Raw genomic sequence first — 72,089 nt, 5'->3', positions numbered from 1 at the left:
AACAGTAAATAGAATGATCCCAGCTTCAGAAGTCAGACAAATGACAATTGAATCTCTGGCTTTTGAAAATGCTAATGCACAATGCAAAGGGGTAATTAGGCCATTAAAAGCAAGATCAGTATCCTTGAAGGAATGAATTTAAGATAAATCTCATGACCATGATGATTTATGGATAAGAGAGGTGATTTTCAGAGGTGTGAAGAAAAATCCAAATGTCGTGTGTTTTAATTGTGGCAAACACGGTCACCTAAAAAGGGATTGTAAAATGGGCATTCCTTGAAACAATGTTTTTTTTTTTCCTAAGCACAGTTCAAACAGAATATTTCTCCCTTCTGGATTATGCAGAAGGTGTGGAAAAGACAGGCACTTGACCGATAAATGTAGGTCAACAAGGGATAGTTAAGGTAATGTTTTGCTGCTGGGAAACTCCTTGAGGGGCCTCTCACGGGTCCCCATGACAAATTTGGTTCAGTCATTTTCTGTAGTCTTGGAGCAAACTCTTTCCCAGAGCAATTAAAGAACCTAATGCTTATAATAAGAAACCATATTCCTCTGGATGACAGAAAAACTATGGAGGAGAGAACCAAAAATTCAGGAAAAAACATAAAGCAAATATTTTGACAAACTTCTATAAATGAACAAAGACCAAAACTAAAATTATGAGTGAATGATGTCATCATTGAAGGCCTTGTAGACACAAGTGCAAATGTTAAAATAATTTTACAAGAATCTTGGCATCCAAATTAGCCTTCTCAGGAGGTAAATGTTCAGCCCTTAAAAACTGAAACTTTATCTAAGGTAAAATAAAGCATGAGAGTGATCAGATGTATAGAACCAGAAAGACAAAGAAGAAAATTAAAGTCATATGTGGCAAACATAGCAAAAAATTTGTGATGATGTGATTTGCTATAGAAATAGAATACTCAGATTAGCATTCCTCCAATCTCAGAAACAAATCATACATTAACATATGTGCCAGAGACCAGCCTCAGGAGAGAAGTGGGTCTCAAATCTGGGAAGTCTGGAAGGTGAAATGAGTACACTAACACAGGATTCTGGTGCAAGCTGACAGGCTAACAACTGCAAAGAAACTTCATCGTCATCATCTTTTTCCCTTCTTTTCTTCTTCCTCTCTTCTTCTTCTTCTTCTCCTCCTCCTCCTCCTCCTCCTCCTCCTCCTCTTCTTCTTCTTCTTCTTCTTCTTCTTCTTCTTCTTCTTCTTCTTCTCATCTTTTTCTTTTTCTTCTCCCCCTCCTCCTCCTTCCCCTTCTTCTCCTTTTTCTTCTTCCCTGAATTTCAAACCTCAGCCTTTTATTGTAAATTTTACACAAGGAAAATGATTCATTTTTCTTGCCACATGTTAATCATTCCCTGGGCAAAGTAGTTCACATGAAGTATAAAGATTATTTGAAATCAGAACATCATCATTCATTATGGCATTTTTCCAGATCCCAAGCCCAATGCCAGTCACTATATTCTTAATTCTTAGCTGAGTTAATCATAAAACAATTTCTGAGGCTCTCAACTCAGAGGCTAACTATTTGCAGTTTACAAAAGCATAGTTCAGTGGGTTTTACTCCATTGTCATACCCTTCCCATTGTTGTTCCTCACTATTCCAATTTTGATTTATAAAGCCATAGGCAGTCAGCCCTAAAGCCCTACATTCTTCAGAAACTTTATTAGTCATAACCAATTTTTTTTGTTTCAGTATAATTCTTTTGCCAAGAACAAGCAAAGAAGAATTTCTGCATTTCTCCCAAATTTCCTCAATTCTTTCACCAGTCAGGTTTTTTCCCATAACCTGCTTCACATTTTCAATACCTGCCTACTCTATCAGATTACAAAGACTCATATTATCATATAGCACATCCATATTTCCTGAAGCCACTGGTATTGAAGGAGATAAAAAAACATGAAAAACAAGGACACTGGTAGAATTGCTATAACCAGAACCATCTGTAACATTGCCAAATGCATATGCAAATGCCATAGAAGTGGTCCTTGGGGCATATAGGTGTTTTCTCCTTGACCCTCAAGTTACACACTCCTTAGCTGCCACTGAGTTGCCTGAAGGGAATTTCTTCCTGCATCTCAGGTACCACATTTGGAGAGGGCTATGCTTTGTGGTTTCTAGCACATATGTTTCTGGGGGAAATATTTGAAGGTATTATAAAGAACAATCACTGACCACTCAGGTTGTACAAAAACAGGGCATAATAGCTGTTGATATTTCAAAGGCACCAACAGCCCTACCCTTAAAATGGTTGACAGACAAACATCTGTGGATGTTGGATTCTTCTCTGCATTCTGTGAATATCATTGGTATACATAATAAAGAAACTGGGTTGGCCTGATAGGGTAGAGTAGAGCTAGGCAGAAAAACTAAGATGAATGCTGGGAGGAAGATCAGAGCGAAGCCATGGAGCTGCCACTGGAGACAGACATGCTGAAACTTTGCCAGTAGGCCACAAGCCTCATGGTAAAATATAAAATTATTGAAATGGATTAAATTAAGATGTTAAATCTAGCCAATAAGAAGTTAGAGCTAATAGGCCAAGCAGTAATTTAATTAATACAGTTTCTGTGTGATTATTTCAGGGCTGAGCAGTTGGGAACAAACAAGTGGCCCACTACAACAATCTATGAGTTCATAAATGCCGGATTCTTCCTCACATTGTACAGGAAACATGAATATTTGGAGCCCCTGCATTCTATACTGATGCAAATAAATCAGAAAAAGAAGGTTACATATCAGAAAATTGAACTAATACTATCTAAGCACTTATTATTCTATCCAAAAATCAGAATTATACACTATTCTCATGATACTAATGAATTTAAAGGAAACTTTCAACATAGTTACTGGTTTGCAATCTGCAGAGTTGTTTTGTCTATTGAAATTACATAATTTTTATTAGATGATACAGAATTGACTTTATTATTTACTCAATTATGAGATATAATAAATATAATGGAAAATCATGCAATATACAAAATTTATATCCAATCAGATAAATGTCTGCCAGGTCCTCTAGCACAAGGTAAAGCAGAAATTGATCAGTTGTTGATTGGAAATGTACTGGGGGCTTCAGAATTTCATAAAATTCATCATAAAAAAGCAAAGGATTAAGAATACTTTTCCAGATGCTACAGCTGCACACAGCAAACCAAGAGGTAAGTGATTAACCAGCCAGTGGAAAACTCTCTAGGCCCTCAGTACTGGGGCAAACCCTGGGACTCTCCCCTACCTACCACAGCTTCACTAACCAGCTAGCAGTCAAGCTTTTCTGCAGGTACACTGCTACAAAACCTCTTCATTGATCAGACCCTGTAAGTTACAATGCCCACTCCACCTTTAAACCCACCCATCCTACCTCTACTCTGCCCTATCAGGCCAAGCCAGTTTCTTTATTCATTAACCAATAAAAGCAACAAATAGACAGAAGGACCTGCCATATCACGGGAGACACTCTGGGCCTATATCCTGAACATGGGTGCCCCAATGTTACAGGAGAACTTTGGGTGACTGGCCAGGCAGCAAGATGTCTCTGTCAATTCTAGAGTTTTGGAAATTGCTTTACAATGCACTTCCTGTTTACTTAGGTAATATTATAATCTTCTTGAGTAGTCTTTGATGGAGTTGAATAATAGGTAGTTATTATAATAGTGTTCCTTAGTTATGATAAAAGATAAAGTAAATATAAATATTATAACTATAATTCTTGCTTGATAACTTTTTTATATGTAATTTTACTATGTTAAAAGTTAAAACCTTCCCTTTTTTTAGAAAGAAAAAGAAAGGTAATGTGGGATTTCCATCTGTATGCTGTGAATATGTTTTATTGCCATTGGTTAATAATGAAGCTGCTTTTGAAAATGGCTTAACAGAATATAGCCAGGATGGAAAAGATATAGACAGAACAGGTGGAGTCACAGAGACATCATGTAGCTGCCACAGGAGACAGACATCAGATGTCGAATAGAACCTTACCAGTAGGCCACAACCACATTGTGGTACACAGATTAACAGAAATGGGTTAATTTAAGATGTAAGAGCTAGCTAGAAATATGCTTAAGTTAGTGGTCAAACATTATCACAATTAATATAGTTTCTGTGTGATTATTTTGGATCTGGGCAGCCAGGAACAAATGAGCAGCCTCAGCCTACAATCCCAACAATGATTATACCAGGACTTTGATAACATCACTAAACTTGCAAACACCAACTAAATATTGGCTTTGAACTACAAACTTCTCAGGACAATTTTGAGGTGGCTAGCTGAGATGATTCAGCCTTACAGACAATTCTAGTCAAAATTAGAGAAAATCCCTGCGCTTTCCCATCATGTAGAGACTGGACTAGGCAACAAATGATACATTTAGCTCTCCAAGGACTTGATAATTAGCACAATTTTTTTCAAGATCCCCTAAAGATGCCATCACTCCCAGACAGCAGGAAGTAAATTTAAAAATATGACTCCACATTCCCAAAAGGTGGGTTGGGTACTTTTTGATCATTCAATGGATTATGGATATTTATCATTGAGAGTTCATTACAAGTTGCTACTGGTTATTGTCAGGAAGAAAGTTGAACAAAGAGGATTACATTCAGAGTTTGTGTTTTGGGAAAAAAAGGGGTAAAGATATGATAGAATATAAGTGTATATTATTAAATCTACTCTGAAAAGAAATAAGGGGTAATATGGAAATAGAATTAAAAGGTAGATTATTGAATTTACTTTTAAATCAAAAAAGCAACTACTAGCTTTAAATATTTTACATTGGCTTGGACTTTTTTGTATATTGATACAAAGTTGAGATTATCTTTCTTAGAACATACTGTACATACATTTGTAATCTATACAAGGTATAGTACCTATGCAGCTCATTTAACAATGTAATGTAAATTTCTATCCCTTGAAAGTCATTATTACCAACTACTTGGGATAATAAAAAATGTAGGTTAGCAATTAGTCATCTATTACAATTGAGCTTGAAGTCATATTAGGTATATTTTCAAGTTCAAACATATATTTTAGACAGACAGGTTGTCTTCAAACACTTCAGAGATCTACAGACTAAGGCATTTAATATGTTTTAATAACATAGGTTCGGCTCTTCCTGCAGGGGTTATTCTCCCCAGATACCGCCTCTCTCTCCCTGTCCCTTCCCAGCTTGCACCCAGAATCCTCCCCCCCTCCCCCTGCCTCATCCTCCTGTCTTTGGGGCCACAAAATCCCACAGCTCAGCCTGTTTGGGCTCTGGGGACCTGGAATTGAGTGCACCCAGGCCGGTGGGAGGTCCCCTCCTTCATTTGACTGCCCGGGGCAAGGTAGGCTTTTGTCTGAGAGCTGCTTGGCCTGCAAGGGGACCTGACAGTCTGCCAGAGGATCCATCATTCTTTGGGGTGAGTGAGGAGTGAGAGCCCGAACCGCGGCAGCTGCCGGAGAGGGTCCACCTACACTCCACAAATCCCCCTGCCACCAGCACACTTCCTGCTCTTCCTGCAGGGGTTATTCTCCCCGGATACCGCCTCTCTCTCCCTATCCCTTCCCAGCTTGCACCCAGAATCCTCCCCCCCCCCGCCTCATCCTCCCGTCTTTGGGGCCACAAAATCCCACAGCTCAGCCTGTTTGGGCTCTGGGGACCTGGAATTGAGTGCACCCAGGCCGGTGGGAGGTCCCCTCCTTCATTTGACTGCCAGGGGCAAGGTAGGCCTTTGTCTGAGAGCTGCTTGACCTGCAATGGGACCTGACAGTCTGCCAGAGGATCCATCATTCTTTGGGGGGTTATTCTCCCCGGATACCGCCTCTCTCTCCCTGTCCCTTCCCAGCTTGCACCCAGAATCCTCCCCCCTTCCCCCTGCCTCATCCTCCCGTCTTTGGGGCCACAAAATCCCACAGCTCAGCCTGTTTGGGCTCTGGGGACCTGGAATTGAGTGCACCCAGGCCGGTGGGAGGTCCCCTCCTTCATTTGACTGCCCGGGGCAAGGTAGGCCTTTGTCTGAGAGCTGCTTGACCTGCAAGGGGACCTGACAGTCTGCCAGAGGATCCATCATTCTTTGGGGTGAGTGAGGAGTGAGTTCCCGAACCGCGGCAGCTGCCCGGAGAGGGACCACGGACACTCCACAACTCCCCCTGCCACCAGCACACTTCCTGCTCTTCCTGCAGGGGTTATTCTCCCCGGATACCGCCTCTCTCTTCCTGTCCCTTCCCAGCTTGCACCCAGAATCCTCCCCCCCCCCGCCTCATCCTCCCATCTTTGGGGCCACAAAATCCCACAGCTCAGCCTGTTTGGGCTCTGGGGACCTGGAATTGAGTGCACCCAGGCTGGTGGGAGGTCCCCTCCTTCATTTGACTGCCCGGGGCAAGGTAGGCCTTTGTCTGAGAGCTGCTTGGCCTGCAAGGGGACCTGACAGTCTGCCAGAGGATCCATCATTCTTTGGGTTGTCCTGATCCAGTTCTAAGGCCATCCACCCAAAGGGGTCAGACTCTGGCCACCAGGCAGGTCTGAGGATTCCTGCGGAGGGGTGCGGGCTCCTTCAGATTGTGCTGCCAGGTTTGCTGTGTGGTATTCCATCCCGCCCTGCCACCACCTTGGCCCCTTTGTCTGGGCTGCGACCCTGGGCTGCCTGGAATCCCTGATGCTGTGCCCTGACATTCCATCTGAACTGGTGAGTGAATGCAGACCCTGGGGCAACCTGCCCTGGAAGAGAGCACAGATCCCCTACTCCCACTTCCCTCTGCAGGCTTGTGTCTGTTTCTCCCATCCCTGTGTCTCCCAAGCTTTCCCTAGTGTTCTCAGGTGTCCTGCTCCTGTTCTAAGGCCATTCACCCAAAGGGGTCAGACTCGGACCTCCAGGCAGGTCTGAGGATTCCTGCAAGGGAGTGCGGGCTTCTTCAGATTGTGTCGCAAGGAATAGGTCCTCCTCTGGCACTGGGGAGATCCAACCAGTTTCAGTCACAGCAAAGATTGGTCTAGGACACCAAACGCCTCCGGGCTCCCTTTGAAGGAAGAGATGGGCAGGCGCCAAAGCAGGAGCTCCTCCAACAACATGAAAGGCAACATGACATCACCACAAGCCAGACATCCCTAAACAACAAGAATTGAACACCCTACCCCAGAAGATATAGAAGAAACCGACCTTAAACAGTACTTTATGAAAATAATAGAGGACCTTAAACAGGAGGTAAAAAACTGCCATAAAGAAATGGAGATGACAAACAAAAAGGTAGACGAAATAAATAAATCTCTCAAAGATACCCAAGAAAAACAAGAAAAAGCAATCAAGCAGGTAAGGGAAACAGTACAAGACCTGATAAATGAAATGGAGGTATTGAAGAAAACACAATCTGAGGGACGACCGGAAATGGAAACTCTGAGTAAACGAACAGAAACTTCAGAGACAAGTATTTCCAACCGAATACAAGGGATGGAAGAAAGAATCTCGGACTCTGAAGATACTATAGAGGAAATAAACTCACAGATTAAAGAACTAAACAAATCTAACAAATTCTTAACACAAAACATTCAGGAAATCTGGGACACCATGAAAAGACCAAACCTAAGAATAATTGGGGTAGAAGAAGGAGAAGATTTACAACTCAAAGGCCCAGAAAACATATTCAACAAAATTATAGAAGAAAACTTCCCCAACCTAAAGAAGGATGTTCCTATGAAGGTACAAGAAGCCTACAGAACACCAAATAGACTGGATCAAGAGAAAGCATCCCCACGCCATATAATAATCAAAACACAAAACATACAGAATAAAGAACAGATATTAAGAGCTGCAAAGGAAAAAGGTCAAGTAACATATAAAGGGAAACCTAACAGAATTACACCTGATTTCTCAATGGAAACCATGAAAGCCAGAAGAGCTTGGATAGATGTGCTACAGACACTAAGGGAACATGGATGCAAGCCTAGACTATTATACCTAGCAAAGCTTGCATTCACCATTGATGGAGAAAACAAGATATTCCAGGACAAAAACAGATTTAAACAATACGCAGCCACAAATCCAGCCTTGCAGAAAGTAATAGAAGGAAAATCACAAACCAAGGAGTCCAACAACGCCCACAATAACTCAGGCATCTAGCGACCCTTCACCAGCACAACTAGAAGAAGGGAAACACACAAACTCTACTACTAAAAATGACTGAAGTTAACAACCACTGGTCATTAATATCACTTAATATCAATGGACTCAATTCACCTATAAAAAGGCACAGGCTAAGAGACTGGATACGAAAACAGAATCCAACATTTTGCTGTTTACAAGAAACACACCTCAACCACAAAGACAGACATCTACTCAGAGTAAAGGGTTGGGAAAAGGTTTATCAAGCAAATGGCCCTAAGAAACAAGCGGGTGTGGCCATTCTAATTTCCAACAAAATTGACTTCAAACTAAAATCAATCAGAAGAGATGGAAAGGGACACTTTATACTCATAACAGGAAAAATCCATCAGAATGAAGTCTCAATCCTGAATATCTATGCCCCTAATATAAAAGCTCCCACTTATGTAAAAGAAACACTTCTAGAACTCAAGGCAGCCATCAAACCACACACACTAATAGTTGGAGACTTCAACACTCCTCTCTCACCAATGGACAGGTCAATCAGACAGAAACCTAACAGAGAATTGAAAGACTTAATGGAGGTAATGAACCAAATGGACTTAACAGACATCTATAGAACATTCCACCCAAATAGGAAAGAATATACCTTCTTCTCTGTGGCTCATGGAACCTTTTCAAAAATTGACCATATACTTGGTAACAAAGCAAACTTCCACAGTTACAAAAAAATATTAGTAACCACCTGTGTCTTATCGGATCACCATGGATTAAAATTAGAATTCAACAACAATGCTACCCCCAGAAAGCCCACAAACTCATGGAAACTGAACAGTCAACTACTGACCCACACCTGGGTCAAGGAAGAAATAAAGAAAGAAATTAAAGTCTTTCGTGAATTTAATGAAAACCAAGACACAACATACTCAAACCTATGGGACACAATGAAAGCAGTGCTAAGAGGAAAGTTCATAGCACTAAGTGCCCACTTAAAGAAAACGGAGAAAGCACTCATTGGTGACTTAACAGCACACCTGAAAGCTCTGGAAAAAAAAGAAGCAGACTCACCTAGGAGAAGTAGAAAAATGGAAATAATCAAATTGAGGGCAGAAATCAACAAAATAGAAACACAGAAAACAATCCAAAGAATCAATGAAACAAGAAGCTGGTTCTTGGAGAAAATCAACAAGATTGACAAACCCTTAGCCAAACTAATCAAACGGCAGAGGGAGAACACACAAATTAATAAGATCAGAAAGGAAAAGGGGGACATAACCACAGACACAGAGGAAATTCAGAGAATCATTAGATCTTACTACAAAAGCCTGTATGCCACAAAATTGAAAAATGTAAAGAAATGGACAGTTTTTTAGATAAATACCATATACCAAAGTTAAACCAGGACCAGGTAAATGCTCTAAATCGTCCTGTCAGTCGCGAAGAATTAGAAACTGTTATCAGAAACCTCCCTACCAAAAAGAGCCCAGGACCAGATGGTTTCAATGCGGAATTCTACCAGAACTTCCAAGAAGACCTAATACCTATACTCCTTAAGGTATTTCATAATATAGAAACACAAGAGTCACTGCCAAATTCCTTCTATGAAGCTACAGTTACCCTGATACCTAAACCACACAAAGACTCAACCAAGAAAGAGAATTACAGGCCAATCTCACTCATGAACATTAACGCAAAAATTCTCAATAAAATACTGGCAAACCGAATCCAAGAACACATTAGAAAAATTATCCATTACGATCAAGTAGGCTTCATCCCAGAGATGCAGGGCTGGTTCAACATACGAAAATCTATCAATGTAATCCATCATATAAACAAACAGAAGGAAAAAAAACCATATGGTCATCTCATTAGATGCTGAAAAAGCATTTGACAAAATTCAGCACCCTTTTATGATAAAGGTCTTGGAGAGATTAGGGATACAAGGGTCATTCCTAAATATAATAAAAGCTATTTACAGCAAGCCGACAGCTAACATCAAATTAAACAGAGAGAAACTCAAGGCTATCCCACTAAATTCAGGAACACGACAAGGCTGTCCACTCTCTCCTTATCTCTTCAATATAGTGCTTGAAGTTCTAGCAATAGCAATAAGACAACATAAGGGAATCAAGGGGATTCAATTTGGAAAGGAAGAAGTTAAACTTTCATTATTTGCAGATGATATGATAGTATACATAAGCGACCCCAAAAACTCCACCAAAGAACTCCTACAGCTGATAAACTCCTTCAGTAACATGGCAGGTTACAAGATCAACTCCAAAAAATCAGTCGCCCTCCTATACACAAAGGATAAGGAAGCAGAGAGGGAAATCAGAGAAGTATCACCTTTCACAATAGCCACAAATAGCATAAGATATCTGGGAGTATCTCTAACCAAGGAAGTGAAGGATTTATTTGACAAGAACTTTAAGTCCTTGAAGAAAGAAATTGAAGTGGATACCAGAAAATGGAAGGATCTCCCCTGCTCATGGATTGGGAGGATCAACATAGTAGGGATGGCAATTCTACCAAAAGCAATCTATAGATTCAATGCAATCCCAATCAAGGTCCCATTAAAATTCTTCACAGAGATTGAGAGGACAATAATCAACTTTATATGGAAAAACAAGAAACCCAGGATAGCCAAAAAAATCTTGTACAATAAAGGTACTTCTGGAGGCATTACCATCCCTGACTTCAAACTCTATTACAGAGCTACAGTATTGAAAACAGCTTGGTACTGGCATAAAAACAGAGAAGTTGACCAATGGAATCGTATAGAAGACCCGGATCTTAAACCGCAAACCTACGAACACCTGATTTTTGATAAAGGAGCCAAAAGTACACAATGGAAGAAAGAGGGCATCTTCAACAAATGGTGCTGGCATAACTGGATGTCAACCTGTAGAAGAATGAAAGTAGATCCATATCTATCACCATGCACAAAACTCAAGTCCAAATGGATTAAAGACCTCAATATTAATCTGAACACATTGAGCTTGATAGAGGAGAAAGTGGGAAGTACTCTACAACAAACGGGCACAGGGAACCGTTTCCTACACATAACCCCAGCTGCACAGACTTTAAGGGCAACATTGAATAAATGGGACCTCCTGAAGTTGAGCAGCTTCTGTAAAGCAAAGGACATTGTCACTAAGACACAAAGGCAGCCTACTGACTGGGAAAAGATCTTCACCAACCCTGCAACTGACAAAGGTCTGATCTCTAAAATATATAAGGAACTCAAGAGACTAGACGGTAAAATGCCAAATAACCCAATTAAAAAATGGGGCGCTGAACTGAACAGAGAATTCTCAACAGAAGAAGTTCGAATGGCCAAAAGACACTCAAGGTCATGCTCAACCTCCCTAGCTATCAGGGAAATGCAAATCAAAACAACTTTGAGATATCATCTTACACCTGTCAGATTGGCTAAAATCCAAAACACCAATAATAACCTTTGCTGGAGAGGTTGTGGGGTAAGGGGTACACTCATCCATTGCTGGTGGGAATGCAAACTTGTGCAACCACTTTGGAAAGCAGTGTGGCAGTTTCTCAGGAAATTCGGGATCAACCTACCACAGGACCCAGCAATTCCACTATTGGGAATCTACCCAAGAGATGCCCAATCATACTACAAAAGCATATGCTCATCTATGTTCATAGCAGCATTATTTGTAATAGCCAGATCCTGGAAACAACCTAGATGCCCTTCAGTGGAAGAATGGATGAAGAAACTGTGGAATATATACATGCTAGAATACTACTCAGCGGTAAAAAACAATGACAACTTGAATTTTGCAGGCAAATGGATGGAAATAGAAAACACTATTCTGAGTGAGGTAACCCAGACCCAAAAAGATGAACATGGGATGTACTCACTCATAATCGGTTTCTAGCCATAATTAAAGGACATCGAGCCTATAATTCAAGATCCTTGAGAAGATAATAAGAAGGTGAACCCAAAGGAAAACATATAGTAATCCTCCTGGATATTGGAAGTAGACACGATCGCCAGGCAAAATTGGGAACTTGAGGGTTGGGCGAGACTGGGCCAAGGGAAGATGGGGAGAGAAAAGCGTGAAGGGGAGAATGGGGGGAGCTCGGAGGAATGGGATGCTTGGGATACAGGAAGGGTGGATATGGGAGCAGGGAAGCATATATCTTAATTTAGGGAGCCATCTGAGGGTTGTCAAGAGACTTGACTCTAGAGGGGTTCCCGGGTTTCCAGGGAGACGCCTCCAGTTAGTTCCTTGGGCAGCTGAGGAGAGGGAGCCTGAAAAGGCCAGTTTCTATAGCCATACTGATGAATTTCTTGCATATCACCATAGAACCTCCACCTGGCGATAGATGAAGAAAATGACAGAGCCCCACATTGGAGCACCGGACTGAGCTCCCAAGGTCCTGATGAGGAGCAGAAGGAGAGAGAACATGAGAAAGAAAGTCAGGACCGTGAGGGAACCTCCATCTGGCAATAGATGGGGAAAATGACTGAGCCCCACATTGGAGCACTGGACTGAGCTCCCAAGGTCCTGATGAGGAGCAGAAGGAGCGAGAACATGAGGGAGAAAGTCAGGAACGTGAGGGGTGCGTTCACTCATGGAGACGGTGGGACAGAACTAATGGGAGATCACCAACTCCAGTTGGAATGGGACTGATGGATCATGCAACCAAACCCGTCTCTCTGAATGTGGCCAACAGCGGGGGCTGACTGAGAAGCAAAGGACAATGGTGCTGGGCTCTGATTCTTCTGCATGGACGGGCTCTGTGGGAGCCTTCTCAGCTTGGTTGATCACCTTCCTGGACCTGGGTGGAGTTGGGAGTACCTTGGTCTTAGCATAGAGTAGGGAACCCTGATGGCTCCTTGGCCTTGAGAGGGAGGGAGCGGAGGTAGGGGTGGAGGGGAGGGGAGGGAAGGGGGAGAAGGAGGGGAGCGAAGGGAGAGGAGGAGGGGAGGAAGGGGGGAGGAGGAGGGAAGGAGATGGAAATTTTTAAATATAAATAAATAAACCATGAGAAAAAAAAAAAGAAGCTCAGAATGACATCTCCCCAGAGGAAAAGTATCAGAACTGGGATTTGGTACATGGATATGGGGGATGCTGGAGACATTTTCTCCAAGATATTAGAAATGAAGTGGGCATTTATCTGAGTGATTAGAACTGGTAATAAACTATGAGTTTATAAGTAATTTAAATGTTTTCCAGTTGAAAATATGGTTGGGTTAGAAAGAAACTGTAAGAAATTATAATATATGGAAGGTTGAAATGCTCCATGAAACCTCAAGTAATTCATTAGGAGAATAATGTTTTTTAAATAAATTCTTGTGAGATTTATGGCTGAATAGTTTTTATTTGAATATGAGAATATTATTACCTCCACACTTACTTTAGGAGATGAATTCAGACAGACAAATAACCACCTTTCCAGAGACTGTCACCAGAGGAGTCTCCTCCTTGCTTCTTGCCAGCATTTGGTCTGCCTATTTGGATAGCTGTGGTCTAAAGTGGCCTTGGGGACCCAGTCAACTCCAGGAAAGATGGAGTGAAACAGTGCTTTCCTTTAATCCTGAGTTCACTGTACATAAGATGTCTGTCTCCAGAAACCACAGAAATGAGGACTGGGGAAGCTTTCACAATGCTCAGAAGAAAACAAACAAAAACGGACTGTGCCACCAAGTCTTCTACTTCAGTGTTTTAAATGGAGTATTAATCTGGAAAGTGACAACAAAAGAAAAATTAAAAGCAACAGGAAAGCATAGAAAAATGTCTTGCAATAAAACATTGATTAATAAACAAATATCCAGCTGGATTACAATACTACTTTTACTGGTGGTTATAAAAAAAAGCATTTCTTGGAAAAGGACTTTAATTGAGAATTGAAACTGAAAGTCTCTGTTCAGTAGTGGAGCAGGTCTGACCTAAAACATAAGAGGAAATTTTTTTTGTGGTAAACCTAAAATCAAATCACAAAGTTTATTGTTCCTATAATAGTCGACACACTATCACACAGAGAATATCTTGCCAGGCAAGTTGTAACATGCAGGACCTACAGATGGGTAGAATCATTGCCAACGTTCCTCATCCTGTAGCTTGCATAAAAGCTTCTAGTACTGTGAAAGCTAGCCAGCGTGGATACAACATGGCTTCTTAATGTCCTATATCCCAAGTGTAGCTTGGGATATAGCTCTACAATCTAATTCTCATATGTAAATGAGGACATTGGCATCAGCCTGTAATGTTTGACTGGAGCCCCCCCCCCCTTGCTTCACAGCTCAGAGGGAACTATCTCACAGCCATGGGGTCATTGTTAGTCAACTTAAGTCTTCTGGGAGGAGCATTATCCATGCATGCAGGGCTCCTTCATTCAATTGTTTTACTTAAGCTTCCAAGGTGAAGCTCCATTCATTAGGCTTGGTGGCAAGTCACAGTCCATGTGTGGAGGTCAGAGCATCATTTTTTGGATCATTTTCTTACCTTCCACCATGTGGCTTCCCAACATCAAACTCAACATCATATGATTGGTATCAAGCACCTTCACATGCTAAACTATTTAACCAGCCTCTCAAATGGTTTTATATGACTTAAAATGTAATATTTTTCCAAAAGGATTTTTCCTCCATGCTTAGTTTTGGCTAACCCTTTCTCCACCACTGCACTTCTCCTGTACAGGATTAAATCTTTCCACTTGCAAGAGGAAATTATTTTTTATAAGAGAAAATTATTAACTGAAGTTTCCTGGTGTGGAGGATGCTAAATCAGAGTTAAACTTTCTACAACTCTGATTGATTAGAACTCCAATTATTTTGGAGAGCTGAAATGTTTATATCAAGGTATCTTGAGCTACCTTAGCCCCCAAATAGACATTTTTGCACATTTCTGTATTTGAACTATCAACCATGCAACTATGAGATAAGCATTTCAGAAAATATAAACAAAACCCTAGCTTCTACCAACTCAAAGGTTACAAATGTCATCAGATAGGATTTGAGGCCCAAAGCAGAGATTTCATCGTTTTGATGTAAGCTTGCCTCATTCATGCTTTGGCAAATGTGTTTGAAAATGTTAGAAGTTAGAAAAGTAAACCCAGCCACTCAAGAGGCACTTGGAAGATTGCAGGATGGTGATGACATTTAGGAAGGTGCTTGTGAGATAAAGCTTGGAAGCAGATCAAGTGAAACATAAGTCTACCACACATCAAGAAATGAGGGAGGTTCTAGAAAGAGGGCTGTGTAGTGGGCCTGCGTTACAATGGGTTTGCAGGGTACAAAGCTAAGGGAATTCTCAAGAATACATCATAAGTGAAGGAGAGCAACTGGGGGAAAGAACTGGTCAAAACACCTTGAGTTGACTCACTATTTTAGCTAAGTGATTTTTTTAGGAGAGTGTTGTTGTGTTTTTCCTTCCTGAGGACTGTGGTTTGAATGGAAATATGAAGAGAATACTCAGTACCTGAGATAGAAATGAGATGTTAAGTTTTCTTAGAAACAAAATTGAGCATTTGATCTTGCTATTTGCATAGCTGTTGTACAAAGTAGTTTTTGGAACTCAACCCATCCCAAAATATATGGATTAAAGCAGTTTTTTGCTTTGATCCTGTCTCCACTGTACATAATATGCCAGTCTCTACAAACAGTGCTATTGAGGACTGGGAAAACTTTCACAATGCCCTAAATATAAGAGGAAAAAAGGACTGCTACCAAATCTTCTGACTTCAAAGTTTCAGTGGAGTATACATTTGAGAAGTGAGAGCAATAGATAGATAGATAGATAGATAGATAGATAGATAGATAGATAGATAGATAGATAGATAGATAGATAGATGATAGATAAATGTAACCAAAAAAGCACAGGAAAAAAGAGCTTGCAAAAAATTAAGTTATTAACCAACAGACATCTAGCTGACTGACAACACTACTTTCATTTGTGGTTATAAATGATAATTTCTGGGAAATGAACTTTGACTGAGAAATGAAACTGAAAGTCTTTGTTTGGTAGTGGAACAGAACTGACCTAATCAATAACTGGAAATGATTAACTGAAGTTTCCAGGGGGAAAAGGCTGAACTTATTGTAAGCTTTCTGTGAATACTCAGTACCTGAGATAGAAATGAGATGTTGCATTTTCTTGGAAACAAAATCAGGTCTTCTCTCATATTATAAATACCTGGAGCCAGGCCAAAATGAAGAGTGATGTAAGATAGACTGAGAGTAACCTCTTTCTTGTGTTCTCTCAGATAGGTAGAGAAGCTAATAATCAACCTGAGAATGTTTACCAGTGTGAGAAGATAGCAGAGTCACTAAAAAGGTGGAAGTCAGTTTTTCCAGATGATCTCAAGCCTGGTGGATTGGGAATGGAGGTGGTGACAGCTTAAGAGCAGATATCACAGTATAGGGTGATGATGTGGAGAGCTTTTTATAAGAGGAGGGAGTAGAGAAAAGTTTGAGTAAGGTGAGAAAACATTGACATCCCATGTGGAACTTATCATATGGAAGAGGAACTGGTCTAGAGCAGAAAAGGAATAAGATAGTAAGATAGTTACTGAAAATAGACCAGGCATCTTTGAAGATGGTTTTTTCTAGTTAGAAAACTCATGATGAAGTTAAATAAGTTAAAGTGAGACAAGGAATAGCAGAATGAGTTCATTAACAGAGGAGGAAACAGGCTGAGGGTGTATTTTGTTCAGAGTTAGAAGAATATGAAGTAGACGTCATTGCTTCCAGTTTAGTGACACCATTAGCTCTAGTGTTGCCTTTGGCTCTCTGCTCTGAAATGTCATGGAAGCCTCTGCAGTAGATGACAAAGTAAGATGTAAATGCTTGTGGGTTAGCTTGCTTTTAATTAGAGGAGTTTGCTGTGAGGTGAGAAATCTTCACTTTCAACAAATTAAAACTTGACAGAGGAGAATGTTCATGGCAAGTGTTGGCATTAACCTTTAGGTTTTAGGCTTTTGGAAGGTCAAAATATTCTGCCTATTGTAAAGTGGCATGCAGACTTCTATGATGGTGTTATCTGTGACAATGGCATAGCCTTCATCTGGATGCAGTTCTTTCTTTAGGGCATAGGATCTCTAAAGCACAAGAGGACAGAAAGCCTCTTTGAGATTAGGTCATAAAAGTTGGGTAAGTTGGAAGAGGCCTTAAGGGAACCATGAATATCTTGGGAAAGAATTTTAGCTAAGCCCTCCACATTTTGGGATCCAAATACAAATAAAACTCATTAGACACAGAAAGGAGAGTTCATGTTTGCTCTGGGAGCATGGAAAATATGTCCTTCTTTAAAGCTTTGCAGCTTTGATGCACATTGGGTGAAGAGAGTTAGAGTCCATCTAATGTGAGGCTATCCCTTCCTTACAGATAATGCCTGATATGACAGTCAATCTTGTTTTACTACTTGACTGGAGCTGGAATCAGCTAAAAGAGAAACTACTGAGCACTCTTGTAAAGGACTTTCTTAATCAGATTATTTGAATTTTGAAGGTCTACCTGAAATATGGTCACCACAAACACATAAAATGGAGGTAGAAAAGGAAATTTTGCTTTTGCCTCTTTATGTTTATGCTTGTTGACAAGTTCATCTATTCTGTCCCTGCCACTACTACATTTTCTCACTAGTATAAGAACCAGCTTCCTCAAGATTTCAGCATAAACTGAAGACTCTAGGAATCATCTAAGCCTTCAGTACCTAATTGGGATGGCTGGGATATCCAGCTTTGTGGAGTAGGGAACTACCAGATTCTTGGTGTCTCTGGTATGAGACAGATATTTTTGAACTATCCAGATAATGTCCTGCAAGCTATTACAAAAAAATACCATTCTATAAATATTCAGGCTATTAGTTAAGTTCTATTCCTGACTAATATGCATCATATCCCTGATCAGCGAGAGATTAAAGAGGACGGAGTATGTGCTGAGATGGTTCATGGTATACACATGACATAAACTACCAAAAAGATTATAAGATCACTAAGAAATGATAGTCCCCTCTCTTAACACTGAATGCAAGGACTGGAGAGATGGCTGTTGAAGACCAGCTTTGACAAAAATACCACTTACCAGAGTAGGGGCATGGGAATTAGAAAATAAGTAAAGAATACAAAGATGGGATTGAAAATAATAAAACAGAAACATAGGATAGTATCTGGAGGGAGTTCCAGTGAATACTGAAATCCACCTGCATTTGATTTTCCATACACTTTTATACCCCAATACAACAGGGGGAAGAAGACAAAACACAGGGCAAATAAAACAGTTATGTGCTTCAATACTTTGAGATATCAAGTCATTGGCATTCTGTTGTTTAGGCAGTAAACCCACCCTAGACCAAGTGTCCTGAAGGCAGTTGCTCCTAAGGGCAAACTTTATATTTCAAAAGAAGGTGCAAATGTATACTTGAATTTCCTGACCATTGGTCAGGGTAGGGTGGATCTACTGTATGGGCCATGTTAATATCTTAAGAACCAAGTAACAACACCCTAGGTCACGATGTATATCCCTAGTTGTTCTCAACAATTTTGAGCAATCTCAAACTTGCTGACCTTCAGACGAAGTGGAAAAGGGGTCACATTTTGAGCCTCCATAGATGGCTCAGGAGTTAAAAGCTGCTTGTATTAACTAATCTTGGTTGTCAACTTCCTTTAGGGAACCCTGACTAATACAATGTTCTTCCAGAAGACCAGAGTACAGTTCACATCACCTATGTCACACAGGTTACACATTGCCTATATCTCTAGTTCCTGGGGATCTGATGCCCCCTACTGGCCTTTACATGCATCTGTAAGCATGTAGCGCATATAAACTTTGATATACACACATAAATGCACATAAATTAAGAAATGAGTTTTGTTTTCCAGGACCCAGCAATTCCACTATTGGGAATCTACCCAAGAGATGCCCAATCATACAACAAAAGCATATGCTCATCTATGTTCATAGCAGCATTATTTGTAATAGCCAGATCCTGGAAACAACCTAGATGCCCTTCAGTGGAAGAATGGATGAAGAAACTGTGGAATATATACATGCTAGAATATTACTCAGCGGTAAAAAACAATGACATCTTGAGTTTCGCAGGCAAATGGATGGAAATAGAAAACACTATTCTGAGTGAGGTAACCCAGACCCAAAAAGATGAACATGGGATGTACTCACTCATAATCGGTTTCTAGCCATAATTAAAGGACATTGAGCCTATAAATTTGGGATCCTTGAGAAGATAATAAGAAGGTGAACTCCCAAAAAAAGATATAGTAATCCTCCTGGATATTGGAAGTAGACACGATCGCCAGGCAAAATTGGGAACTTGAGGGTTGGGCGAGACTGGGCCAAGGGAAGATGGGGAGAGAAAAATGTGAAGGAGAGAATGGGGGGAGCTCGGAGGAATGGGATGCTTGGGATATAGGAAGGGTGGATATGGGAGCAGGGAAGCATATATCTTAATTTAAGGAGCTACCTGAGGGTTGTCAAGAGACTTGACCCTAGAGGGGTTCCCAGGTTTCCAGGGAGACGCCCCCAGTTAGTTCCTTGGGCAGCTGAGGAGAGGGAGCCTGAAAAGGCCAGTTCCTATAGCCATACTGATTAATTTCTTGCATATCACCATAGAACCTCCACCTGGCGATAGATGAAGAAAATGACAGAGCCCCACATTGGAGCACCGGACTGAGCTCCCAAGGTCTTGATGAGGAGCAGAAGGAGGGAGAACATGAGAAAGATAGTCAGGACCGTGAGGGAACCTCCAGCTGGCGACAGATGGGGAAGGTGACTGAGCCCCACATTGGAGCACTGGACTGAGCTCCCAAGGTCCTGATGAGGAGCAGAAGGAGCGAGAACATGAGGGAGAAAGTCAGGAACGTGAGGGGTGCGTTCACTCATGGAGACGGTGGGACAGAACTAAAGGGCGATCACCAACTCCAGTTGGAATGGGACTGATGGATCATGCGACCAAACCCGTCTCTCTGAATGTGGCCAACAGCGGGGGCTGACTGAGAAGCAAAGGACATTGGCGCTGGGCTCTGATTCTTCTGCATGGACGGGCTCTGTGGGAGCCTTCTCAGCTTGGTCGATCACCTTCCTGGACCTGGGGGGAGTTGGGAGGACCTTGGACTTAGCATAGAGTGGGGAACCCTGATGGCTCCTTGGCCTTGAGAGGGAGGGAGGGGAGGTAAGGGTGGAGGGAAGGGGAGGGAAGGGGGAGAAGGAGGGGCGGGAAGGGGGAGGAGGAGCGGAGGGAGGGGGAGGAGGAGGGAAGGAGATGGAAATTTTTAAATATAAAAAAAATAAACCATGAAAAAAAAATAGTTTCCATCTAAATGGACCTGCCAATCATCTAAACAAGAAAATATTCTACCAAGAGCTGTATACCCCAGAAACCTTACAAACTACAAAACACATGGAGACACCCTAAAGTGAAAGGAACAACAAAGAAAGCTTAATGGTGTGTGTGTTTGTTTGTATGTCTTTGTGTATGTGTACACCAGAATTTCCTTCCATGATGCCATTTTAAAAACACTCATTGAGAAGCCTGCCCACTTTTAAGTTCTAACTTGGGAAGTATATTTTTTCTCTATCAGTATGTTTTAATGCCACCCAAAACCAAAAACTTCTTGCCCTGACACTGGGCATTCTCACTCTTTTCATGGACCCCCGCATATACAGCTGTTCACAAACATATATTTCTGAGCCTGTCCGATGTGTGTGCATGTGTGTATGTGCACATACGCACATACTTAAGTGGAAGGAGGCACATGAATGTGTGTACATATGTGTATGAAGGACTAATAATGTAATTTGTAGTCTTTAAACACTTTCCACTCCCTATACTAAACAGGGATTCTCACTGAAGCTGGATCTAAACAATATTGGCTAAGTTAGCTAGGTGGCTTGTTCCTAGCTATCTCTCTCTCCTGTGGACTGGTATCAGAGATACCCAATGTGCCTACTTGACATTATGTGGATTCTGAGGCTGTGAACACTCATACTCATCTTTGCAGACCCAGTGCTTTAACCACTGAACCATCTCTCCTGCACCTGCCTGACTTTCTGCCTCTGATTCAGAAAGTATGACTTTCTTCTCCTATCTAGCTCACTCTTCCTTAAAGCTACTAAGATCTCTAGCCTGCTTGTTCTTCTTGGCTTTCACTCAAACTCCGAAACAATAGATTCTTTTTTTTAATGTGTGATTTATAAACTGGACTCTGCAATCCCTAGAGACACAACTAATGATGTAAACTCCTCCCAGCAAGAAGGAGGAGTTGGAGGGTTGCCCTGCTCAAATATACTCAGTTCCTGCCCTCCGATGAATCACCCCTTCTGCACTGTTGCTGACAGTTTGCAGCCTTGCCTCCTCCAGAAGGATCACACTCTCCCTGCACTTCTATCTGAAGCAGCCACCTGGCCTCAAGCAGACAAGTAAGTAGAGGAATAGGTGGGAAGCAGGGTGGACAGATAAGTTCAAAACAGAATAGATAACACAAAATAGAAATTGATGGAAACTTTAAGAGAGCTGTTGGAGACATGGTGATTATGACAACCGTAATATGGCACTGAATCTAAAGTTTATTGTGAACTGCTCCACTAAAAATGGGGACAAAGTCAACCCTGTGGAAAACAAACTTTATTGTCTCCAATTTCCATCTACAAGAGTTAGTGATGTGAAAGACTTTATGTCACCCAAGAAAAGTAGGAAAACTTTTCACTGAGCAGTTTTCCTCTTCAACCATAGAAGTTATTGTTTCCTTGCAAGGTTTAGTTAGAGCTAAGACCTTTACTTCCTGGATCCAGTAGCTGCATTTTCTTTTCAGACAAACACATTGATTTTTTTACAAGTGACAAGGCAATCTGAAGTGAAAGGAGGTGACATCTGTGCCACTCTTTAAACATTAGCATGCTGTGCAAACAAGATGGGTCACCGAAAGGTGAGGAAAATAACTTGTGATGGAAGGAAAAACACTACTTTCTGATCTTTCTTGCTGAGGGATAGACCTGGCAGTTGACAGGTTCCAGAGAGGAGGCAAGGGGTAGGTGAGGGAAGAAGTGAGCCAGGCATGGTTGTCAGGAGAATCTTGTAACCTGAGTGACTGGCAGTCAGAGTGCTTCTTTATTTACACAGAAGGATGTAAGTAAGGAGGGATAGATTTATGTTGTTCCAAAACATAGATCATATCATTTCTGTCCCCTGACACATGTTTAGCTTCCTCTTGCATTTCTTTTAGTCATCTTTGATAACCATGGCAGGACAGAGTTATCTTTTACATTAATTCTTTTCTCACCAACCCTCTAACCCAATTTCTAGACAACTCTTGTAGCTTCAAGGACTCTAGACAGAAAGAAATACTCCAAGCCAGCCTGGGCAGATTTCCATGTCCCAAGTAATATATTATTAACTTTTTAAACTATCTTTTCTCATTTTAGATGCCAATCCCAGTTCCCACTCTCTCCCTTCCTCCCGCACCCTCCGCCTTCCCCCCTATCCCACTCCCAATCCACTCCTAAGAGAGGTCAAGGCTTCCCATGCAGAGTCAATAAAGTCTAGCAGATTGCTTTGAGGCAGGACCAAGACCTCCCTACTACATTTAGACTGAGCAAGGGTTCCCATGAAAGAATAGTTTCCAAAAAGCCAGTATAAGCAGTAGGACTAAGTCCTGGTTTCACTGCCAGTGGCCCACATTATTATTAACTCTTAGTGTTCAGAGTGCCACTTGGTAAAAGGCCCCCAAAACCATCCTCAGGCCAGAGCTTCTGCAGTTTTAGTTCAATTTCTGTCATAATACTGTATTTATACTTTATATCTTTATAGAAACTATTCATATGTCTAATCCTAGCATTCTTTTGTTCCTTAGTCATATGACATTATAGTGGCTCTGCACAACTTAACTTTTCTAAAAAGAGACGTCCTGATATTTCATTCTTTTGTCATTTTTCCACACCACTTTTTCCCATGAATATAAGCCTCTGTGTAGGGCAGAGGTAATTCCAGCCAATCTAACTTTGTTGCTGTGTATGTAACATAATCACCTGAGTGTATATTAGAAAGAGACTTGTGATCTGATCTGCTGCCAACTCTTCTAGTCCACTATTTCTTATTGCTTTTTAAGCTTACTTTGTTCTGATTTTCTTGTTCCTGAGTAAATACAAAGGCAGATGTTTCAAGAATACCTCAGAGCCTCATAAATGAGAGATCTTTGGCATCTTTATGTGCCTCATGCCCTTCAGGGCACAAGGAAGACTGTCAAGAAGATAATGATAACTTCCTTAAACATGAGAGGGATAGTATGCTCAGGACTATCCTGAGGAACTTTAGAAGCAGTCATAAATGATTCATAAGAAATTTTCCATCAATACAATATCTCCAAGTTGTGCAAATATTGATAACCCTCCAAGCATGCAACATGGGGAGATCAAAACTGAAAGTGAAACGTAGTCACAATGGTGATCACATGACTCAGCTTTGCTGGATATTTGTCAAGCAGCTGTGCTGGCTTTATGACTTCTGTCCTTCACATCAGATATGGCTGCACTACTTTCTGGGCACTATCTTTCCTCCTTTGAGAGAGAGAGGGAGAGAAGGGGAGAGGAAGAGGGAAAGAAAGAGAGAAGGGAAGAGGGAGAGGGAGAAGGAGAGAGGGGGATGTATTTACTCTATGTGACCACAGTGGGTAAACACAAACAGGGGACCAGTGGTCCCTAAATCTATCACCAAAATATTGGCATGGGAGATTTAGATTCAAAGAAAGAGAAAAACGTATGCATGATTGAGCCATCCTGGTCTGGTGTGATTCTGCACATCATGGATTCACCAATGTCTCAGAAACTAGAAGGTGGTCACCCTGCAAGGTGGTCCTAGAATTGTTAAATTGGTCATCTTTTCACCATCACAAAGAAAGGAGCCCAGCCCTTATGAAAAGTTCTCCTCCTGTAAGAGGTAATTAGTTTATCCCTCTAGATTTTCCTCTTCTGGGATTCAACATCCCTCAAGAGGAAATGTTAAAGACAATAACTTACCTCTGTACCTTCAGGCCAATTACAGACATAAATGAAGGCTGAGATGTCAGGCTTTCTTCCTGTTTCAGTTACCTTGTGGGGAAAAAGTGAAGTCAGTGTTTTCTTAGCAAGAGCTAAGAGCTGTTTCCACATCCACCAGCGCCACCAACTGGGGCACATGCGTTCAGACACATGATTTCATTATGGACATTTCAGATACAAGCATATAATAGTTAGCAAATATGAATAAATTTTCAATGAATCTGTAGGCAGATGTTTCTGCGAACATAAGTTTTCAACTTCTTTCTGAAAATACCAAGGGATATGATTGCTTCATTCTATAATGAAAGTTTAGTTTTGCAAAAGTCCAGTCTTCATAAATGGTGTTAGCCTATTTCAATTCACATGACTTGCTCCAGTTTCTCACAAGCATTGAGTGCTGTCAGGAACACACATATTGTTTAATTTAATAACAGTAATATTTCATGATTGATTTCGCTGACTTTTCCAGAATGACACAGCATATTTTTTTTAATTTTTTTAATTAAAAATTTCCATCTCCTCCCCTCCTCCAACTTCCCTCCCCTCCCCTCCACCCACACCCCCACTCCCTCCTTCTCCAGGCCAAAGAGTAGTCAGGGTTCCCTACACTATGGGAAGTCCAAGGTCCTCCCAACTCCCCCCAGGTCCAGGAAGGTGAGCATCCAAACTGACATGGCTCCCACAGAGCCCGTCCATGCAGTAGAATCAAAGCCCAGCACCATTGTCCCTGTCTTCTCAGTCAGCCTCCACCATCAGCCACATTCAGAGAGTACGGTTTGATCACATGTTCCATCAGTCCCATTCCAACTGGTCCTGGTGATCTCCCATTAGATCTGTCCCACTGTCTCAGTGGGTGAACACACCCCTCGCGGTCCTGACTCCCTTGCTCATGTTTTCCCTCCTTCTGCTCCTCATTAGGACCTTGGGAGCGCAGTCCGGTGCTCCAATGTGGGTCTCTGTCTCTATCTCCACCCATCACCAGATGAAGGTTCTATGCAATCTGTAAATTTTCCTGGTAAAGAACCTGATAGAGTCTTTGACCCAGTCTTTAACTGTGTTGATTTTCATGTTATTGGTTTTAAAGATATTTGATTAGGTATTGCATATTCTCTGTGAGTCTATGGATCAGCTTCCTGTTCTATTCATTTTCTCTTTCACAGAGCAGAGATTTTCGAGTTTCATGAGATTGAAAGGTGCTAGTCAGCTTTCTCTCACTATGACTAAATATCTGAGTAAACCAACTTAAAGGAAAGAAAGTTGATGGTGGGAATTCAGTCCATGGTCAGCTAAGTTCTGTTGCTAAAACTGTGATAAGGTACATCATCACACTGCAAATCGATGACAGAGCAAAGATAGTTACCCCATTATTAAGCAAAATACACAGACAACAAAGAGACAGAAAAACAGAACTCACCATCAGAGGGTTGACCTGTGTCTTCCAACTAGGCCCCACTTCCTAAGGCTTACCTTATCTCCCAGTAGGAGCACCAAATGCTATTAATCCCCTTAGCATATTACTTTGGGGTAGGAGTTTAGACCAAATTATAATACTAGCCAATCAATTCTTCAATAAATTTGGTTTGTTTTCTAAATTGTTATTATTCCAGAAAAGTCTAGAAATTATGCTATTTTGTTTTTTAAGAGACTGGAGTTTTATGCTTTATATCTAAGTCAATATTCCATTTAATCTTCTGTCTTATTTTGTATTTATAAATAATTATCAGATATTTTTAGAATTTCATAGAATGTATTTTGGTCATATTTATCTACTTCCATCAACTCTTCCAAGACCCACCTCCATTCCCTATTGACTCAACTTTGTGTTTTTTTTTTCTTTTCTCAAACTCAGCAAGTCTAATCTGTATTGGCCATATACTCTTGGGTGTGTGCCCATCCACTGCAACCTGGTCAACCTATCAAGGGCCACACCTTTAAAGAAAATTAACTCTTACTCTTCTGAATCTATAAAATACCAATACCTCCATAGCAAATACTGGAACTTTGTGGAGAGAGAACTTTATGGAGACATAATGGGATTTTGTCATGCTTGGGTTGTGCAAATCATATGCATGCTGTCACAACTGTTTAATTTCACATATGCACCTTCCCTGTTATATTCAGAAAACACTATTTCCTTGTAGTCATCTACAACCTCTGGTTCTTACAATCTTTCTGTCTCACCTCCTGCAAGAATCCCTAAGCCTTAGAAAGTGTGGGTATGATACAGATGTCCCAGTTAAGACTGAGAATTCCACAGTCTCTTGTTCTCTGAGCCTGACAACTTCTGAGTCTCTTTGTTAATGCTTCCAGATATAAAAAGAATACTCTATGATGAACCCTGAGAGAAGACCTAATCTATAGGCCTAATAGTAAGTCATCAAGAGTCAGTCTGATACTATGTCCACTTAGCAGAACAATAGGAGTAAGCTCTCTGGGTTCTATGACCTGTCTAACCATAGATTCTAATAATCATACCAGGTTTGAGTATCATCTTGACAAGACATTAAATCTGAACAGAAAGTGATTAATTACAGTTAAATTAATATCACTATTGCATTATAAATTGTGCCTTGCCAAGCAGGCCATTAACACAGATTATAAGGTTCTCAAGTGGGTAAGACTAATGATTATTTTCTGAGAAAAAAAGGAATTATTGATTGAGTTGTAAAGAGCAGGTGAAATCCGAAGGGCATGTGCATTGTGGACAAGGTATTACTATGTCAAGGACTCCAATACCTCAGACCCACAAAAGTATCAGTTTTCTGATGATGAGGCTCAGAGAGCATAGGCAAAGCCTTCTTCTGGTCTGAGTGCAAATGTTGATAGTGTATACAGAAACTATCAACCTGAGTGTCCTCCTTGATTACTGCAGCCTGAGACTTCTCCCCTGAAACTCTATTATGCGATTAGTGATCCCATGTCTAGAAACTCTATGTTTTATAGGATATAGTTTATTTTCCCCAACACTCCTTCATGCTTTTTCCTTATGTTCTTCCCTTTGAACATGTCTACTCTATAGCTATTCTTGTTTCATTTCTTTTGCTGTGATGAAATACACTTACAAAAACAGAGAATAAGAGTTTATTTTAGCTGACAACTCTGTCAGTGCAGGAAATTCAAAGAGGCAAGAATGTATGACAACTAGTCATACCACACTGAGAGCCGAGGGAAACAAATGTGTCTATACTGCCAAAATGCTTGTTTGATAGCTTTCTTCAATCTTATATGGTTCAGGACAAGCACAACTTGCGGTACCACCCACAGGGGCGATGTGTTTCTATTCAAGTTAACAAACAAGGCAGCCACATATAGACATGCCTACAGGCCAGCATGATTTAGAAAGTTTCTCATGAATACCTTTCTCTTACAATTCTAGGCTGTGTGACTTTAACAATTAACTAGCCAGCACGCTAGTCAATCCATATGTCAACTGGCAGCACTAAATCAGTATAGAAAAATTATTTCAACTCCCTCTTGCCTATTTGCCTTTTTGCCTTCTGTATATGATGATGCAGAAAGAATCTCCTCTCTAAGTACTTGTGTGCTGATCTTGGACTTACCAATATTCAGATATTTGAGTATTAATAATTTTAGTAATTAGTAGTTAGTTGTAGGTTTTCCGTCCCAGGTAGTTTGTTATAACAACATGAAATAAACCAAGACAGAAAATGATACAGAGAACTGAACTGTTATGACAGTTGAATGTTTCATAATATTGAATAATGTTAAACATCGTTGCAAGCAGATACTAGAAAAATGTTGAAAGAACATTGAAGAACACACTTGAAGTAACCTATATTACCCCAAAGAAAGCATTAATAAAAATTCTGGTGAGGGCTCTGATTAAGAGAACTATACAAGCCGGGCGGTGGTGGCGCACGCCTTTAATCCCAGCACTCGGGAGGCAGAGGCAGGCGGATCTCTGTGAGTTCGAGACCAGCCTGGTCTACAAGAGCTAGCTCCAGGACAGGCTCTAAAGCTGCAGAGAAACCCTGTCTCAAAAAACCAAAAAAAAAAAGAGAACTATACAGAATATCTGGAAAACTTAATTTGTCATGATTATATACATAGTATATAGTATAGATAGCTGTGTGATATACCAGATGGAAATGAGGAAAGGGGATTGGAAGAAATGGGAAAGGTCAATCTTAGTAATAAGAGCAAAGAACTTTACTCAATTGTGTTAGTCAAGACAAAAAAATACAATGTTATACATGAAGGATTAGACAAGATTGGATAAGAGTTCCATCTGGAGATATGCAGGGGGGAGCTTTGATCAAATCAAAGAGGAAAATAACACACAGAGGAAAAATAAACATGAAATTATATAATTTAAAATAGACCTACATATATCATTTTATAGACATTAACAATAAATAATCTTACAAAATTGAAAATACCTGAGCCAGTTTTCACAGGTGAATTATGTCAAATATATAAAAAGCTATACCAGTTTTTAAAACAGTCTCTTCCAGAAAATAGTGACAGAGAATTTCTTAATTAATTCTCTGATGCCAGTATTAGCCTACTACCAGAAACTGATGAAGACATTACATGAAAGGAATTTTATATGAGACAAACCTCTCATAAACAAACTATTGAAAATTAAATCCAGCAACTTATGAAAGAAATTATGTAACACAGTCAACTGGAATTTATTGCATGTATGACAAAAATATCTTACCATTTAAAATGAATTAACACTGTGTTACAACAGGAAACTAAATCTGCTATCATCAACAAATACAGGAAAGCGTTTGACCAATTCCAAATGCAGTCATGAGTAAAATGTCTCAGTAAGCTAGGAAAAGAGGGAAAATTCCTCAATCTTGTTAAAAAATAAATATAAATGTTTAAATACGACATGTAATATTGAGAAAATTGATGCTCTTGTGCCAATATCAGGAACAAAGCCAGGATTTCCCTTCTCGTCTCTCCTATTCAACAGCTTCCTTGAAAGAAAAACAAATTTAAAAAGGAAACAGAAGTTACATATATATAGGGAAGTTATAAATAAAGACTGCCTTTATTCTCAGATGTCAAGATTACTTCTGTAGAAAATCCTGAAGAATGAAGAAAAAATGTTCTTGAACTAATAGGAAAACTATTTCAGGTTATAAAAGGAAAATTTTCCTTTCTCTTGTATCAGCCAAGAATATGTGGAATATGAAATTAAAGTCACATTACTATTTGTATACACTTATAATGTAAACATAACAAAATACATATGAAAATTTTATGACTAAAACTGCAATTTTGATGAAGCTAATCTTTTTCAAAAAAGCAGAGACAATATTATTGAGAAAAATGTAGATTTTTTTCAACATATGGTAATGGAAATGCATATAAATTTACATGCAGTACAAATAATTTTAACATTGACCTTCATCCTTAAAATTTAATTCAAAATGGAACATAGGTTGGCCTGATAGCACATAACATCCAGGTAGTTAGAAACTGTAGGTAGAAATGAGGGATAGTTAGAGGGCAGCTGTCCTACGACATGGATGAGGACAGAAAACACTGGTTTCTACAGCAAGGACAGATGGAAACTTTCAAATGTAAAAGTGAAAGAGAGTATCCAGATTCTGTTCCAGAGGTTGAGCCTCAGGCAGAGAATGCTCTGCTCCAAGTACAGAATGGTGCGTGTTTACAGGGTTGGAACCATGACTGAAGATGAAGAGCAATGGCAGTGAATCAGAACACAATGTACTAGCTGCTCATTTTTTTTCTATCTCTATACTTTACAAGTAATATCTCAGTATCTTAGTACAATGTACAGTGCCATCTTATTGCTTTTTTCATTCAAGGTGATTTTAACTTTAGTAAAGTTATAGGTAAAAATGTTTTTTAATCATGTTATCTAGTAAAGCAAACTCAAAATTTTAACTAATGAACTACTACACACATATGTTGAGATGGTGTGATTTCAATTCCACAAAAGTGTTAATATCACAAACACACACACACACACACACACACACACACACATTCTCACAACTTCACCCACAAATAGAACTTAATTTAGATTAGGAGGGTGTACATGACCATTATTCAACCTAAAAAGTGAAACTCACACTGAGAACAATTGAGATAGTGTTTCTCTGTGTGGCTTCTCTTTCTGTTGTATCTTTGCTCCTATGTCTCACTGCCTCCTTCCTCTGGATATTTCCCTTCTCTCATCTCTCCTACTAGAATAACTGTCTTGGACTAGGATGGTAATATTTTTGTGTTTTTTAAAGAACCATATTTATGCACATTTATTCATTAAATATGCAAAGTATAATGCTCTTATTTCTTTATTCTCCATTCTAGCCTAGTCATGCTTGAACACTGTAAATGTTTCAACTAAAAACAGAGAGATAATTTTAAAAGGCAAGGAACTAATTCTGGAGATGCAAGTCCAATTGCAAAATCACAAGAAACAGGAAAATAAAAAATAACAAAAAAATTACCAAGTCTATAGACATGAAAAAAGTGACCAATTTCACAGTAATATATGGCAATGGGAGTTGATTGTATAAAAACCTAAACAAAGAGTTCAAGAGAACAATTATAAGAATATGTAATTAAATCAAAGAGGACATGAGTTCTGGCTGAATTATAAGAAACCAGACACAGATAATTCAAAGAATTACAGGATATCAATACATGATATGAAAAAGGATTTTAATGGAGAGCTAGGAAGAGCAAAAAATTAAAATATTAGAAATTAAAAGGCCAATAATTCATTTAAAAAAAAATAGGTAGACGCCAAAAGAATGGATGAATGGCAAGAGAGACTATCAAGGCTCGTAGACAATAGAAGGTGAAAAGGTTAGAACATACATAAGCATGTTAAAGGCCGTATCTGACAAACATAGAGCCCACAGTGTACTTAATGAGGACAAACTAATAGCATTTACTTTAAAATTAGGATTCTAAAATAATAATAAAAAATTACAAAATAAAAACTGTGTGGTGAGAGAACTGTAGGGACAAGAAAATGGGAAGTGGAAAGGGATATGGTATAGAGAGTGAATATTTTAGATATGGCTACACAGTTTTACAAAGCTCTTATATTAATGTGTTTTCCTAAAATTTTGTTCTTCTCACCCTCACGTTAGATTTTGTATACGGGTCTGAGGCTGACAGACTTGCTTCCTTCCCTGCAACCAGGAATCAGAGTTACCTTGATAGCAAGCTTGTACTGTTGACTGCCAATCAACCACATGACACAGAGCCTAACTCTTCCTCTAAAATGTGTACAAAGGGCTCTCACTTTGTCTTGTAGGCCTCATATTTCTTTCGAGTTCTTGCCATGCTGCTGTCTGCTTTTCTGCCTATGGCATTACTAACTCTTCTAAATACATATTATATGAAAAGCACAGCCCCCTTTGAATCTCTAATATGAAACCTTTCAAAATATAGGTAACTTCATGGTATAATTGAATGGAAATAACTTTTATGAAAGTTATTACCATCTTTTACTATGAGACATTTTAAGGGGAGGGAGATACAAAACGGTGGTTTTAATGGGTGAAGGAGAGCAATGGGGTGTATGTGTGCATGAGTTAAGTATGGTGGGAAATGAGAGGGCAGGCTAAAGGAGAAATGTATGGAGGGACAACTAACACTGAAAACTCTTCAAAATTCAGTAGAAAACTTACTACTGTAGATCTTTTCTAAATTATGTATGTACCCATTCTTTATAAAGTTAAAATGGAGTTACTCTATAAATGGGCAATTTGTTCTACTAGACATCACAGGCTCACAAATAAAAAGTTGCATTGTCTTTTTGGGGAATGTTGGCTAGTGGGGTCTTATAGGCCCCAAACATTGCATGCTATGGTCAATGATCTTGGTCAGTGCTCTAGAAGCTGATGGCAAACTCCTACTGCTACGGACACTGAATACTTGGGTCCTAGAACACAGACTGATCAAGCTGGTACTTGCTTGGGAGCGTCAACCTTACTGACTAGCTTTCATAGTGCCAGGAGGTGCTAAACATGCTACTGAAGGAGAAAAGTCCTGTACTCGGCAAGGTTTCAGGGAATGACCTGACTAGGCTGACCAGGGAATGAAGAAAGAACAGACACACAGAGAGAAAAGCAGACATTGGGTAGGTTATGCTTACTCAGATGGTACACACCAACTGCAGTTCAGAAGTCATCCTGTTTATTTTATACATCTGAAGGGGGAATGCAGAAATGAAGCTGAAGGCTGGGAGGTTGATTGCTACATTTAGGTCTTGCCTTGCTTCAGTATTTTCTCATTGTATGCCCATTCCTCCCTTTTGTGATGGTAATGTATATCCTGTGCCATTGTATGTTGGAAACATATAATTTTCTTCTTGGTTTTACAGGGAATTACAGTTCAAAATTTCTCTTTAGTCTCAGAAGACACTTTAAAATTTGGACTTTTAAACAGTGTTAAGAATGAAAGACAGTGAGTACATTTGAAGTTAAACTGAATGCATTTTACATTATAATACAGCTATGGGTTCAGGGGGCCTGGGAATGGGATGCAATAGTTTTAATGACAGCAGCTGCCATTGGCTAATGTATTTGATTGTGTGGTACCTGCTTAGGGGAATGGCTTGGGAAGGATTAGAAAGTGTGGTTTTGTTAGAGGAGGTATGTCACTTAGGGTGGGTTTTGAGGGTTCAAAATACTCCAGCCATTGCATCTACCCCACCCCTCTCCATACTGTGCTTGTGTTTTAAGATGTGAGCTCTCAGTTGCTGCTCCAGAGCCAAGCCTGCCTTACTTCTGCCATGCTCCCTGTCATTACGGTCTTAGACTCTGACCCTCGGGTATCAAAAACCCCAAACTAAATACATTTTTATAAGTTTCCTTGGTCATGGCCTATTATCACATCAGTAGAAAAGATTCTAAGATAACACCCTATGTTGTTTTCCACCAGAGTTGCAGCTGCCCCTGAATCTAGTGCACTTTCAGCCAGTAACTGAGGCTCTTGGTTGTAGATAGAGCTGCGGGGCTGTGTTCCACCACCCGGCTAGCTTTACACCTGAAATAATTACATGGAAACTGTATTCTTTTAAACACTGCCTGGCCCATTAGTTTCAGCCTCTTATTGGCTAATTCTCACATCTTGCTTTAACCCATATTTAGTAATGTGTGTAGCACCACGAGGGGTGGCTTACCAGGAGAGATCTTAACCTGCTTCTGTCTCAGAGAGAAGCATGGCGACTGCCTGAAGCATCTGCCTGAATCTGCTTTCTTTCTCTCACAATTCTGTTCTTTCTACTCCGCCTACCTAATTTTCTGTCCTATTAAAGGGCCAAGGCAGTTTCTTTACTAACCAATGAAAATAACACATAGACAGATGACTCTCCTCCATCACACGGTTACTGGCCTGCTTCTCAAGCAGCAGCCTGGCGGGACTTTGATGTCTCACTGGATCTGCCTCCTGCTGCAGCCACCAAATGTAGTTTATAACTAAATCTTTATTGTTCTCTTTACCAACAAAGACTAAAGAGTCAGAGGCTGAGGTGAAAACCTGCCAGCTCAGGCAGGTTTAGGAGCAACTAGTTAACTTTCCCTCATGTGGACATCTTTGTTGGGAGGCTTTTGATGACTGCTTCTATTTACTTAGGGGTTAGAGGTTTATTTAAATTGTTTACCTTGTCTTGACTTAATTTTGGTATATGGTACCTATTCAGAAAATTTTCCATTTCTTTTACATTTTCCAATTTTGTGGAGTACAGGTTTTCAAAGTATGACCTAATGACTATCTGGATTTCCTCAGTTTCTATTTTTATGTCCTCCTTTTCATTTCTGATTTTGTTAATTTAGATGTTCTCTCTCTGCTTTTTGATTAGTTTGGATAAATGTTTATCTATTTTGTTGATCTTCTCAAAGAATCATCTCTTTGTTTCATTGAACTTTGTATTGTTTCCTTTGTTTCTATTTTATTGATTTCAGCCTTCAATTTGATTATTTCCTGTCAACTACTCCTCCTGGGTGAGTCTACTTTTTTTTGTTCTAGAGCTTTAAGATGTGCTATTAAGTCACTAATGTGAGCTTTCTCCATTTTCTTTATGTAGGCACTTAGTGCTATGAAATTTCCTCTTAGCACTGCTTTCGTACTGTCCCATAGGTTTGGGTATGTTGTGCGGTCATTTTTATTGAATTCTAGGAAGTCTTTGATTTCTTTATTTCTTCCTTGACCCAGAGGTGATTCAGTTGAACACTGTTCAATTTTCATGAGTTTGTAGGCTTTTGGCAATTAGTGTTGTTGTCGAAGTCTAACTTTAAGCCATTCGATAAGTTACAGAGAGTTATTACATTTTTTTAAAAAATCTATTGGGCTTTGCCTTGTTTCTGAGTATGTGGTCAGTTTTAGAGAAGGTTCCATGGGGTACTAAGAAGAAGGTATGTTCCTTTGTTTTCTGGTGAAATGTTTTATAGATGTATGTTAAGTTCATTTGAGCCTTGAAATCCATTAGTTCTTTTATTTCTGTGTTAAGTTTTTCTCTGGTTGACCTGTCCCTTGGGGAAAGCAGGGTGTTGAAGTCTCCTACTATTAGTGTGTAAGGATTGATATGAGATTTAAGCTTTAGTAATGTTTCTTTTCCCAGCAACCACACGGTGGTTCACAACCATCTGTAATGAGATCTGGTGCCCTCTTCAGGAAAAGACCTGGTCAGTCATCCTCATTAGCTTAGACCATGAAACTCAATATGGACAAGTTCAACAGAACCACCATATACAGGTTGCCCAGCATTGCCGGGGCATAAATTTCATTGCATTTTTCCAATATTTCTTTTACATATGTAAGTGAACTTGTACTTGGGGCATAGATGTTTAGGATTGAGATTTCATCTTGATGGATTTTTCCTGTGATGAGTATGAAGTGTCCTCCATCTCTTCTGATTGATTTTAGCTTGAAGTCTATTTTGTTAGATATTGGATAGCTACACCTGCTTGTTTCTTAGGTAAATTTGATTTGAAAATCTTTTCTCAATCCTTTACTCTTAGGTAATGTCTGTCTTCAAGGTTGAGGTATATTTTTTGTATGAAGCAGAAGGATGGATCCTGTTTTGTTATCCATTCTGTTAGCCTGTGTCTTTTTATAGGTGAATTGAGTCTATTGATATGAAGATATATCAATGGCCAGTGATCATTAATTCCTGTTATTTTTAGTGGTAACATTTGTGGGTTTCCCTTCTTTGGCATTTGCTGTTGTAAGGTTATCTGTTGCCTGTGTTTTTATGGGTGCAGATAGCTTCCTTGTGTTGAAGCTTTCCTTCTAGTACTTCCTGTAGGGCTGGGTTTGTGGATAGGTGTTGTTTAAAACCTGGTTTTGTCATGAAATATCTTGTTTTCTCCATCGATAATGATTGAAAACTTTGATGGGTATAGTAGTCTGAAATTGCATCCATGGTCTCTTAGTGTCTGCAGCACATCTGCCCAGGACCTTCTGGCTTTCAGGGTTTCTATTGAGAAGTCAGGTGTAATTCTGACAGTTCTGCCTTTATGTGTTACTTGGCCTTTTTCTTTACAACTCTTAATATTCTTTCTTTATTCTGTATGTTTAGTGTTTTGATTATTGTATGGTGAGGGGACTTTTGGGGGGGTCCAGTCTATTTGGTGTTCTGTAGCTTCTTATACCTTCATAGGCATATCCTTCTTTAGGTTGAGAAAGTTTTCTTCTATGATTTTATTGACTATATTTTCTGGGCCTTTGAGCTGGAGTTCTTCTCCTTTTTCTATCCCTATGATTTTTAGGTTTGATCTGTTCATGGTGTCCCAGATTTCCTGGATGTTTTGTGTTAAGGATTTATTGGATTTAAGATTTCCTTGACCAACAAATTTATTTAATCTATCATATCTTCAACTCATGAGATTCTTTCTTCCATCTCTTATAATCTGTGGGTTATGCTTGCATCTGCAGTTCCTGTTTGATTATCCAAATTTACCATTTCTAGAATTCCCTCTGTGTTTTCTTTATTGATTCTATTTTAATTTTCAAGTCTTGAACAATTGAACTGTTTGCTTCACCTGTTTGCTTTTTCTTGGTTTTCTTGGCTTTCTTTAAGATATTTACTGACTTCTTTCAAGTTTTTTTTGTCTTTTTCTCCAGTTTTTTAAGAGAATATTTCATTTCCTCTTTACATGTTTCTATCATCTTCAGAAAGCTATATATTTTTGGTTTATTTTTTATATTTAAAAATTTCCATCTCCTCCCCTTCTCCTCCCCCTTCCCTCCCCTCCCTCCACCCATACTCCCCTCCCTCCCTCTCCAGGCCAAGGAGCCATCAGGGTTCCCTACTCTATGCTAAGACCAAGGTCCTCCCAACTCCCCCCAGGTCCAGGAAGGTGATCAACCAAGCTGAGAAGGCTCCCACAGAGCTCGTCCATGCAGAAGAATCATAGGCCAGCACCATTGTCCTTGGCTTCTCAGTCAGCCTCCACCGTCGGCCACATTCAGAGAGTCCGGTTTGGTCTTATGTTCCATCAGTACCATTCCAACTGGAGTTGGTGATCTCCCGTTAGTTCTGTCCCACCGTCTCCATGGGTGAGCGCACCCCTCACGGTCCTGACTTTCTTTCTCATGTTCTCTCTCCTTCTGCTCCTCATCAGGACCTTGGGAGCTCAGTCCGGTGCTCCAATGTGGGGCTCTGTCATTTTCTTCATCTATCGCCAGGTGGAGGTTCTATGGTGATATGCAAGAAATTCATCAGTATGGCTATAGGAACTGGCCTTTTCAGGCTCCCTCTCCTCAGCTGCCCAAGGAACTAGCTGGGGGCGTCTCCCTGGAAACCTGGGAACCCCTCTAGAGTCAAGTTTCTTGACAACCCTCAGATGGCTCCCTAAATTAAGATATATGCTTTCCTGCTCCCATATCCACCCTTCCTGTATCCCAAGCATCCCATTCCTCCGAGCTCCCCCCATTCTCCCCTTCACGCTTTTCTCTCCCCATCTTCCCTTGGCCCCGTCTCGCCCCACCCTCAAGTTCGCAATTTTTGCCCGGCGATCGTGTCTACTTCCAATATCCAGGAGGATTACTATATGTTTTCCTTTGGGTTCACCTTCTTATTATCTTCTCAAGGATCTTGAATTATAGGCTCGATGTCCTTTAATTATGGCTAGAAACCGATTATGAGTGAGTACATCCCATGTTCATCTTTTTGGGTCTGGGTTACCTCACTCAGAATAGTGTTTTCTATTTCCATCCATTTGCCTGCAAAATTCAAGATGTCATTGTTTTTTACCGCTGAGTAGTATTCTAACATGTATATATTCCACAGTTTCTTCATCCATTCTTCCACTGAAGGGCATCTAGGTTGTTTCCAGGATCTGGCTATTACAAATAATGCTGCTATGAACATAGTTGAGCAAATGCTTTTGTAGTATGATGGCATCTCTTGGGTAGATTCCCAAGAATGGAATTGCTGGGTCCTGGGGTAGGTTGATCCCGAATTTCCTGAGAAACTGCCACACTGCTTTCCAAAGTGGTTGCACAAGTTTGCATTCCCACCAGCAATGGATGAGTGTACCCCTTACCCCACAACCTCTCCAGCAAAGGTTATCATTGGTGTTTTGGATTTTAGCAAATCTGACAGGTGTAAGATGGTATCTCAAAGTTGTTTTGATTTGCATTTCCCTGATAACTAAGGAGGTTGAGCATGCCCTTAAGTGTCTTTTGGCCATTTGAACTTCTGTTGAGAATTCTCTGTTCAGTTCAGCGCCCCATTTTTTAATTGGGTTAATTAGCATTTTAAAGTCTCGTCTCTTGAGTTCCTTATATATTTTAGAGATCAGACCTTTGTCAGTTGCAGGGTTGGTGAAGATCTTTTCCCAGTCAGTAGGCTGCCTTTGTGTCTTAGTGACAGTATCTTTTGCCTTACAGAAGCTGCTCAGCTTCAGGAGGTCCCATTTATTCAATGTTGCCCTTGATGTCTGTGCAGCTGGGGTTATACGTAGGAAACAGTCTCCTGTGCCCATTTGTTGTAGAGTAGTTCCCACTTTCTCCTCTATCAAGCTCAGTGTGTTCAGATTAATATTGAAGTCTTTAATCCATTTGGACTTGAGTTTTGTGCATGGTGATAGATATGGATCTACTTTCATTCTTCTACAGGTTGACATCCAGTTATGCCAGCACCATTTGTTGAAGATGCCCTCTTTCTTCCATTGTGTACTTTTGGCTCCTTTATCAAAAATCAGGTGTTCATAGGTTTGTGGGTTAAGATCCGGGTCTTCTATACGATTCCATTGGTCGACTTCTCTGTTTTTATGCCAATACCAAGCTGTTTTCAATACTGTAGCTCTGTAATAGAGTTTGAAGTCAGGGATGGTAATGCCTCCAGAAGTACCTTTATTGTATAAGATTGTTTTGGCTATCCTGGGTTTCTTGTTCTTCCATATAAAGTTGATTATTGTCCTCTCAATATCTGTGAAGAATTTTGATGGGACCTTGATGGGGATTGCATTGAATCTATAGATTGCTTTTGGTAGAATTGCCATTTTTACTATGTTGATCCTCCCAATCCACGAGCAAGGGAGCAGAAACCTATATTTAAGATGCTTTCTTTTCCTTCTTCTGGGTTAGGATGTCCAGGTCTTCCTTTTGTAGAACCATTAGGTTCAAGTGTTGCTATATTGCTTTTTAGATTGTTGAATGTACTCTTGCATTGGCGCCTACCCATCTCTTCTTCCAAGGAGTGCAGACGGGGCCTGTGGCTTAGGTGGGCATTCTTCCTCCAGGTCTGTGTCTCTGATAGTTGCTGATGCTTTTCTGGGACCTCCTCTCCAGATCATTTGGTCATTTATAGCAGTTTGCCAAAATATTTGCTTTTTGTCTCTCCTGAATTTTTTGTTTTATATCCTGAATCTGTTCTGTCCTTGACCACATCCAGAGCAGTGTTCTTAACAACAGGCATTAAATCTTTTAATTGCTCTGTGGATGTGTTTCTCTGATGTTTACAGCAAATAATAAAACCCAATTTGAGTATTGGGGTCTGTGGAAGGCCTCCTAAGGTATTTCCCATTGACAAAAGGTTGCCTACCTGTCCTTTGTTGATCTTCATTCATTAGTCCAATACCAGTTCTTGCCACACTTTCTGCATACTCTAGAGGACTGGGACATTCTGTTTGGATTATCTCTAGGAAAGAACATTGTTTCTAAGAATGTCTTGTCTACAATTCTTTTTCAAATGACATTGCTTACCAAAATTAAAACATCTGATATTTTGATTTTTCTTAAAATTTTTAGAAATTTCTTCTCTTATCAAAGTATCATTATAAACACAATATCCAATATTATCCATATCTCTAAGTCATTAATCTATTTGTGACGATATCGCCTTTAAAGATTTAATCACCCTTTTTCATCCTGAATTTAGCATTTTCAAAAGCCAAAGATTAATATTTGTCTGATCTCTAAATCTGATATTTTTCTACTTGCAACTGAAGTCAATCACTGCAAAAAAATCAATAAAGGCTTTTTTTGGTTTGTATAATTTTGGTAAATTGCTTAGAACTGTTCCCTGCTTCTTCAACTTTGTCCCAAGCATTTAAAACTGCTAAACGACAAAGCACCAAGGTGTGATCATTAAAATCAATCTGCCTTTACAATTCATCATATTAGTCCTCACCTTGTAACCAGTGTTGGGAAATGTTAATAGTTCTAGTCCTATTTTGTTGTTCTGTGGCCCTAGCTTCCTCTTTCTACTGTATTCACCATTTTAACTGAGGGCCAGCTTCCAGCTTTCAGCTTTCTGTGTCTAAGTCTTTCCAGTCTTGAGGGATAATTCTGTTCTGAGTTGCCCATGAATTTAATGTGTCCTTCACATCGGGTAAATACATATGAAATTACCACCTCCTTAAATATTATCAAAGCTAATATTTCTAGAGGATTCTGTTTAACTTTTGCATAATCTTAGGGGTACCTATCATCTGCTGGTCGTATCTTGTACAGTAACTTGTATAGAAATTAAGGTTGGTTTTCTAATAAACTTGGGTTATTAAAGCTATTTCAGTTTCATCATGCAGTGGCCTGGTAGGTTCTTGTCTAAATTCCTTGTCTGTTTCTGAGTAATTTCCTTATAGTCGTTAGTAGGTCTTTTTAAGTCTTATGTCTTATCAGTCAAATTTTTCTTATTTTCATTGACAAGCCTTTCTAAGGCTTGTATCTTATCAGTCAGTTTTTCATATTTGGCACAATTATCAGACTACTCTTTATTTGACACAAGAAACCACTATGGATATTAAGAATGAAATATGAGTTACCAGACTGATAATAATTATAATTGGCATTATGTCAATCTCAGCTAAGTCATTTGTCCCCTCCCTTGCTGTTTCCATTTTCAAGCCATCCATAGTTGCACTATATAAGGATCCTAACTCCTACATTATGATATTTCCCATCCTTAACATAGGACAGATTTTTATTTTTAATATTATTTAACTCGATTCTAAAGGACTTCCCAGGTATCTCACCAAATCTTCTGACTTCTTAGTTTGTGCTCAGCTGACCCTCAGCAAACTCGGGTCACTTCTGTGATTTCTGATGCACGATTAATAAAAGCTCAGTAATTAATATTGGGGTTCAACCTGAAGACCAGTAAGGCAAAGCAGCCAGCCATTGGCTCTTACCTCGACCTCATTCCATAATGGTAATCAGGCCTCCAGGAATCTCAGAATGAGACTGAGCCTGAGAGCTGTCTCCTCCCATTTTATATTCCTCTCTAGCACTGGGATTAAAGGCATTCACCACTGGGATTAAAGCATGCACTGCCTGGTTTCTACAGCAACTAGTATGACTACTGAGATTAAAGGTTTGTGTTATCACTGCCTGATCTGTAAGACTGATCTATGGGGCTGTTTTACTCTCTGATCTTCAGGCAACCCTTTTTCATTAAAATACAAATGAAATGCCACTACAGATTTCTGAGCAAGAGTGCTTTCCAGAGTCCCCAAGAATGGCAGTGGAGGCACAAGCTGACATAAACCTCCTTTTGCGTAGTCATGCCACACATTGGAGTCACAGCTCTGTGGCTGCACCTGAACCTACTGCACCTTCAGCCAGTTACTGAGGCTCTGCAGTAACTGAGGCTCTGCAATTACTGGCCTGCTTTTCTGGCAGTGGCCTGGAGGGACTTTGATGTCTCACTGGATCCAGATCCTGTCGCTGCCACCAAATGTAGTTTTAAACTAAACCTCTATCTTTATTTACCAATACAGACTCAGGAGTCAGAGGCTGGAGTGAAATGCTAGCTCAGAAAGGTTGAGGAGTGACTAGCTGACCTGACCTCTTCTGGCATCTCAGAAAGAGAGGTCTCTTCTGTCGCTACAAACCAAAAAGTACTGCACACTCCAAGTTTCTCTCTATAACTTCCTGTGCATCTCTCTTTCATTTTCCAGACTCTCCCTGGCTCTCTATGATTATTTTCTGTCAATTAGTTAATGAAGTTATAAGGATAGAAAACTAAATGAATATTTCATAACTTGAGATGTATTTTAGGGGCATATGAATGAAAGAAGTCAACACAGATTTCAGAGAAACAAATACAGAAAAGATAATTGGCATATGTAGCCACTCTTATTTATAAAATAAAAAGTGAATTGTCATCTATGTTTTAAAACTGGTTTCGATGTTGAATATTCAGGAGAAAATGCCAAACCATCAGCCTATTACACTGAAGTTCATAACAACAGCTATAAATACAAATTATGTTCAATAAACAAAAATATGACAAAGATGCTAAAGAAATATATGTTATGCAATTATATAAAGGCATGAAAACCTTGGAGACATGCCTCCTTAGAAACTTCACACATTGGATCATGTGGAGAAGATTTCTTACATTTGGACAGAGACTAATTAAGTATCTTTTCTTCATAGAGCCATGGCAACAGCAAAGTGTATCCCTGATGAGCCTCAGCCTAGAAGGCAAGATCTCCAGGACATGCTGACAGAATTGGGGTTGTCTGTTGACTACTGTCTTCCTAAACTTCAGGAAGACATAAGTGTGTCCTGTGCCCAGAACTTACAACACTTAGAAGAAAAAGACCTCCAGAAGCTGAAGTCCCAGACACAACACACATGGGAAGAAAAGGCTCTGGAGAAGCTGCTTGACCTCTCACAGCCAAACAGTGTTGCAGAGTTCCAGGAGACTTCAGGGGAGATGATAGAGAGTAGACAGAAGCAGGCAGAACAGGCACTGTGGGAACTGAGGGCCTTGCAGTCAAATGGGAAGCACAGAGATGAAGAAAAGAGGAAAGAAGCAGAGCTGAGACAAGCAATGGAGATCCCTGAAGAATGCTGGCCAGGGCCTGAAGTACCCATCAAAGATATCACTGAAACAATGGAGACACAACCAAGGGACATGGAGCAGAAACTGACCTACAGGGGAAATCTGCCAGATAGAGAACTAGTTAGATGGGCTTCTGGAGGGCTGGCCCTGCAGGGAATATATAAGACCTGCCATAAAAAGGACCTGGCAGCAAGGAGAGAAGAACTACTCAGGGTCCCCAAGGAATTTGTCCTCTTTGGATCTGAGAAAGCAAAAAGAATGGAAGCAAAAGAATTCACATCTTATCAAGAAGAAACCCTGTTTACCAAAAATGTGGAGAAGCTGGGATTTGGAACAATGACATCAGCCACAGGTGGATCCTGGGGATTTAGTCAAGAATGTGGTAGAGATCAAAGCAAACATTCAGAATGTAAGGACACACACCAGTCATATTCAGAACAGTCTTACTTCTGCTCAGCCAAGTTCAGCTTTGTGCCGCTGGTCTCCTTCCACTTTCGAATTGATGAGCTCCAGCTCTCCCCTGCTGCTCTCAAGGAACTGAAGATTATGGAGGAACAACTGGAACACACTGATGGACCAGACAGATTCCTCTTACTGAGGAACAGGACTGAAAACTTCTTCAACAGATTTGGTTCTCATGCTAATCAAGGCCCTCTGCATCTTGGGGGAATCTACTGGTGGAAGGCCTTTTCAGAGGGTTTCAGAAGTGACCAGCTGGATTGTGTGAAGCAGCAGACAGAAGAGGCCTTGGATAGTTACATAAGGGCAGGCTACAATGGCTTTAGAGTCAAATTTATAGCAGAAATAACAAAATCAGACTCACATTCCGTAAGAGCCTGCCAAAATGCAACTAATCAACAGCTGCAAATCAAAGTCCAATTATCTGTGGCCCAGATAGGTGGACCACCAGAAGCAAATGGAATTGTTCAGTGGACAACTGGCCTTCTCACCAGCAACAAAACCTGGTCTGTCATTGACCGAGAACTTCAGCTGGTGCCTATTTGGAGCATCATCCTATCAAATCACAGAAGCTATTTTAAGGACCCCTTTCTGGTGGCTAACTGCCTGGCAGAAAACTACTCTGCTCTGACTGGCCTTGATGCCCGCATCCAGGCTGGAGAACATATGTTGATCCCTGAAAAGGAAGCAGGGCAAACCCTGGATGATGTGAAATCCTGGGAGGTCTCTAACCCTGAAGAAAAACTTAAGAAGCTGATAAGTTTTATGCAAACACTGGCCCACAAAACAAAAGATTATGACATATGGATTAATCGGTGTCTCGAAGATTTGGATCTGCAGATTTTTCTCATAAACACTATCAACTTTTGCAAAAACCCATCCATTCAAAAAATTCTGTTTATTCAACCTCAGCTACATAGTGTTCTAGAACCTCCTGTCAACGAAGTGAAATACTTTCCTCAGGTGAAGTCAATGATTCAGTGGATTGACAAGACAGAGTCAGAGGAAAAGCAAGTCAAAATCACTGAATTGTCTGAATTCCTTAAAAGTCTGAAAGAAATCCAAAAAGCTCTCGTGGAAGCAAATGACAAATCTGAGTCCCTAGAAACAGTGGAAGAAGCTCAAAGAAAGGCTACCTGTGATGTCACCACAGCTCTTAGCTCCTTCTTGAACTATCTCAGAGAAGCAGAGCAGCCAGACATGCACCTGCTACTACTCTGCATTGCAGCTGCTGCAGGCTATCAGCTGGAAAGCAATGTTTTCCATCTTCTCCTGGGGTGCGCTGAGATAAATTTCCTACTGGATGAAATACAAACTGTCCAACACAGATATCAGGAGCTCAAAACTATCTGCACAGACAGGGCACAGGCATTCCTAGTGCTCAAAGCTCTGACCACCACAGTGAATGTCTCAGAGATTTCTCCAGAAGAAAAAACACAACGCTTGGAATTAATAAGACAGCATATGGAGCATTTATTGTCTGCAAAATTTGGACAAGTCCTCACAAAATGTGAAACAGATCATGATTGGGAAAATCTAGAGAATAATTTGAGATTATTCATTGATGGGAATTATGAAGACACCATTTCTGCTTTGAAAGTGGATGAAATGGAAAAACAGCTGCAAAGTCTCGACCTTGAAAAGAAAGAGACTTATAATCAACAAGATAATGAAAACAACCAAAATGAAAACATAGAAAAGGGACTGTTGCTAGATTTACTCCAGCGTCTAGGTCTAGAACACCACTACCCAAAAAGGATGAGCAGAGCTGACTTCCATCTGATCTATAAGACTTCTGTGTATAATACACAGCCAAGATCTGAACAGGAACTTCCCTTCTATTTCCTACAAAAGCTACTGGTGCTAGATTGTGGGTTCAGGCATCTGGTCTTCAAAATTAATGGAAATGCAGACACCCAAGACTCTGTAGGTCCTGACAACTCAGAAAATGAGGCTTTTGATCCATATGAAGAGTTGTTTGATGACAGATATAAACTTACTAATTCTTCAACCACTGAGTTCCGGCCCCACATTCACCCAATGGATATCCAGATGGCCATTTTTCACTGTGCAGATGATCTTGCCAGGCAATACATTTTGTCCAAACTTTCCATTTGTCAGTTTGCACTCCCCCTTGTGGTGCCAAATCCCAACACCTCTCAGATGGAATTCTCTCTGTGGTCTCTCAGACAAATCAGGAGAAGTTGGCAAGAATCAAGTAAATCAGCACAGGACAAGAGTTACAGTCACAGGAATCAGCAGATGTGCTGTGTTTCTACCCCCATAGTGTCCTTCATTAGAGTTGGAAGTGGCTTCTCTGCTTCCAAATCTCAGATCATGAACTCTCTCCTCAGTAAACATAAACATGATGTGTTTTTTCACAGACACTGCAAAGGAAGCAGCAAAGACTGTCTCCTGATGGAAGGAGTGGTAGAGATCTCCTGGTTCTGTCCTGGGGACCAGGGTGAGGACATATTTGACAAGTGTGTGACTTTCACTAATCTTCATGGAGATGCCAAGGACCATAGGCAACAAATCAGTTTCCTGCAGGATGTCTCTTCTGTCATTGTGATCCTCATGTCAGCTTCTGATGACAATAAAGAAAACCAAAACCTTGTCAGACACCTCTGTCAGTCATCAAGATCCCTGATCTGCTTGATTGATGACAAAGAAAAAGCCACAGCCAATTATTCTGGTAAAAGAATGAGAATTGGCATCAGGAATAGAAATGAAGCAGAATTAACAGAAGAACTCACAAATGCCATCAAACTTTTACTAGAACTCTCTGGCCATCCACTCAGCTTAGAGGACTGTTCAAAGATAGCTAGAAAACAAGGATTTCTGATTGATGAAGATCAAAGAGAAATTAAGGAATCCAAAGAAAAGGCACAGACTATAATGGACCTCCTGAAACTATCAAAGTTATCTGAGATAAAAGAAAACTTGTTGCCACTGCAGGGACAACTTTGGCACCTTTGGTGTAAGAAGGACAAGGAACTCTATCATCTGAGAGAAAGGGGGAATCGGAGCATTGAACAACACAAGAGTGAAATTGAGGTAGAAAAACAAAAAATACGATGTCAGCAATTTAAAAAGGCATTTCCTCTCAATCCCTTAATGTGCTCTGTCCTACAAAGTCTCCAAGAAGATGTAGAAATTTACCCCAAACTATATTTCTTACACTGGATAAATATGGTTTTGGAAAAGCTAACTTCAGGACACTTGGAGAATTTGCATGGAAAGCAACAATCTTTGTGGTCACAGGTACAGGCAGAAAAGCAAACGGCAGACAGAAGCAGCTCCCTGACACTCTGGCAGAAGCAGATAGAAGCCATCTCTACCGAGATTCTTAACTGCACTTTAGGAATTGAGCATCTTCTCCGAGAAGTTGGTCAGATCTATGAAGCTCTGGAAGAAACTTCCTCCTCTAGAGACAGCCTTTTTCTCTGCCTCCCCCAGATTGCTGCAGATTTGATGGTAGCTGGTGTTCCCATTGAGCTGATGGATGGGGATGCTTCATATGTGCCTCTAAAGTGGGTGGCAGCTGTTTTTGACAAGATCTCAGAGAAAGTTGGAGACAAAAGACTGTTTGTTCTCTCTATCCTCGGACTGCAGAGCTCAGGGAAATCCACCCTACTGAATGCCCTGTTTGGGCTGCAGTTCACAGCCAGTGCAGGCAGGTGCACCAAGGGGGCCTACATGCAGCTCCTGAAGGTGGAAGAGACATTCACAGAGGAACTTGGCTTTGATTTTGTGCTTGTTGTAGACACAGAAGGACTTCGGGCTCCAGAACTCAACAGCAAATCCCACCATCGGGACAATGAGTTGGCTACCTTTGTCATTGGTCTTGGAAACTTGACTTTGATCAATATTTTTGGGGAGAATCCATCAGAGATGCAGGATATCCTACAAATAGTAGCCCAGGCCTTTCTGAGAATGAAACAAGTGAAAATCTCCCCAAGTTGCATCTTTGTCCATCAAAATGTGGGAGAAGTTACAGCTAAAGACCAAACTATGGAAGGACGAAGGAGAATGGAACAGAGATTGGATGAGATGACAGCATTAGCTGCTGAACAGGAAGAGTGCTCAAACATAACCTGCTTCAGCGATGTAATTAAATTTGATGTTAATAGTCATGTCTACTACTTTGCTCACCTCTGGGATGGCAATCCCCCAATGGCCCCTCCCAATCCTCACTATAGCCACAATGTCCAGGAGTTGAAAACTGGGATTCTTAGGACTGCCCAGCAGGAATCCAAGGGAAGGATCATGAAGATCTCAGATGTAAAATTCCGAGTTCAGGATTTGTGGAGAGCCCTGGTCAGTGAGAACTTCATTTTCAGTTTCCGGAATACCCAAGAGGTCATAGCCATGAGTAAACTGGAAACGATGTATAACCACTGGACCTGGGAGCTGAGGAGTCATGTGCTGGATTTACAGAATCAGTTGACCAATCAGATAGAAAATGGGAAAATCCTGATACTCACACCCAGCACACTGGAGTGTCCAGTCAGTACAAAATATGAAACTATCAAGGAAGATTTTGACAAATATTTTGAAGAAGACACAGATAGAGAAACATTGGTACAGTGGAAATCAAGCTTTGAACATAAGTTACTAATGCTTAAAGATGCACTTATTTCAGACACCAGAAGGAAAGGCAATGAGCTCATCAGTCTTAAACAAAGCCAAGAAAGACTAGATAACCAAAAGTCACAATATGAATGTGAACTGTTAGAGAGGAGCCGAGAGTTGGCTTTAGATGTGAAAGGTAAAGAATTCAGTGATGAAGAGTTGCGTGAGAAATTCAATCAACTTTGGACAAATTGGATCTACAAAGTGTCTTTGAATGCACCTCCTGTCAAAGAACCTGACATTGATTGGGATGCTGAAAATATCCTTCTGGAGCATTTCAAAAAGGAGAAAAACATTGTAGAAAGACTTAAAAAGAACTCTGGAGAAATGTTTGAAATTAATTATGCTAAACATGTCCAAGTGAAAAAAAGGTTTAGGGTAATGCCAAAGTGTTTAGAAACCTGTCATAAAGAATCCATTAAGAAGACTACTAGTAACATTTCTTTAAGATTTGATGAAATAATTGAAAACATTTGGAAGCAAAGGCGTGATTATAGTCAGAATGATTTTCATGAAATCCTGAGGATAATAGAAAATGAACTGAAATCTGTTCCCCCTGAGGAAGAATACACATTTACCAGAGACTACAGCATTGACTTATCCTCCTGCTTATTTGAAAAAGCATCTAAGAATTTCAAGGAAATGAACAAGGCATTCAAGAAAGAATATGATCCTGTGAACTATCTGGAGAGAAAAAAAGATGATTTCTTCATGAGTTTTAAGATTTCCTGCCAAGGCGCCACATCCATCACATCTTTTGTGGACTTCCTGTGGCTCAAGCTCACTCCTGCTATCTCTGCCACTATATGGGAGAAAATGGGCCTTAAAGTAGCTGGAGACATGAGAGCTGCCTGCACTGAATTCAATGGAAACAGGGCTAACCTGGAGAAACATGTTCTCATTACTCTGGCAGAAGAAGAAAACTTTGATAAGTATTGGAAGTACATTCATCATCCAGAATCCTTTTTCAGGGATTACATTAGAGACCACATTAGAAGATACTGTTCAGAAAAAGAAGGTAAAAAAATAAAGACTTTTATAAAAATAATTTTAGGTGACATCAAGAATGTCATTCTCTCTGCCATTCATGAGTCCACAGCAGTAACTAAAGATAAAGGCAGCACTGCATCTGGCTGGTTGGATTTGTTCTGTGATCACCTAGGAAGCAACCTGATCTTTCCAAGAAGAGACCTGAGAAGCATTGAGCACCAGGAGATAAAGGACATTGAGTTTCTCAAAGAAGTCATGATTGCAGCTTTGAATCCTTCACTGAAGAAAGTCAAAGAGGACTGCTCAAGTAAGCCCATAGATGAAATGATTCCTGACATTGAGAAAATTCTCTCTGCGCATCTCTGTGGCTGCTGGAAACAGTGTCCTTTTTGTAAAGCAATTTGTACCAACACCGTTCCCCAACATGATGGAGACCACAGTGTGCCATTCCACCGTCCTCAGGCTGTCAATGGATGGTATTATCATAAAACAGACTACTTTGTCACTGACTGCTGTACTACTTGTGTAGCAAGTGATCGTTCATTTATTTTACATGACCTCCGGAAGTTCCCATATAAGAAATATCGAGCAGCAGGAGGTAATTTTGCCACATGGAGCATCACCCCAGACTCAACTACCCAGCCATATTGGAAATGGTTCGTCTGTCGCTTCAGATCAAAGCTCGAAAAGGAGTATGGGAAAAAATTTACAGAATTAGGTACTATTCCAGATTCATGGACCAAAATCACAAAGGAAGAAGTACTTGATGACTTGAAATATAATAATTGCCAACATAAACAATAACACTGCCACACAAATTTCATTTTTTCCAAAGGACCTGAAATTCAGGTGTCACCACCAAGATTACAGTTTATAAATAAAATACATAAAAATAAATCAGTTTCTATTTCCAGACCTGAAGATCTTCTGCTAAAGAGAATGCTTATGTCTTAATTTCTGCTGCTTTGAATATAATGTATTGAACATGAGAATATCAGTCCTAAACAGGATGTCTTCATCAAATCCTTCTCGAGACTCAGGGAACCATACAGAAGAGAAGCTGTGTGCTGGCCTTAAAAATCTCCAATTTTATGCTGGGCGTCCATCTTGAAACTCACTAGCCATTTCTCTCTAACTCCAGCTCCTCCTGGATTATAAATTCTCAGTAATCCCAGGCTCAGTCACACACACACACACACACACACAGAGAGAGAGAGAGAGAGAGAGAGAGAGAGAGAGAGAGAGAGAGAGAGAGAGAGAGAGAGAGAGAGAAGAATGCATTCACACACATGCACACACACACTAATGTAGAGGCATGTCCATCTGTTTGTCATATAACTGTTTGGGGTCTTCTGTAACATGCTTATGCATATAGCCAAGGATTATTTGGGGTCACCTTGACCACTTACTAAATAGATCAGTTTTGGCAGATAATGAAGGTCTTCTAATGGTTTTCACCACACAAATCCTTTTCTCACCACACTTTTCATGACAATCTCAAGTTTGGCTAACAGAGTGCTGTCCTGCTATCAGCTAATTAATAAAACATTTTATTATAATTGAATTGAGTTTATAATATCACAATCATCATAACATTTGGATACCCTTGCAAAATGCCTGAGAGACTCTGACTCAGCACCAGAATAGGACCCCAAGTACTTTGAAGCCCAAGGAGCCCAAGACCACATAGCAAATAATAGACCTCACAGGAAGCAAGTCCATCTTGTTAAGCTCCAGAGAGTCTATATTGCAACTGCCCCAATTTTGCAAATTGAAAGCAGAAACAAAATTAATAGTTGTCAACAAGCTTTCTGAAGTTCAAACCAATCTGTGAATTGTTTCCTTCTGTTTTGGAGTCCAGACATATGTAGAGACAAAGATGAGATCAGACAAGAGCCAGTGAAAGAAACACTCTCTGACCCAAAACTAGAGCCAAAATCTTAAAAGCGGCCAGTGAAAGAAACCTTGACCAGAGCCAAAGAAACACATACTGCCCTTGATCAACTGAGCACCAACCCCACTGATCCCTGAACAAGAAAACCCACCAATCCCTGAGCTTGAAACTAACCATTCCCTGAGCATGAAATCCAGCCAATCACTGAGTTTGTTCAAACTCAAGGATTGAAATGGAAATTTCCACACTGAAAATCTTCACCATGGAAAATCTCTGCCCCCAAGAAGCCTTACGGAAACCCTGTGCCTGTTCAGCTGGGGCAGCCTTTTCCACACTGGCAGAGGCAGCACTCTCTTAGATTACTTACTCCCTTCCAATAAATCTCTTGAATGAGTTTAGGGTGAAGACCTTCTTTTGTCATCTCTGTTGGGAAACTCCCTTAGTGGAACAGAGCAGAGAAGCAACAACTTTAATGAGAACAGAGAAGCAATGGACATGTCTGCTGGGAAACTCTCTTAGCGTAGTGGAGCAGGGCTGATCTATAACAGCTCTCTCAGAGAGGAACAGGATTGCAACATCCTACAGGAAGACAATCCCCCATGGGAACCCAGCTATCGGTACAGTCTGATTTCCCAACAGTCAGAATCCCTTTACAGCTGTATGTTAGCCCAATTTCCCAATAATCAGAATACCTTGCCCTCAGCGCTGTAGCACATGCATTATCTTTTGTCTGTTGGACTTTTCATATTTGTTGCAGAGACAGAAGTCAGACTAAATACAGCTACATTGCTCCTAAGCTGCAAGTCGTATTTTCAGGATTTCCAAGAGGCAGATTTAGCCTGCTTGACTCCACATCAGGCACTTCTTCGTGTACACCCTTCTAATCCTTTTCCCTCCCCCTGCATCTCAAGAATGTCTTTATTCTGCTTGACACATCTTCCAGCTAGCTCCTGTCTCTGACCATAAGTTCCTGGCTGCCAGCTCCACCCTTCCCTTGCCTCCAGGCTGGAATGATGCAAGAGCCACTGTGCACATTGCTTTTGGGCACCATAAGCCCCCTGTTTCTCTTCCTGTTGCTCACTGTACTGCTGCAGTCGATCAACACCCAGAATTTCTTATCTCTAAGCTTTCTTTGTTTTCTCTTTGTTCTGGTCTCTCCCTCTGATCACTGGAGTTGGTATTGCAGGGATTCAAGAGTCTTTTGGATGTGGATTATATTGTTTTGTGTTGCTCTACTTTAATAAAAAGCTGAATATGGACTTGAGTTATCGCCTCCCTCTCCCAAATCAAGCTTGTTTGTGTACAAATTTCCTCCTTTTTCCTTTGAAAGAAGCTCATCTGAATCTAGGACAAAGAGAGGAAACAAAACAGCCCAGAAAGAGCAACTAAACACTTTTTTTCTTCCCTTATACATTACATCTTGACCACTGTTTCCCCTCCCTCCACTCCTACAAGTCCCTCCCTCCACTGCTCCTCTCCCCCAGATCCACTCCTCAAATTCTCTTCCCCATCCACCTAAAAAATCAGGCCTCCCAGAGAAATCAACCAAACATGAAACAACAGTTACAATAATATTAGCCACAAACCCTCATATCAAGGCTGGAAAAGGCAACCAAGTAGGAGAGGAAGGGTCTCAAATGTAGGCAAAAGTGTGGTGGCACAATGCTTTTGTGTACTGTAAGATTTGTCACTTGTATTTGTTTAATGAAATGCTAATTGGCCAGTAGCTAGGCAGGAAGTATTGGCAGGGCAACCAGAGTAGGAAAATTCTGGGAAGAGGAAAGACTCAATCTATAGTCATCACCCAGACACAGAGGAAGCAACATAAGAATGCCTCACTGATGAAAGATACTAAGCCATGTGGCAAACATAGATAAGATCTGTTGGTTAATTTAAGTTGTAAGAGAAATTTAATAATAAGCCTGAGCTAATATACCAAACAGTTGGTAACTAATATAATTTCGGTGTGTTTCTTCGGCACTGAAGGACTGCAGGACTAGGTGAAACAGAAACTCCATCAACACAAAAGAGTCAGAGATATCCCCCACTCCTGCTGTTAGAATTCCTACTAGAACACCAAGCTACACAATCATAATATATATACTGATGACCTAGTTCAGACCCAAGCAATTTCCAAGTTTGTCACTTCATTCTTTGTGAGCCTCTATGAGCCCAGCTTAGTTGAATCTATGAATCATGCTAACTTGGTGTCCTTGACCACTCTGGCTCCCACAATCATTCTTCCCCTCTTCTGAAGGTATCTCCTGGCTCCATCTAGTAGTGGTTGTGGGTCTCTGCATCTGCTCCCATCAGTTGCTAGATGACACCTCTCTGATGACAGTGGGGCTAGGCATCTATGAGTATAGCAGAATATCATTAGGATTCATTTCATTGACTTTTTTCTTGTCATGTTTGTTTCTGACCTGGGTCTTTGGGATGTCCCACCTCTGATTCCTGGCTATTTAGGGTCTGTCAGACATGGGCTCCCTGTTATGACATGGGCCTCAAGCTTGGCTAGCCATTAGTTGGCCATCCCACAAGTTCTATACTTCCATTGCCCAAGCACATCTTACAGGCAGGATAGACTGCAGGTTCAGAGGTTTTGTGATTGGATTGGTGTCATAGTCCTACCACTGGAAGCCTTGCCTGGTTAGAAAAGAGGGCCAGTTCTCTCTAATGACAATATAGCATTACACTGAGAGGAGTGAAAGCTTCATGATCCATATTGCTGATATTACAGAGTCCCTGGTTGGACTCTAGCCTCAGCCTCCGGGTTTCATTCACACATGCTGGTGTGGTTTTTCATCTTTCTCTTTAGCTTTGACATTGGAAAGGATAAAAGAAAAAACACTAAAAGCAGAAGTAGGAGATAAAATGTGTTAAAGAATGCAACAAGAATGTGAGAAAAAAGGAGCAAAGAATTTTTTCTGTTAATAAAATAATCCCTGCAGAGGAAAAATATAAGTTAAAGATTTTCTTTTATTTGACTATGCTAGATGATATAAAAAAGAAAATCTATTCCAAGTTAAGATGAGGACACAAATGATCCAAATTCATATATACTTATGGTTTGCTAGAACTGCTAAAATTTCAGACAATGCTGATATCACCTGTCATGAAGCTGGAGAATTTTACAGTGAATAGTCACACCATAGAATGGCTAATAACTGAACCCACTCCTGAAGAATTGTGTCAAGTGATGCTGCAGCAAAGTCCTTGGTGTTTATTTCTCTTTGGGTTGCAGGTGCACGATACAAAGTAAAAATCTAGAATGGCTGCTTATGAATAGAGAACACCAAGCCATCCATAAATGTATAAGGTGCCAGGAGATTCTCAAGTATAATGATCACACAAACATATTACTCTGCATGTTTTGGCAAGCATAAAGAAGCTTTCCTTGGAAATCCCCAAGGCCAAGAAGCAGTTGCAGCTTGCATGAACATAGGAAAGCTGAAATAGGGTGAACATACAGTGAAGATAGATAGAGATAGAAGTGAGAGAGGGGAGATGAAGGGGGAGGAAGGGAGGGGAGAGATCTGGGAAAGGGGTAATAGAGGAAGAACCGAAAATGCAGGCACCCAACACTGTCATCCAGAGCCATGCCTTCTAATCATGATTATCAATGCTCCCTAGGTCATTAATCTATTCAAAGTTGTCTGGCCTAAGCCAGCAGGACTGGTGCTGTATGCCAGATACAAAATCTCAAAAGCATGACTATTCAAATCTATCAAATGTGGGCCTGGAGTGGTGGTTCAGGGTTAAGAGCACTTCCTGCTTTTATAGAAGACCTGTGTTTGGTTCTCAGTACCCATATTGGGAGAGTCACAACTGTCTATAACTTCAGGTCAAAGGCTTCTTTTCTGGCTTGTGTGAATACACATACACACACATACACACACACACACACACACACACAAATTATCAAATATTTGGGTCAAAGAAACAATGTTCTTGGAGACTCACTGAAGGTATATGAAGTTTATTGATCATCTTGGTACTTTAAAACATATCAACTTGTATTCACAATTAACAAAAGAAAGTACTTCAAAACTCACTCATTAATACCTCTTAATATAAATGGATTCAATTCACCTATTTTAAAAAAAAACACAGGCTATCAGAATGGATACAAAAACAGAATCTTTACTTTTGCTGCATACAAAAAACAGACCTCAACATCAAAGACAGATATCATGTCAGAGTCAAAGGTTGGGAAAAGATCTTTCAATCAAATGGACCTACGAATTTGTTATGAAGAATAATCATAAAAATGTTTTATCTGGGAAGTGGTTGTGTATGACTTGAATTCCAGTACCTAGAAGGCAGAGGCAGACAGAGCTCTAAGAGTCTGAGGCCAGCCTGGTCTACAGAGGGAGTTCCAGAACAGCCAAGACAGCAGAGAGATGGCCCTATCTCAGAGAGGAGGGAGCATTCTTTCTTGTGCATCAAAATCATCTGATCACAAAACATGAAGTATTAGAACAAGACTCTGTAGATCTCTAGTACATAAAAGCATAAATAAAACTAGCATCTTTAAGAAAAATGTTGTCAATCTATATTTAATATTTTTAACCCAATGCAATTATGAAAGTGATCCTAGTATATTGATCTACTCAGGTCTTTGATAGGCTTGCTGACTAGCATTGAAAAGCTATCAGGAAGACTAATTTTTCAGTTTTTTGTCTGTATGCAGCTTGAGTGTGCATATTATCAAGCTCTCTGAATGATTCCTTTGAGTTAAGTCTCTTTCTACAACCACAAGGTGAGATCTAATTCAACCCCTTGTGCCTCCTGATGGCAAAGATAAGGTAGGAAAAATATGCAGCTCAACAAAAGCCTTTCTTACCCTAGCCTGTCCTCACCTCCAGCTTCTCATTTTTTCATGCTTTTGTATAAATAAGTATTTATAGATTCATTAACTGTCACTAAACCAGTTGGTTTTTCCCATTCACCTTCTTTGCAGGTCTTACATGATACTCTTCCTCTCACTTTGAAATACATTATGTACTGCTTAAGGAGTTTATCAAAATAAACAAATCATTTAATACAAAAATCCTATAATATTTCAACTACCATGTAATATTGAGAGTCTATTAAATGCAAAATATTTGATAATCTAGAACTACCACGATGAATGAGATACAAGTTTGCTAAAGAAAGCACAGTCTAATGAGAGAAGCAGACACACCCAAAAACAAGTACACGAGTCTGATAAGCTCTTTGTTAAGCAAGATCAGTATGCTTTGGCAGATCAGAAAAGTACCCAAACCACTGGGAATTGAGTGGGAGAAGACTTCCCAGGAAGGGTGATACTTGGCTGAGTTCTATGTGAGTAGTAACTGCCATGTGAAAAAATGGAGAACAATTCAGAAAAAGAAAAAAGAAAGTCTAAAATATGAATTCATAAAGCAAACCAAAGAACTGAAAGAAGTATCATTGAATAAAAGAGAATGTATAGTTGATCAGTAAGATGGGAATGGTGATGGTAGGATGAGCCTCTCCTCAAATTTCTCCTTCTCTTGTACTCAGTCACAATGAGAAAAGTAACTAAGACACAGTGTAAGAAAAAACAGCAGACTGGTGAGTGAATGCGGACCCTGGGGCAACCTGCCCTGGAAGAGAGCACAGACCCCCTACCCCCACTTCCCTCTGCAGGCTTCGGTCTCCCAAGCTTTCCCTAGTGTTCTCAGGTGTCCTGCTTCTGTTCTAAGGCCATCCACCCAAAGGGGTCAGACTCTGGCCTCCAGGCAGGTCTGAGGATTCCTGTGGAGGGGTGCGGGCTCCTTCAGATTGTGCTGCCAGGTTCGCTGTGTGGTATTCCATCCCGCCCTGCCCCCACCTTGGCCCTTTTGTCTGGGCTGCGACCCTGGGCTGCCTGGAATCCCTGATCCTGTGCCCTGACATTCCATCTGAACTGGTGAGTGAATGCGGACCCTGGGGCAACCTGCCCTGGAAGAGAGCACAGACACCCTACCCCCACTTCCCTCTGCAGGCTTGTGTCTCCCAAGCTTTCCCTAGTGTTCTCAGGTGTCCTGCTCCTGTTCTAAGGCCATCCACCCAGAGGAGTCAGACTCTGGCCTCCAGGCAGGTCTGAGGATTCCTGCAAGGGAGTGTGGGCTTCTTCAGATTGTGACGCAAGGAATAGGTCCTCCTCGGGTACTGGGGAGATCCAACCAGTTTGAGTCACAGCAAAGATTGGTCTAGGACACCAAACGCCTCCGGGCTCCTTTTGAAGGAAGAGATGGGCAGGCGCCAATGCAGGAGCTCCTCCAACAACATGAAAGGCAACATGACATCACCACAAGCCAGACATCCCGAAACAACAAGAATTGAACACCCTACCCCAGAAGATATAGAAAAAACCGACCTTAAACAGTACTTTGTGAAAATAATAGAGGACCTTAAACAGGAGGTAAAAAACTGCCATAAAGAAATGGAGATGACAAACAAAAAGGTAGAGGAAGTAAATAAATCTCTCAAAGATACCCAAGAAAAACAAGAAAAAGCAATCAAGCAGGTAAGGGAAACAGTACAAGACCTGATAAATGAAATGGAGGTATTGAAGAAAACACAATCTGAGGGATGACTGGAAATGGAAACTCTGAGTAAACGAACAGAAACTTCAGAGACAAGTATTTCCAACCGAATACAAGAGATGGAAGAAAGAATCTCGGACTCTGAAGATACAATAGAGGAAATAAACTCACAGATTAAAGAACTAAACAAATCTAACAAATTCTTAACACAAAACATTCAGGAAATCTGGGACACCATGAAAAGACCAAACCTAAGAATAATTGGGGTAGAAGAAGGAGAAGAATTACAACTCAAAGGCCCAGAAAACATATTCAACAAAATTATAGAAGAAAACTTCCCCAACCTAAAGAAGGATGTTCCTATGAAGGTACAAGAAGCCTACAGAACACCAAATAGACTGGATCAAAAGAAAGCATCCCCACGCCATATAATAATCAAAACACAAAACATACAGAATAAAGAACAGATATTAAGAGCTGCAAAGGAAAAAGGTCAAGTAACATATAAAGGGAAACCTATCAGAATTACACCTGATTTCTCAATGGAAACCATGAAAGCCAGAAGAGCTTGGATAGATGTGCTACAGACACTTAGGGAACATGGATGCAAGCCTAGACTATTATACCCAGCAAAGCTTGCATTCACCATTGATGGAGAAAACAAGATATTCCAGGACAAAAACAGATTTAAACAATACGTAGCCACAAATCCAGCCTTGCAGAAAGTAATAGAAGGAAAATCACAAACCAAGGAGTCCAACAACGCCGACAATAACTCAGGCATCTAGCGACCCTTCACCAGCACAACTAGAAGAAGGGAAACACACAAACTCTACTACTAAAAATGACTGAAGTTAACAACTACTGGTCATTAATATCACTTAATATCAATAGACTCAATTCACCTATAAAAAGGCACAGGCTAAGAGACTGGATACGAAAACAGAATCCAACATTTTGCTGTTTACAAGAAACACACCTCAACCACAAAGACAGACATCTACTCAGAGTAAAGGGTTGGGAAAAGGTTTATCAAGCAAATGGCCCTAAGAAACAAGCGGGTGTGGCCATACTAATTTCCAACAAAGTTGACTTCAAACTAAAATCAATCAGAAGAGATGGAAAGGGACACTTTATACTCATAACAGGAAAAATCCATCAGAATGAAGTCTCAATCCTGAATATCTATGCCCCTAATATAAAAGCTCCCACTTATGTAAAAGAAACACTTCTAGAACTCAAGGCAGCCATCAAACCACACACACTAATAGTTGGAGACTTCAACACTCCTCTCTCACCAATGGACAGGTCAATCAGACAGAAACCTAACAGAGAATTGAAAGACTTAATGGAGGTAATGAACCAAATGGACTTAACAGACATCTATAGAACATTCCACCCAAATAGGAAAGAATATACCTTCTTCTCTGCGGCTCATGGAACCTTTTCGAAAATTGACCATATACTTGGTAACAAAGCAAACTTCCACAATTACAAAAAAATATTAGTAACCACCTGTGTCTTATCGGATCACCATGGATTAAAATTAGAATTCAACAACAATGCTACCCCCAGAAAACCCACAAACTCATGGAAACTGAACAGTCAACTACTGACCCACACCTGGGTTAAGGAAGAAATAAAGAAAGAAATTAAAGTCTTTCTTGAATTTAATGAAAACAAAGACACAACATACTCAAACCTATGGGACACAATGAAAGCAGTGCTAAGAGGAAAGTTCATAGCACTAAGTGCCCACTTAAAGAAAACGGAGAAAGCACTCATTGGTGACTTAACAGCACACCTGAAAGCTCTGGAAAAAAAAGAAGCAGACTCACCTAGGAGAAGTAGAAGACTGGAAATAATCAAACTGAGGGCAGAAATCAACAAAATAGAAACACAGAAAACAATCCAAAGAATCAATGAAACAAAAAGCTGGTTCTTGGAGAAAATCAACAAGATTGACAAACCCTTAGCCAAACTAATCAAATGGCAGAGGGAGAACACACAAATTAATAAGATCAGAAATGAAAAGGGGGACATAACCACAGACACACAGGAAATTCAGAGAATCATTAGATCTTACTACAAAAGCCTGTATGCCACAAAATTGGAAAATGTAAAAGAAATGGACAGTTTTTTAGATAAATACCATATACCAAAGTTAAACCAGGACCAGGTAAATGCTCTAAATCGTCCTGTTAGTCGCGAAGAATTAGAAACTGTTATCAGAAACCTCCCTACCAAAAAGAGCCCAGGACCAGATGGTTTCAATGCGGAATTCTACCAGAACTTCCAAGAAGACCTAATACCTATACTCCTTAAGGTATTTCATAATATAGAAACACAAGAGTCACTGCCAAATTCCTTCTATGAAGCTACAGTTACCCTGATACCTAAACCACACAAAGACTCAACCAAGAAAGAGAATTACAGGCCAATCTCACTCATGAACATTGACAGAAAAATCCTCAATAAAATACTGGCAAACCGAATCCAAGAACACATTAGAAAAATTATCCATTACGATCAAGTAGGCTTCATCCCAGAGATGCAGGGCTGGTTCAACATACGAAAATCTATCAATGTAATCCATCATATAAACAAACTGAAGGAAAAAAACCATATGGTCATCTCATTAGATGCTGAAAAAGCATTTGACAAAATTCAGCACCCTTTTATGATAAAGGTCTTGGAGAGATTAGGGATACAAGTGTCATTCCTAAATATAATAAAAGCTATTTACAGCAAGCCGACAGCTAACATCAAACTAAACGGAGAGAAACTCAAGGCTATCCCACTAAATTCAGGAACACGACAAGGCTGTCCACTCTCTCCTTATCTCTTCAATATAGTGCTTGAAGTTCTAGCAATAGCAATAAGACAACATAAGGGAATCAAGGGGATTCAATTTGGAAAGGAAGAAGTTAAACTTTCATTATTTGCAGATGATATGATAGTATACATAAGCGACCCCAAAAACTCCACCAAAGAACTCTTACAGCTGATAAACTCCTTCAGTAACGTGGCAGGTTACAAGATCAATTCCAAAAAATCAGTCGTCCTCCTATACACAAAGGATAAGGAAGCAGAGAGGGAAATCAAAGAAGTATCACCTTTCACAATAGCCACAAATAGCATAAGATATCTGGGAGTATCTCTAACCAAGGAAGTGAAGGACTTATTTGACAAGAACTTTAAGTCTTTGAAGAAAGAAATTGAAGAGGATACCAGAAAATGGAAGGATCTCCCCTGCTCGTGGATTGGGAGGATCAACATAGTAAAAATGGCAATTCTACCAAAAGCAATCTATAGATTCAATGCAATCCCAATCAAGGTCCCATTAAAATTCTTCACAGAGATTGAGAGGACAATAATCAACTTTATATGGAAAAACAAGAAACCCAGGATAGCCAAAAAAATCTTATACAATAAAGGTTCTTCTGGAGGCATTACCATCCCTGACTTCAAACTCTATTACAAAGCTACAGTATTGAAAACAGCTTGGTATTGGCATAAAAACAGAGAAGTTGACCAATGGAATCGTATAGAAGACCCGGATCTTAAACCACAAACCTACGAACACCTGATTTTTGATAAAGGAGCCAAAAGTACACAATGGAAGAAAGAGGGCATCTTCAACAAATGGTGCTGGCATAACTGGATGTCAACCTGTAGAAGAATGAAAGTAGATCCATATCTATCACCATGCACAAAACTCAAGTCCAAATGGATTAAAGACCTCAATATTAATTTGAACACATTGAGCTTGATAGAGGAGAAAGTGGGAAGTACTCTACAACAAATGGGCACAGGGAACCGTTTCCTACACATAACCCCAGCTGCACAGACTTTAAGGGCAACATTGAATAAATGGGACCTCCTGAAGTTGAGCAGCTTCTGTAAAGCAAAGGACATTGTCACTAAGACACAAAGGCAGCCTACTGACTGGGAAAAGATCTTCACCAACCCTGCAACTGACAAAGGTCTGATCTCTAAAATATATAAGGAACTCAAGAGACTAGACGGTAAAATGCCAATTAACCCAATTAAAAAATGGGGCGCTCAACTGAACAGAGAATTCTCAACAGAAGAAGTTCGAATGGCCAAAAGACACTTAAGGTCATGCTCAACCTCCCTAGCTATCAGGGAAATGCAAATCAAAACAACTTTGAGATATCATCTTACACCTGTCAGATTGGCTAAAATCCAAAACACCAATAATAACCTTTGCTGGAGAGGTTGTGGGGTAAGGGGTACACTCATCCATTGCTGGTGGGAATGCACACTTGTGCAACCACTTTGGAAAGCAGTGTGGCGGTTTCTCAGGAAATTCGGGATCAACCTACCCCAGGACCCAGCAATTCCACTATTGGGAATCTACCCAAGAGATGCCCAATCATACAACAAAAGCATATGCTCATCTATGTTCATAGCAGCATTATTTGTAATAGCCAGATCCTGGAAACAACCTAGATGCCCTTCAGTGGAAGAATGGATGAAGAAACTGTGGAATATATATATGCTAGAATACTACTCAGCGGTAAAAAACAATGACATCTTGAATTTTGCAGGCAAATGGATGGAAATAGAAAACACTATTCTGAGTGAGGTAACCCAGACCCAAAAAGATGAACATGGGATGTACTCACTCATAATCGGTTTCTAGCCATAATTAAAGGACATCGAGCCTATAAATTTGGGATCCTTGAGAAGATAATAAGAAGGTGAACTCCCAAAAAAGGATATCGTAATCCTCCTGGATATTGGAAGTAGACACGATCGCCAGGCAAAATTGGGAACTTGAGGGTTGGGCAAGACTGGGCCAAGGGAAGATGGGGAGAGAAAAGTGTGAAGGGGAGAACGGAGGGAGCTCGGAGGAATGGGGTGCTTGGGATATAAGAAGGGTGGATATGGGAGCAGGGAAGCATATATCTTAATTTAAGGAGCTACCTGAGGGTTGTCAAGAGACTTGACCCTAGAGGGGTTCCCAGGTTTCCAGGGAGACGCCCCCAGTTAGTTCCTTGGGCAGCTGAGGAGAGGGAGCCTGAAAAGGCCAGTTCCTATAGCCATACTGATGAATTTCTTGCATATCACCATAGAACCTCCACCTGATGATAGATGAAGAAAATGACAGAGCCCCACATTGGAGCACCGGACTGAGCTCCCAAGGTCCTGATGAGGAGCAGAAGGAGAGAGAACATGAGAAAGAAAGTCAGGACCGTGAGGGAACCTCCAGCTGGCGACAGATGGGGAAGGTGACTGAGCCCCACATTGGAGCACTGGACTGAGCTCCCAAGGTCCTGATGAGGAGCAGAAGGAGCGAGAACATGGGGGAGAAAGTCAGGAACGAGAGGGGTGCGTTCACTCATGGAGACGGTGGGACAGAACTAATGGGAGATCACCAACTCCAGATGGAATGGGACTGATGGATCATGCGACCAAACCCATCTCTCTGAATGTGGCCAACAGCGGGGGCTGACTGAGAAGCAAAGGACAATGGCTCTGGGATCTGATTCTTCTGTATGGATGGGCTCTGTGGGAGACTTCTCAGCTTGGTCGATCACCTTCCTGGACCAGGGGGGAGTTGGGAGGACCCTTGTCTTAGCATAGAGTGGGGAACCCTGATGGCTCCTTGGCCTTGAGAGGGAGGGAGGGGAGGTATGGGTGGAGGGGAGGGGAGGGAAGGGGGAGAAGGAGGGGAGGGAAGGAGGAGGAGGAGGGGAGGGAGGGGGGAGGAGGAGGGAAGGAGATGGAAATTTTTAAATATTAAAAAAAAAGAAAAAAAAAGAAAAAACAGCAGCTACCTCTTGCTGAATACTCAATAAAGGACAATAATTATCACAGTCACTTTCATGATTCCTTTATTTAATGCTCAAAACAATTCTAAGAAATAAGTATGTTGTGAAACTCATTTCAAAACAAGAACAGAGATTCTCATTGATCAAGGCATCCATTCAATACAATTAGCATTTACACTAGATTTAAACATGGATCAGTACAAATTTAATCCATGCTCTTACCCATTAACTTTACTCAAAATAAAGCTCTTAAATATTAATATTAAATACAACTCAATAGTCAATGACATGCAACTGACAAAGTTTCAAGCCAGAAAGATTCAAATGCCTCTGGCTTTCATTTGATCCCACCTTCCTGTCAGCAATAGGTAAGTAGGTTTGGACTGACAGAGCTTGTGGGGTTGCTATTACTACAGCTCTCATTGTTTAGTCTCATCTTTTAAGCAAACTGTCTTATCTGTTTATAGCTGAATCCAGAAAAGCAGAAAAATTTCCACCTGCAAGACAAACCATCTCTCCTTCGTCTGACTGAATTGGAAGAAGACCCGGAATTCAAGCTGGTGAGAATCCCCTTCCCTCAGAACTAACCCCACAATGAGATTAATTTCTTCTTGTCCTGGAGAAGACTAGAACATACATCCTAAGAGAGGCCTGTGACCCAAGGCTTCTTTTTTTTCTACAATATGCAGGAAGTCTTCTTGTTCCTGGTCTCTGCTTCCCTTCTCTGACTCCCTCCTTTTCTCCCTTCTTCTTCATCCTCCCTAGATTCTCCTCCGACCTCCCCTTCTGTGTGTACCTCATCTTCATTCTCCATTGCTCCTCTACATTTCTTTGTCTTACAATTCAACAAGGTCCTACTTAAACACTTGGGCTTTGAGTCTTTGTTCTTTGCTCAAACTTCAGAACCATAAAGGAAGTCGTTATCGAGTACTCCAAAGCTGAACTGGGAATATGAGAGAGATGGAGAGAGCACAGGAGGACCAAAGTGAATCAGTTCTTTGTCAGTCTGAAATCAGTGAAGAAAGGACAATGTGAGTCAGGGGGAAGATCTCTGGATGGTCTCAAGTCCTGGGTCAGACACCTGATTTAGACACTAGTAAGTGTGAAACTAATTAATCACAATTTGCCTCTAGATTCTAGATTTTTTTATCCTCAAAGTGAAAAGTGGACTAGGTAATTAGTATGGTGATTTTTCCATTGAAGATTTCATTTGTCTGTAAAATTGCCAGAACCTGAGCCCATTGGGAGCAGTCATTTTTACTGAAATTAGACAAAAAATAAAAAAGTTGTTGTTCCCATCGTGTTCAACACTGTCATTTACCTACATCCATCTTTATCCTAAAATGCTCATGTGAATCAAATCCTATACCTATGTCCTCCACTAAACACCAAATGCTTTATAAGTCCTTTAATTCCCGACATAGAGTACCTGGCCTATACAAGCAAGAGCATAGTTTAAAACTCTTTAAATATTTTTAAAGATAGATTTACAAATCAGAATGGGTAAGTTCAGATTAAAAACCCCACCCAGACATGAACAGGAACAGATTCCTTAGGTGGTGAAACATGGCTATTCTTAGATGGTGGAAAATCTATCTGGCCAGTTCTGATAACAAGACTGGCATACTAACTGAGATGGGCAAATGGTGTTCCCCAACTGCTTAGAGGAACAAGAAGCCCATAGTTGAGAAATAACATGTCTTTTGAGCCTCTTAGAGTTCTAGTTTCTTGTTTCTGTAGTGAAGGACATGATTGTGAGGTTCTTGAGGGAATGTTCTTATTGGGCTAGTAAAGGTGAAATTCTTGGACTAAAACCAGATCTAGCAAAGCACTTTCCAGGAACTTTGTAAAAGAGAGAAATGATTTGTTCTAGTTCCAAGAACTCTTAATTATGACCAACGTTGAAAGTTTTAACATGGTCAACTTAGTGATGGTTCCAGCCACACTATTATAACTGGGAGTTTTACTTTTTATCCTTCTAGTTTTTGCCATTTGCAATGCTGCTTGCTGTCATTCTACCTCCTGTGAGTGAAGAAAAAAAATCCGTCAACACTGCCCCAGTATTCAACTGACTAATTAAAATTTTCAGAACAAACTAAGCTTAATTGATGGTTTTGAACTTCTACCATTTTGCTTTCTTTTTTTAATTCTTTATTTTTTTATAAAAAAATTTCCATCTCCTCCCTTCCTCCTCCCCCTTCCCTCCCCTCCCTTTCACCCATACCCCCACTCCCTCCCTCTCCAAGCCAAAGAGCCATCAGGGTTCCCTTCATTATGTTAAGTCCAAGGTCCTCCCAGCTCCCCCTAAGTCCGGGAAGGTGAGCAACCAAACTGACAAGGCTCACAGTGAGCCCATCCATGCTGTAGAGTTCAAGCTCATCGCCATTGTCCTTGGTTTCTCAGTCCTCCTCTACCGTCAGCCACATTCAGAGAGTCCAGTTTGGTCCTCTGTTCTATCAGTCCCATTCCAACTGGACTTGGTGGTCTCCCGTTAGTTCTGTCCCACCGTCTACATGGGTGAATGCACCCCTCACGGTCCTGACTTTCTTTCTCATGTTCTCTCTCTTTCTGCTCCTCATCAGGACCTTGGGAGCTCAGTCCGATGCTCCTATGTGGGACTCTGTCATTTTCTCCATCCAATGCCAGGTGAAGGTTCTATGATTGCTTTCTTTTTTTTTTATTTTTCCATTCAAAAAATTTACACTTCTTCCCCTCCTCCCATTCTCCTCCCACTCCCCCACTCCTTGTCCACCCTCCCCCGCCCTCCTTAAGAGAGAAGACCAAGCCCCCCTCCCATTCAGTCCTAGGAAGCTTTGCATCCAAATAGACAAATAGACTAGGGTCCCAAAAGGCCAGTACATGTGGTAGAAATAAGTCCCAGTGCCTTTATCAATGGCTTCTCAGTCAGCCCCCATTTTCAGCCACATTCAGAGAGTCCGGTTTGATCACATGCTCATTCAGACCCCCGTCCCGCTGGATTTGGTGAGCTCCCATTAGAACAGGAAGGGTTGGTCCACCCATTTTGCATTTTTTTAGAATGCCCAGAACTACTTAAATTAAAAGACTGTAGTACAAACTTACCTGTGTTTCAACATTTGTTTAAGTCAAATCTCTTTATTGCAGTACTCCCTGTGTCTCTCAAAGACCTTTTTTTCTATTTTATTGGAACTGTCAAATCTTCAAAGTTGGGAATATAGCTTGATGTTGGATTTCTTTACCTAGCATGTACAAGACCTTGAATACTATCCCAGTACCACATGCTAACATCAATTAGTAATTTACAAAGTCATCCAATCGTCCTTATTCATGGCCCATGACTTCCTGGGAATGAGCCTTTTCAAATGTCTAGATTGTTTTTGCCCTTTAGCAATGTAGAGCAATGACTCTTGGCATGACTTTATGAACATGACATTTATAAAAAGACATTTAATTAGAGGGTAGATGATGAAAATTAAAAATGACTACAGGATGGTTAAAGGTGATGCAAAATGTTTGGAAGTCTGGGAGACTTACGGGCAATAAGAAATTGTTGCATAGACATGGTCAAAATGAAGGTGAAAAACTTGATTTTGGTCATAGTGTTTATCACAGCAATAGAAACACTGACTAAGTCAGTCTGTTTATTCTTATTTACTTACAAGATTGGCATTTTAGTCAATGCCAAAATCCTTTTTTCTGAACCATTTTTTCTGAACCATTTTCTATAGAAGGAGCTGCGGGCAGGCCTGCTTTTCATCCCACCCGGCTTCTGCACGGCTAGCTTTACACCCGAAATAACAACACACAAATTATATTCTTTTAAACACTGTCTGGCCCATTAGTTTCAGCCTCTTATTGGCTAATTCTCACATCTTGCTTTAACCCATATTTAGTAATCTGTGTAGCACCACGAGGTGGTGGCTTACCAGGAAAGATCTTAACCTGCGTCCATCTCAGAGAGGAGAGGCATGGCAACTGCCTCACTGCCTTCTTCCTCTCAGAATTCAGTTCTGAGTACTCCACCCACCTAAGGGCTGGCTTATCAAAGGCCAAAGCAGTTTTTTTATTAACCAATGAAAGTAACACATAGACAGATGACCCTCCTACATCAATTTTCCTCCTAAGGTGTGGCTTTGTTACTGAAAGCCCATGTTTTGATTATTTCCCTAACAAAAGACGAATGTAGTCCATAAGCTACAATTGCTTGTTTAATTTCCTTTAGATAAGTCATATGTATGGGCTCTCGTAAATATTCTTTGACAACCTTTGATTACTTGGGGCCAGATACTTTTTCTGATGTTTTACTGAAAAGGCAGGCAGAACTCTGTGGAAGCTATCCCAGAGATTTTTACATACTGATGAGGTTAAATTTTGCCTTTTTACCTTTTGTTCCTGGTCATCAAATTTGATAATTTCCTCAATCTTTTCGAATCTATTTACCACTGCCTTTTGTAATGTCTGGATCTCCTGTCCAGTGTTCTACTCTAATGCCCTCACTGAGGATTCCAAGGTATGAAGTCTGTTCAGAAGAGATAATGTCTCATCCTTGAACATAATTTTTATAACATGCTTATTACCTTCCTGAGAGACATTCTATCATTCAATCTGTCATACCTCTTTGACAGAGTCCGATTAATACTTTCAAATAATGTTAATGTTTCTCAAATAATGTTTCAGCACCCACTGTCATTGATTGGGTTTTATGTGCCAAATTGGCTGTATCCTTCTCCAGAGTGCTGAATCTTCCTTTAAATAAATTACTATCTGTATGTACCATTTCTAAAAGTACCTCACTTGACTGAGTTTTGTTAGTTAAATTGGTGGTATCCTTCTTCAGATTTCCGACCTCTTTTTTGAGAAGCCTGGTATCAGTCTGTTAAAAAAAAAAAAAAAAAAAAAGAGGATAAGACTAATAGTGATGTAGAAGGGACATCATATAAATCTTGTGAAATCTCATACATGGTGTAAGTAAAGAGGCTACTGAAACCATGGATGGTTAGTTTGTCTGACATATTGCCCTTTTAAATTATAAACTTCAGATTTATATTTTTGAATATTAAATCTTACCTGTGGTTCAGTTAGCTGGATTAGATGCAATACCCATTACCAGCCAGTAGGTGGCGCGGGCCACCTACAAAAGGAACCCAACTGTGCATGTTGCCTGCAGTTCCTGGACACATAACCAATGTAGGCAGTTTACTGCATGCTTTCCTCTATGTGAATAGAAATGCACCTGCTGCTGTTGTTGCTGCTGCTACTACTGCCGCTGGTGCTACTTGAATTATTAATGGTGTCCCCAATTAAATAAATCACTCAGTGAAATCAATTTTATGATAAAAGATATCATAGTATGTCATAAAAGTATCATGTGATTATATATATAGAGAGAAAGAGATTCTTTTCACAATGAAGTAAAAGTTATTGAATATATAGAAAATATACAGCAAGGAGAATCTTGGATGGCATCCTGCAAAGTTCTTTGTTCAACTTGACACAAGCTAGGATTATCTGCAAAGAGAGAAACTAAGAAAATGCCTCCATTATATTGGCCCATAGGCTAGACTATGAGGCATTTTCTTGATTAATGATTGATATGAGAGGGCTGTCTCTTCGTTTGGTTATTGCCTTCATTGTGCAGAAGCGTTCAGTTTGATGTAAAACCAAGGAACTAGCTGTGGACATCTCCATGGATACCTGGGACCCCCTCTAGAGTGAAGTCTCTTGCTAACACTAAAATGGCTTCCTTAATTAAGATATCTTCTTCCCTGCACCCCTATGCACCCTTCCTCCATCCCAACTATCCATTCTCCCAGGGTCTCCCCATCCTCCCCCCTCACTTTTCTGTCCATATCTCCCCATCACTCCTTACTGCCACCCCACCCCCAAGATCCCAATTTTTGCCTGACAATCTAGTCTACTTCCAATATCCAAGAGGATAACTATGTGTTTTCCTTTGGGTTCACCTTCTTATTTAGCTTCTCTAGGATCTAGAATTATAGGCTCACTGACCTTTATTTATGTCTAGAATCCACTGATGAGTGAGTACATACCAAATTCATCCTTTTGAGTCTGGGTTACCTCACTCAGAATAGTGTTTTCTATTTCCATCCATTTGCATGCAAAGTTCAAGATGTCATTGTTTTTTACCGCTGAATAGTACTCTAATGTGTATATATTCCACACTTTCTTTATCCATTCTTCCATTGAAGGACATCTAGGTTGTTTCCAGGTTCTGGCTATTACAAATAATGCTGCTATGAACATAGTTGAACAAATGCTTCTGTAGTATGATAGGGCATCTCTTGGGTATTTTCCCAAGAGTGGTATTGCTGCATCCTGGGATAGGTTGATTCCGAATTTCCTGAGAAACCGCCACACTGATTTCCAAAGTGGTTGCACAAGTTTGCATTCCCACCAGCAATGGATGAGTGTACCCCTCACTCTACATCCTCTCCAGAAAAGGCTATCATTGGTGGTTTTTTTTTTTATTTTAGCCATTCTGACAGGTGTAAGATGGTATCTCAAAGTTGTTTTGATTTGCATTTCCCTAACCACTAAGGAGGTTGAGCATAACCTTAACTGTCTTTTGGCCATTTGAACTTCTTCTGTTGAGAATTCTCTGTTCAGTTCAGCGCCCCATTTTTAATTGGTTTAATCAGCATTTTAAAGTCTAGTTTCTTGAGTTCTTTATATATTTTGGAGATCAGACCTTTGTCTGTTGTGGGGTTGGTGAAGATCTTCTACCAGTCAGTAGGTAGCCCTTTTGTCTTAGTGACAGTGTCTTTTGCTTTACAGAAGCTTCTCAGTTTCAGGACGTCCCATTCATTTAACATTGCCCTTAATGTTGTATATAGGAAGTGGTCTACTGTGCCCATGTGCTGTAGAGTAATTCCCACTTTCTCTTCTATCAGGTTCAGTGTGTTCAGAATAATATTGAGGTCTTTAACCCATTTGGACTTGAGTTTTGTGTATGGTGATAGATATGGATCTATTTTCATTCTTTTACAGGTTGACATCCAGTTATGCCAGCATGATTTGTCGAAGATGCTTCTTTCTTCCATTGTATTCTTTTAAATCCTTTGTCGAAATTCAGGTGTTCATAGGTTTGTGGGTTAATATCCGGGTCTTCTATTTGATTCCATTTGTTGACTTCTCTGTTTTTATACCAGTACCAAGCTGTTTTCAATACTGTAGCTCTGTAATAGAGTTTGAAGTCAGGGATGGTAATGCCTCCAGAAGTTCTTTTATTGTATAAGATTGTTTTGGCTATCCTGGGTTTTTTGTTTTTCCACATAAAGTTGATTATTGTTCTCTCAAGATCGGTAAAGAATTTTGATGGGATTTTGATGGAGATTGCATTCAATCTATAGATTGCTTATGGTAGAATCGCCATTTTTACTATGTTGATCCTCCCAATCCATGAGCAAGGGAGATCCTTCCATTTTCTGGTATCCTCATCAGTTTCTCTCTTCAAAGACTTAAAGTTCTTGTCAAATAGATCTTTCACTTCCTTGGTTAGAGTTACCCCAAGATAATTTATGCTATTTGTGGCTATCGTGAAAGGTGATACTTCTCTGATTTTCCTCTCTGCTTCTTTATCCTTTGTGTATAGGAGGGCAACTGATTTTCTGGAGTTGATCTTGTATCCTGCCACATTACTAAAGGTGTTTATCAGCTGTAGGAGTTCTTTGGTAGAGTTTTTGGGGTCGCTTATGTACACTATCATATCATCTGCAAATAACTAAAGTTTAACTTCTTCCTTTCCAATTCGAATCCCCTTGATCTCCTTATGCTGTCTTATTGCTATTGCAAGAACTTCAGCACTATATTGAAGAGATATGGAGAGAATGGACAGCCTTGTGGTGTTCCTGATTTTAGGGGAATGGCTTTGAGTTTCTCTCCATTTAATTTGATGTTAGCTGTTGGCTTGCTGTAAATAGCTTCTATTATATTTAGGAATGACCTTTGTATCCCTAATCTCTCCAAGACCTTTATTATAAAAGGGTGTTGAATTTTGTCAAATGCTTTTTCAGCATCTACTGAAATAATCATATGGGTTTTTTCTTTCAGTTTATTTATATGATGGATTACATTGATAGATTTTCGTATGTAAAATCTGCATCTCTGGAATGAAGCCTACTTGATCATAATGGATAATTTTTCTAATGTGTTCTTGGATTTGGTTTGCCAGTATTTTATTGAAAATTTTTGTGTCGATGTTCATGAGTGAGATTGGCCTGTAATTCTCTTTCTTGGTTGAGTCTTTGTGTGGTTTAGGTGTCAGGGTAACTGTGGCTTCATAAAAGGAATTTGGCAATGACTCTTCTGTTTCTATATTGTGAAATACATTAAGGAGTATAGGTAATAGCTCTTCTTGGACGTTCTGGTAGAATTCTGCATTGAAACCATCTGGTCCTGGGCTTTTATTGGTAGAGAGGTTTTTGATAACAGCTTCTAATTTTTCATGACTAAAGGTCTATTTAGATTGTTCACCTGATCTTGGTTCAACTTTGGTATATGGTACTTATCTTAAAAATGTCCATTTCTTTTACATTTTCCAATTTTGTGGCATACAGGCTTTTGTAGTAAGATCTAATGATTCTCTGAATTTCCTCTGTATCTGTGGTTATGTCCCCCTTTTCATTTCTCATGTTATTAATTTGCGTGTTCTCTCTCTGCTGTTTGATTAGTTTGGCTAGGGGTTTGTCAATCTTGTTGATTTTCTCCAAGAACCAGCTTTTTGTTTCAGTGATTCTTTGATTGTTTTCTGTTTTTATTTTGTTGATTTCTGCCCTCAGTTTGATTATTTCCAGTCTTCTACTCCTCCTAGGTGAGTCTGCTTCTTTTTTTTCTAGAGCTTTCAGGTGTGCTGTTAAGTCACCAATGTGTTCTTTCTCCATTTTCTTTAAGTGGGCACTTAGTGCTATGAACTTTCCTCTTAGCACTGCTTTCATAGTGTCCCAAAGGATTGAGTATGTTGTATCTTTATTTTCATTAAATTCAAGGAAGACTTTGATTTCTTTCTTTATTTCTTCCTTGACCCAGGAGTGATTCAGTAGTTGACTGTTCAGTTTCCACGAGTTTGTAGGTATTCTGGGGGTAGCATTGTTGTTGAATTCTAACTTTAATCCATGGTGATCCGACAAGACACAGGTGGTTATTGATATTTTTTGTATCTGTGAAAGTTTGCTTTGTTACCGAGTATATGGTCAATTTTCAAGAAGGTTCCATGAGCTGCAGAGAAGAAGGTATATTCTTTCCTATTTGGGTGGAATGATCTATAGATGTCTGTTAAGTCCATTTGATTCATTACCTCCATTAAGTCTCTTATTTCTCTGTTAGGTTTCTGTCTGATTGACCTGTCCATTGGTGAGAGAGGTGTGTTGAAGTCTCCTACTATTAGTGTGTGTGATTTGATGTCTGTTTTGAGTTCT

At 40.3% G+C, this 72,089-nt stretch overlaps 1 protein-coding gene across 1 annotated transcript; it reads left to right on the top strand.

Moving 5' to 3' along the window:
• The first annotated feature begins 41,953 nt into the window (after positions 1 to 41,953).
• On the top strand, positions 41,954 to 49,249 carry LOC119822314 (interferon-induced very large GTPase 1-like). Its single transcript, XM_038341444.1, has one exon. It carries the CDS (start codon positions 41,954 to 41,956, stop codon positions 49,247 to 49,249), a length of 7,296 nt encoding a protein of 2,431 aa, XP_038197372.1.
• Positions 49,250 to 72,089: the final 22,840 nt, after the last annotated feature.

The sequence above is a fragment of the Arvicola amphibius genome, chromosome 1, assembly GCF_903992535.2.
Source record: "Arvicola amphibius chromosome 1, mArvAmp1.2, whole genome shotgun sequence".
Taxonomy (NCBI): domain Eukaryota; kingdom Metazoa; phylum Chordata; class Mammalia; order Rodentia; family Cricetidae; genus Arvicola; species Arvicola amphibius.
Note: the sequence above shows the minus strand (reverse complement) of the source record. Positions and strands in the feature narration are given on the sequence as shown.

Bases quoted from the DNA above. Each gene is read 5' to 3' on its own strand.
- LOC119822314 (XM_038341444.1), top strand. From the start codon at position 41,954: ATGGCAACAGCAAAGTGTATCCCTGATGAGCCTCAGCCTAGAAGGCAA.